The 72,089-nt window shown below is 43.8% G+C and overlaps 2 protein-coding genes and 2 long non-coding RNA genes across 4 annotated transcripts; all 4 read right to left on the bottom strand.

Annotated features, from left to right (window-relative positions):
* Positions 1 to 3,069: 3,069 nt before the first annotated feature.
* On the bottom strand, positions 3,070 to 3,609 carry LOC132449840 (uncharacterized). Its single transcript, XR_009523680.1, has 3 exons — positions 3,478 to 3,609; positions 3,258 to 3,326; positions 3,070 to 3,180 (listed from the first exon to the last, which is right to left on the bottom strand). It is a non-coding gene; the product is annotated as an uncharacterized LOC132449840 (long non-coding RNA).
* An 11,505-nt stretch (positions 3,610 to 15,114) lies between these two features.
* On the bottom strand, positions 15,115 to 16,057 carry LOC132449507 (uncharacterized). The gene is given in 2 exon segments (XM_060041189.1): positions 15,115 to 15,610; positions 15,612 to 16,057. Coding segments are annotated over 2 exon segments (639 nt in total). The 5' UTR covers positions 15,966 to 16,057; the 3' UTR covers positions 15,115 to 15,325.
* A 14,307-nt stretch (positions 16,058 to 30,364) lies between these two features.
* LOC132449735 (uncharacterized) lies at positions 30,365 to 38,932 on the bottom strand. Its single transcript, XM_060041544.1, has 4 exons — positions 38,703 to 38,932; positions 32,476 to 32,579; positions 32,306 to 32,391; positions 30,365 to 32,198 (listed from the first exon to the last, which is right to left on the bottom strand). The coding sequence occupies exons 1-4, from the start codon at positions 38,780 to 38,782 to the stop codon at positions 31,428 to 31,430; spliced, it is 1,041 nt and encodes a 346-aa protein (XP_059897527.1). The 5' UTR covers positions 38,783 to 38,932; the 3' UTR covers positions 30,365 to 31,427.
* Positions 38,933 to 39,924: 992 nt separating this feature from the next.
* Positions 39,925 to 41,249, bottom strand: LOC132449829 (uncharacterized). Its single transcript, XR_009523674.1, has 5 exons — positions 41,126 to 41,249; positions 40,923 to 41,000; positions 40,763 to 40,828; positions 40,272 to 40,463; positions 39,925 to 40,059 (listed from the first exon to the last, which is right to left on the bottom strand). It is a non-coding gene; the product is annotated as an uncharacterized LOC132449829 (long non-coding RNA).
* Positions 41,250 to 72,089: the final 30,840 nt, after the last annotated feature.

The raw sequence follows: 72,089 nt of genomic DNA, 5'->3' as shown, positions 1-72,089 counted from the left end.
TAACGTTAGTTCTATGCTACCCGTACTTACTACTAGATCTTATTTTGAAACTTGTGTTTGAGAAAATCTAACTAGCGAATGTTCCGGAATAGGGATGGGCATGATTAATCAACGCTAATGCAGTGTTCAATTAAACATTTTACCACACGGGGGCAATATTTAAATTTGCGGCTCCTCCCCCGAAATATACATCCCGCTTCGAACGGTGAACTCTTTACGCCTAGCAGCTATAAAAAGCTATAAAAACTATAAAAACCAAAAAATTACTATTAATGCAGGCTATGGGGAAAATGCGCCGACTTTGGGTACGAAAAGTACGAAAAGTGTACATCGCCACGCACTTCGCGATTTGACCGTTTTCAGTACACTTATTTTCGCCCGATCTGAATCGGAACGGCCTACGTACTCAAACTTAGACTAGTAAGTACGGATAGTATGGATATTGGAACACGGCGATGTAATCATGAAGCGGACGAGGCCACGGCGAGGTCTGGTGTGGGACCATTATGATTTAAAAAATGACTTATTGGGGAGCACTTTAGCCCTACCACTCAAGGCAAGGTTAGCATCAAAGCAGAAATAAAGAACTTTCTGAGCCCCTGGATTGTGGAAAGTTGTTCCCCCGCCTTGCCAAGTTAGCACGGAGGTATTTGTGCATTAAGGCGTCGGCAACGTCGGTCCCCTCAGAGCGGGTGTTTTTGGCGGCTGGACTGACGGTCACCAGGCTGCGGCCGCGTCTGACCCCAGAGCATGTCAACATGCTCATCTTTCTGTACAAAAATCCGTAGACTGGTTGGTTAAGTTATAACATGATTGTTTTTTTGATATTATTATTGTTATTATTTTGGGAAGAAACTAGGGTTGTGTTTATTTTTAATTATGTTTATGAGCACCGGCTTCGAGCTGCATGCTCCGTTGCTAAGAGCAGAGTAGCGCATAACTATTGAACGGATCTGGTTTAACTGAGTTGTTCATCGATAATAAAGATCCCAATGAGGAAAACACGTTGCATTTGTATTTTCATTTCATTTTGAACATAATTTTTCTTTTTAATTTTAATGTAAAATATTAACGATTAATCGACTAATCGATCGTTAATTCTCCCGACGATCGACTAAGACAACTTAATCGAATGCCCATCCCTATTCCGGATGTTGACAGCCGTGCGAAGAAGAAGGGATTCGGGGTCATTGACCGGAAAAAAATGAGGAGTACCGAAAATTCAAAATGTCCCCGGTCAGAATGACCAATGGAAATAATTCTCTGCACAATTTGAATTATGTTTAAATATGCTACAGTGGTCATTTGTTTAGCCAATTCATGTTAAACAATGAGGGTTTTGATTGACCCGACCCGGCCCGCCGATATTTCCCACCACTATCCTCGAGCCGGGTCGGGCCGCCGGGCCTTTGGTTGAGCGTTTGTGTTTTTTTGGTTTTTGTTATCATTGCTTTATTGGCCTAATCTGAGGAGAAATCTATGCCATAAACAGAAATATTATAGGCTTTTATAACACTGGTCATCTCAATGCCGTGGAACGCTCCGTTCACTTGCATGGGTAGTAGTCCGGTCACTTGTCAACCCCAGCGTCTTCGGTTGCTAAGCGACATCAACGTCTTTGGCTGACTATTTCACTGCTCATCATCACTACGAATGCTGGTAACGAATGAATTGTAAAAAGACACAACATGTGAATTTATTATCCAAATAAGATTTGAAAAGCTTTTGAAGTTTATTTACAATGCTATTTACATGGTTTCGGAGTAGTACACTTTGACATTTTAATACAGTTCAGCGAGAAAGGCGATGAAGAATAAGAAGGGGGCGTTCCAGTCTGCGTAAACGGGAACCCCCACCACACGAGAACGCCCATTTGTGTCTGCAGTGGGATGATATTGCATCTAGTTGCACCTCACCCAGCCAAGTAGGTCTATCTGCAGCCGGAGCCATATGCCAACATTGCTCGTGTCAAACACGCCCACCGGCCAAACATGCCCATTGCTCGTTCTATGGTGGCCATCATGGGGGAAAACAATAAACAGTGCCACAGCGCTCCATTCACTTTGCACAGCGCTCCATTGACTTTGTATAGAATGCAAACAAACTTAATAAAAACGTAATAAAACATGCCTTTCATAAATACACGTTACTGTCTTTAAACAGAGCTCCATTCACTTTGTATAGAATGCAAACAAACTTAATAAAAACATAATAAAACATGCCTTTCACAAATACACGTTACTGTGTTTAGAGCCACGACTCATGTCTGTCTATACGAGCTGTTTGTGTTAAAAAATAATCCATCCATTGACATCTAAAATGTCCACTGTCTGTCTCAGTGATGGATTAAAAACGTGACTCGTTGAGACCATGGACCTATTTAGACCTGCTGCAAACGGTACCGACCCCGAAGTCCCTTCCCATGAATGGACCTGAATCCCTGCCCCATACCCAAATACCTCTACTACACATATAGGGGTCTCAAAGTTTTCTTCCACTTTTGTCATGTAGGCTACTGATCCTGGTGCCTCTCTTCTTATCCACCGTTTCCTTCGTAAGGGATCACAGCCTTTTCTTAGGTTTACAAACCGTTTTAACATTTGAATAACTTTTATTGAGTGTGCAGCTTAACGCACAACAGCTTTTAGGAATGTTGTGACTGGTTGTGGATCAACCTGGATCATGAACTCAGACACAAAGAGCATCTCCTCTCCTTCTCCTTAAGGAAAGCCACATAGCCTCTGTTAAATCTGTTAAAAGCATGTTTTTCTTAATTTTGTAAGCTTTGTAAAAATCTCATGCTTAAGACATTTCAGACTATTTCTATCTAGAAAAGAAATAAAAGTAAACCAGTGGCAACAGAGAATCAGTACTTGGAACCTTATTATTGTATTGAAAAGCTCCCAATAAATCCAAAAATGTGTGTGTCGTAAACCCCAACTCGAACATTGTGATGATACTATTATTGGCTAAAGGGGAAGACAGCAGATTGCACTAGAGACTTAACATGCAGTGGCATCATGTTCTCACCTCCAAATATTGGCATAAACCTTAGAATATAAAAAGCTCAGTATTTTAATTATTAAAGCCTGTACCAATAAATGACTTAATGGTTGGTTAAACGAGAGATGTGTCTTCTTTGAAGCTGAAGACATCTTTGTCCATGGTAACTCCACTGCCCTAAATGGATACAAATTCACATAAGTACAGCTCTGATGGTGGATATTGTCTTTGTATGCAATTAACTTTATACTAACCATTTCCTTAGAAGGAAAGCTGTAAGCCCTTTTATTGTAAGCATGGTCCTCGTCAGAGTCCAATGGCATCTGTAAACCAAACATCATTATTGCGCCATCATGTTTAATATGCAAAGGTTTACCACTTGAAAAAGCGATCCAGGTTGGATTCAGAATGACACAGTACCAAACTAAACCTACTGCAGGAGCCATAAAGATACATGAAGTACTTAGCACTGACCACTGTGCAGCTTGAAAGTGTCCTTTTTTGTTTCGTTTTCCTGAAGACAGGTTAGGGTTAGGGTTAGGGTTAGGTGTTGCTTCAGGGTGGATTTTCCTTCCTCAGTAAAGTGGGCGAACTTCCTCCCATACCTGCAATTAAAACACGCATTACATTTATTACCAGGTCTTATCCCAAATTCCACTTGATACATAAATAAATACATATTATGTTTGTAGCACCGCAGCATACCCTTCCAGCCCAAGGTTTTCCACCAGGACAACAAACCACCACCGTCTCAGGAAAGACATGTCATGTCCTCATCCAACTTCACTGGCTCCCAGTACACTATCGCATCCAATACAAAACCCTACTCCTCACCTACAAAGCTCTCCACAACCTAGCCCCCAGTTACCTCTGCGACCTCCTCCAAGAATACACTCCCTCCCGCTCCCTCCGCTCAACCTCTGCTGGACTACAATGTATCCCCTGTTGGGAAAAACGGTCTGTCTAGCTACTGGACCAGATAAAATGAGACGGAGAGGTAATAAAGTCTATCGGCACGAGGACCTTGGATTTATTAAGTAAAGTGGCAACGGTTATACAGAGTCATAAAGCGTGAGAAATCGAATATGTCTAAGTCCCTAATCAGCGCTGATGGTTCGTCTGGAGCTTCGCCTCCGTGGAAGGTCTGCTTCAGAAGAAGGTGAAGAGTCCCTGTGTGGTGCAGTCTTATGCTGTATCCTCCTCTCGATGAGGTGTGTGCGTTTGAGGTGTGTGCGGTTCTGTGTGTTTTGGCTCCCAGGCCCTGAGAGAGCTTCGTAACGGGGAGAGTTCCTCGTGTCTCGGTGTGATAAATTAAAACGGGGGAGTGCCCCCCGAAGTGTCTCGTGTCACGTGTGTGATAATTTAATGTGGCTCTCAGGCCCCTGGTGTGGGCAGAGGTATCTCTTGGTTCCTCCTAACGGGGAAGAGCTCTCAAAATGTCTCCTGTGTGATAAATTAATGTGGCTCTCCCGTTCTGGAGATGATACTGGTGCATTGTCTGAGTGTCCACCATCTGCCTGCCTGGGAGATGGGGCCTTCAGCTCCGGCCTTGACCTGACTATATATTATCATGTTTGTGTTATGTGTTCGTTGGGTTTAGAGCAAGAGTCGACTATATATTAATGTGCCTGCCATGTGATGTGCTCATCAGGTTATTTTTCCCAACATATCCCCCTCAAGTCGTCGCAAAACGACTTTTACTCATCTGGGTTACGAGGGATAGGACTCCAGCACGGGACTACCATTATAACACCATTAGAAATAACAGAAAGAAGGCAAAATGATCATAAAAACAAACAACCATGAGCATGGGACTAAAACAACTCGCTGGACCGGGTGTATGGGGAACCACGTGGGAGAAACGCTACCCATGCGTCAGACATGGGTATGCCATACACACCCCACCTAGGGGGTGGCATCCACCCCGGCCTTACATCGCGAGCAGACAATACCAACAATACTGGCAGCAGATGATACACAACAAAACCAACACCAAACCATAACAACAACAAAATGCAACAACAAAACTAACAGTAAACAATAACGATATAAACCAAAATGCAACAATCACACAAACACTACACAATAACAATCACAGGAAAGAAATGCAACCCTGAAACGTGTCCCTAAATAATAATAATAATATCAGAAAGATATGAGGTAAACAACGAATGGCAATCCCCCTCAACCCATCCCTAGATGACCGCACACTAAGGATGTGAGGAGGAGTTAACTGGTCGTGTAACAATAAGCAATCACACGCATGGGGTATTCAGGGTAGGCCCGGGGCACGGGAACAACTGAAACCACGGAATAGTCCTGAGCGTCATCACGGGCAGGTGGACGCAAGGCGCCACCTGAGCATTAGACCCTTTTATTCAACTGCGCTCAGGACCTCATCTGATAAACGGGCAATCAAGGCCCCTGGAATCTCGCCCGTGTGTATCCCCGAGCTCCATCTAGTGGGACAGCGATATAAACAACAACATTTGCGTTCCCGGCGTCGGTTGCGTAGACGCGGGCATAGATATGGGAGCGGCTAAAAACAGTGAAGCGTACAGAAGCGAATACAGCCAGGGGCGCCCTCAAGCCTTAAGGGAACGGGCCGAAGCCCCTGGTACCGGAACGCAGATCCCTGGTCCGGGCGACGTGGGTGCATCAGGTGGGAGGGGGGTGGTGCCGTTGGCGGGGACGGGAATGGGGCAGCCCACCATGTTCTCCAGCCGGATCAGGTCGGGCCCCTCTGGCGGTCCCGCGTCCAAACTCTCCGGTATATACTCGATCCCCAGGTAAGCTTGGATGGCACCTGCTGCACCTGTAGCGCCCATCGCTCATTGGGCTCTCCATCCATCCTGTGAAGGGGTCATTAATGCCGGAGCTCTCTGCCAAATCTAATCTGAGGGACTGTAACCCTGCCAGCACCCTGGCCACCGACCCATCCGGTGCGAAATCTGATTGCATCATCCTTGGGTGGTTGGTCAGCTCCGGGCGTGTCTGCATCTGGCTCCTCCTCTGGCCCTGGAACTTCGTGTTTCTCTTGCTGGAATTACAAACTTATGTACAACAGTTAGATGTTCAAACATATTTTCCTTAATTCTATTTCTAATTACTCTAATGGAAGTCCCTTTTGGGACCCTTGAATGTTAGGTGAATGCATGGGTCGACCCTTAAGCATTTCATGCGGGGTTAGATGCGTCGTTCTGTTAGTTTTCATGCGATAACTCATTAGTGCCAGTGGTAGTGCATCAATTCAATTTAGTGCTTGCACAAATGTTGTTAATTTTTGTCTTGAGCGTCCCATTCCTCTCTCCACCATACCTTGTGGTTTGAGGAATGTAGACACAGCCTAATCTTTGTTTGACATGCAGATGTTAAATCACTTGTTTGAGTGTTTTCTGAATAAACGCTGCCCTATTGCCTGAGCTAATTTGTGACGGAATTCCAAACCTTGGCATGACTTCTCTAGTCAGAACCTTGATTACCGTAACCGCATTTTGGTCTTCTGATGGGACTGCTTCTACCCATCTGTTGAACACTGTTTTTTCAAATATTTCACACTCATTTAGCTGGATGTCAATCATTGTTTGCAAGTATGGTGAAGAAAAACCTTGTTTTCTAATTATTATTATTATTATTATATTATTTTTTTTATATATATATATATATTTTTTTAAATTCTCCTCAATATCCCCCCCCTTGGGCAATGGTCAAAACCATGCACATTAAATGATAAGCAAATCTAAGAACGCCGTTGGTGCAACCAACGTCGAAACGTCTAACCTTAACCATCAGCAAACTAAAACCAATCTTTTGGGAAGGGAAATCGAAACCAGTATGTCCAAAACCAAAGCCCAATATGGGTGGGTTTACCATCAGCCGCCGGAGACCACGCTGTTCCAAAGTTATGCACTAAACCGAAAAAACGTACATGCGTTAGTGGCCTTCTATACCACAAAGGTAAAATAAAATAAAACGCGACATACCCCGTTCCAAGACCACCTCTGCTGCCAGAGCTGACATATCTGACTCCTGTTCCTCCTCCACCCTACACTTCCTATGATTGTTGCAGCTCGTGACTTCATGATCAAGTAAGCCAGTGTCCACAGCGACTCTGCCAAGTAATCGTGACTGTGCCTGCCTTAGGTCGTCCCGGGTGTCAAGGTGGGATCTTACCCGTCGTTGGCTAACCAGCCTTCCATACTGGCTCGCTGCAGGATGCCATACTTGGGATACAATCAATCCCCACCTATATGGTGGTATAGATCGCAAAGTGGAGGGATGGAGACAGAGTCTTCAGCCCCATCTGCCCTATGCAGCCAAGTGTGTGTGCGTAATGAATACACCTCAGGGAAACTATAAAACAAAAAGTCATTTATCAGAGTTACAATTATTAAAGTGTTGCAGCAGCAGTAGTGGCATTTGAAAGGTAAACCCACTACTTCCGAATCCAAATTGACAACATAGCATGTAGGACCCCTTCCCAGCAGATGTGGCTTCAATCCACCTGTCATCCTTGACCAAAGAGATACACCCCATATTTTAATAGGTGTAGTCCTACTTGTACAGTTTATCAAGATTACTTTATTTTATTTTATTATTATTCTCCTTCTTTATCATATCCATATTTATTCAATTATTCTTTCCTGTGTGAAAATAATATGAATCACTTAGTTAATAGCAACACCTTCTTTCGTCCAATTGCATTAGATTATCATCACTGTTGTCCTATTAAAGTATCAACGTTATTCTCCTTATAACCTCCTCATGAACTTTGATGTTCTTCATCCTGAATGGTAACTGTGTCAGGATGTTCATCATCCTGAATAAAAAACAAAACTAAAACTAAACTTAAAGAAAAACAAATTAGCCATAATGTGAATATCCGCTGCGTGTCTCCCTGTGACTCTCTCCCTCCTTCGGGAGAACACGCTCTCTCTCCCTCCTCAGTACGGGGTGCTGTTTGGTGCAAGACAACAGATAAGGGTGGAATGTGGCTTCTCTCTCTCTGCGTGTCTCCCTCCCACGTTGGGTGCGGCCATAACGCCTTGAAAGCGAGTGTGCTCTGGGGGCTGGGTGTGAGAGAAACCATGGGTAGTTCCTTTTCTCGGCCAGCAGAGGGGTTGTTCAGGTGAAACCTATGGACAGAGACTACAAGGAACTTCAAACATGGCAGACAGGGAACTACAAATTTATCAAAGCCTGAAAACTCAACAGAGCTCTACCTGCATTCCTTTGATATGTGGTATTTTATGGCGTATGGCCACCACACGCTTTCAGTTGAACGCACTCTATTTCCTTTCTCTGTACTGTGTGTTAGTGTGTCTCTCTGTACTGCCTGAATGGTGTAGGTCGACAAATGGGGGGGGAAATGTGTTCTCTCTCTCTCACCCTTCCTCGCTCCCCTTAGGGTCAAGCAGCAGCTAGGACCGTTAACAGATAAGCCTGGAATGCAACATCCTCAACTCTCCATCATGGAACAAGGCCTAATAACTATCTCTCACACACAAAAAGATCCTTCTGTCCCTTCATTCACAAATAACTTTTCACTTTATTATATATAACTTAATACTGCTCCCCCTTTCCAAATTTCTATATACACAAAACTACGAAGCTGACCACCGAAATTGGTACAGGCCTCGTCAGGCCGAACCAAAACACCCTCACAGGTTCTAACTTCCATACAATTCTAGGGAGGGGAACTACAACATGAGGTGGAGTAGAGGACTTCAAATATGGTGGACGGGGACCTCAAATGGGAGGACTACACATATGGGAAAGGGGATTACACTCTGGGCCTGAAAACCATACAGAGTCCCTTCTCGTGGTCCTGAAACAGCCGTTCATTGTTAGAAAAACACGCACTCTATCGCTACCTCCAACTGTCTAGAGGGAAAATGGTCCCTCTCGATCGTCCTTCGACTTTAGCTCTCCTTGCTATCTCTCCTTGCTATCTCTCTCGCTCCCTCTCACACAAACACACACACACACACACCTAAACAGACCTTTCTCATTCTGTCTCCTCCAAACGCACACACAGAAACATCACCTCTTGCGTACACGCGCACAGAGACGCACACAGCCTTTCTCACTCTGTCTCCTCTAAACGCACACACAGAGACATATCAACAGACTTCTCGTTCTGTCTCCCGCAGACGCACACACGTAGTTTATCTATGCGACAGGTCCAGTAGTAATTCAAAGAAACACAGTAAAAGAGATATCACTTATCCTTGTCAACTTATCTAGGTCTAGTTTTTAACGGGTCCAACAGTAAATGGAAGCAACGCCGTAAAAGGTTATTTGTCATTTGTCAATTTATCTAAGTCCGCAGGTTAAGCCATAGACCGAAGCAATACGTCAGAGAGACATTATTCATTATTATCAATCTATCTATTCTTTCCTTTACCCGTTTTAACGGGTCAAGATAGAGCGGGCCACGCATACACACCCACTGATTCACTCACAGATTCCCTCTTTCTCGCAGACGCACACAGAAACATATCAACAGACTTCTCATTCTGTGTCCCGCGCCCACAATCATCAGACACGGCAAAATAGCGTTGAGCACAACAAAGCAAGCAAGCGCTGCACACATAGCCGGGTTATCATTAATTGATTTATTTCTATATTTAGCCGGCCCACAAATACGCTTGTTCTCTGTCTTTCTCTCTCTCTGGGCCTCTCACACACACACACACACACACACACACACACACACACACACACACACACACACACAGTCTCTCCGTCTCAACCTCTCTGGGCCTTTTACACACACACACAGTCTCTCCGTCTCTCTCTCTCACGCATACACACACACACACACACACACAGTCTCTCCGTCTCACTCGTGCCCCAGGCATACGGTTCCCTCTGCAAAGGGACTCTAACCTTCTTACCACATAGAATTATTTAATACACATTTATTACTTGGCCATCGGTAGTCTTGTATCACTATGACCGATTCTTATAGGCCCTAGTTTTTTCTTTCTTCTCATTCCCTCTGGATTCCACCCGCGGTCCAGGCATCCCTCCGGGTCCACTCTTGGCCCAGGCATTTATCACTAGGCCATCGGTAGTCTTGTATCACTATGACCGATTATTATAGGCCCTAGTGTTCTTCTTCTCATTCCCTCTGGATTCCACCCGCGGTCCAGGCATCCCTCCGGGTCCACTCTTGGCCCAGGCATTTATCACTAGGCCATCGGTAGTCTTGTATCACTATGACCGATTATTATAGGCCCTAGTGTTTTTCTTCTCATTCCCTCTGGATTCCACCCGCGGTCCAGGCATCCCTCCGGGTCCACTCTTGGCCCAGGCATTTATCACTAGGCCATCGGTAGTCTTGTATCACTATGACCGATTATTATAGGCCCTATGGTCTCGAGGGTATTCTTTCACCATGCAACGAGCCGATATTCGATGTGTCACGCGTTCAGGGTCAATCGGATTTAGGGGGAAATACTGGGATGCAGTCCTATTCGTCCCCACGAGATATCCCGTAGCGAACCGCTCTCACAGTCTCACCTCCTAATGTGATTCCTATATAACTATGCAGAGTTTGGATTTTATCAACAGGTTCTGCCTACCTTTTGTTGGGCGCGCGCGAGGTGAGACTGCAGGAATCGGTCCGGTGCTCCGGGGTCCCGAGGTCGTGCCGCTCTCCGTCTCTCGTTTCCCAGTTGCGTGTTCAATTCAGAAAAAATCACGTCGTGGGTCACCAAATTGTTGGGAAAAACGGTCTGTCTAGCTACTGGACCAGATAAAATGAGACGGAGAGGTAATAAAGTCTATCGGCACGAGGACCTTGGATTTATTAAGTAAAGTGGCAACGGTTATACAGAGTCATAAAGCGTGAGAAATCGAATATGTCTAAGTCCCTAATCAGCGCTGATGGTTCGTCTGGAGCTTCGCCTCCGTGGAAGGTCTGCTTCAGAAGAAGGTGAAGAGTCCCTGTGTGGTGCAGTCTTATGCTGTATCCTCCTCTCGATGAGGTGTGTGCGTTTGAGGTGTGTGCGGTTCTGTGTGTTTTGGCTCCCAGGCCCTGAGAGAGCTTCGTAACGGGGAGAGTTCCTCGTGTCTCGGTGTGATAAATTAAAACGGGGGAGTGCCCCCCGAAGTGTCTCGTGTCACGTGTGTGATAATTTAATGTGGCTCTCAGGCCCCTGGTGTGGGCAGAGGTATCTCTTGGTTCCTCCTAACGGGGAAGAGCTCTCAAAATGTCTCCTGTGTGATAAATTAATGTGGCTCTCCCGTTCTGGAGATGATACTGGTGCATTGTCTGAGTGTCCACCATCTGCCTGCCTGGGAGATGGGGCCTTCAGCTCCGGCCTTGACCTGACTATATATTATCATGTTTGTGTTATGTGTTCGTTGGGTTTAGAGCAAGAGTCGACTATATATTAATGTGCCTGCCATGTGATGTGCTCATCAGGTTATTTTTCCCAACACCCCACATCACAACTCATTACAATGGGTGCCCGGTCATTCAGCTGTTCAGCACCCAGGCTCTGGAACTCCCTCCCCCCACACATAAAACAGTCAGACACCATTACAACCTTCAAGTCACAACTCAAAACTCACCTGTTCAAACTCGCACACAACGTCTAACTGATCACTGTCTTGATTGTTGATTATTTTTCCACAATGTCTTGTTTTTAAACGATTTATGATAACTTTATGCTCTGTAAGGTGACCTTGGGTGTCTTGAAAGGCGCCCTTTAAATTAAATGTATTATTATTATTATTATTAAAGACAGATGTTAGTCAAAATGCATTCATTTCCTTATAGTATATTTACGGATTCTGTGTTTCATAATAAAAACAGCTAGTGTGATAAACCTGCTTAGTGCATACACTCTGAATACTCACTATTTTTAAGCAAGCAAGATTTCATTCAATTTGGATATGTTTATTATAGTTTGGGAAGTAACTCACCATCCGCAGCCTACACATTGGCCCTTAGGCAGTACTCTCAGTAACTGTTACATACTTAAGACCCACCTCTTCTCTTTGACATGTATTTTAAGCTGAGCTCGACACCTTGACTATCAATTCTACGATGTTATTTTTTCTTCCTATGTTTGCTATTTATTGTTTATTATTTGATCTGATATTATTAAAAATGGACTTGACTTAATACTTACAATACTGAAGTCAAAAGTAGCCTCTGTGGCAAAATACCAGGCGTACTGTAATGAGAGACACATGTGAGACATATTTAACATGAGACAGCTTTGTCATTACTGAGAAAGTACTCACAAAATGAAATGTGAAGTGTTGGGAAAAATAACCTGCTGAGTACATCACATGTACATTATAAATATAGCTAACTCCTACCCTAACCTGATGAGCACATCACATGGCAGACACATTACAATATAGTCAACTCTTGCTCTAACCCAACGAACACATAACACAAACATGATAATATATAGTCAGGTCAAGGCCAGAGCCAAGGCGCCATTTCCCAGGCAAATGGTAGACACTCAGACAATGCACCAGTCATCCTCAAGAACGGGAAAGCCACATTAAATTATCACACAGGAGACACTTCGGGGGGCACTCCCCCGTTTTAATTTATCACACCGGAGACACGAGGAGCTCTCCCCCGTTAGGAGGCATAGACCAGGGGCCTGGGAGCCAAGGTCCAGCGAAAACACACAGAACCACACACATCTCAAACGCACACACCTCATCGAGAGGAGGATACAGCATAAGACTGTATCACTCAGGGACTCTTGATCTTCTTCTGAAGCAGACCTTCCACGGAGGCGAAGCTCTGGACGAACCATCAGCGCTGATTAGGGACTTACGCCCCGTGCCCACTACCTCCGTCAGTTGTCCGTTGCCCATTGACTTTGAATGGGGACGGTCGCGCAATGCATTGTGGATCCGTCCGTTGACTTGGAGCGTTCGCCACCGTCAAAAAGTTGAAAAATTTTCAACTTTTTCGGCCGCGACGGATCCGTCATCCAATCAGATCGCGTATGCAAATGTAAGCACTGTGACGCGACTCGGGCTCTGACGATACTGGAAAGCGGGAAAGCGGGTCATCTTGCCTCGCAACAAGCAGGAAGAAGCGGGAAGAACCCGGCGAAACGATTTGATTGGCTGACGGTTGCCTCTGCAAAGACTACTCCCCCATCCGTCAGCCACGCCTTCCCACGTCCGTTGACTGACGGTGCAGTGGGCACGAGGCGTTAGACATATTCGATCTCTCACGCTTTATGACTCTGTATAACCGTTGCCACTTTACTTAATAAATCCAAGGTCCTCGTGCCGACAGACTTTATTACCTCTCCGTCTCATTTCATCTGGTCCAGTAACTAGACAGACCGTTTTTCCCCTCAGAAGGGGTGATGCCAAAAGGAAGTTATCTGAGGCTTCCTATGCACACTTGAATTTTAAAACTCAAATTCTTTGAAAATGCAATGAAATGAGAACACCCATTTAATGGGATACCTTAAAAGCAGTATTTAGAGGAGAAGTTATAGAATTTTCTTCGTATAAGAAGAAAGAAAGTAATAAAAGAAACAAACAAATTGAAAGAACAAGTACGGAAATAAAAATTAAGTCTGGAGCAAAATATTTGAGAGAATATAAAAAAAAGTTTAAACGGAAATCAACAATCTAGTTACACATAGTTGTAAGACAAGTCTTGTGTTTCTGAAACAGCAATTATGAAAGCACATCTAAATCTATGAAGATATTAGCCTGGAAACTGAGGAAAACGTTTTAACTTCATAATGGCAATATGACTCACCATTAACTTGAAAACCACACAGTCATTCCCATGACTCTGCTTTGGAAGCCCCTATATGAAAAAAGGCAGAAATAAAGCAATGTAGCTGATTATGACACAATAATTCAGGGACAAGTTCTGGACCCCAGGAAGACTAGCTCTCACTCCAGTGTGTTGCTAATGGCTGGGGATCCTAATAAATCAAATCAAACATTGCAAACAATGCCTCAAAATCCAGAGCCATCTTCTCTGTCCAGGATCCCGCAACGATGCGCTGTGCAACATCCCTATTCAATGAAGAGCAAAACGAAATCTCATATCAAAAAGTCCACATATGTCTGGTCCTGTAGGAGAGGACCAAAACATAAACCAGAACAACTGTTGCTTCGGAACATGAAACACAGTTGTAGAAAGGAATGCAGACAAGAACATGTTCAAACCATGCAAACTGGTCAATTGTAGCTTATTGGCAAAAGTTAAACTAGGAGAATTTCTGTTTCCCTTTTCTTTTGATTGTGTTGGAAAGATGGCTATTAAAAGTCAACTTAAAAGACCATCTGTCTGACTGAGCACTCCTTATTTCCACAGTACCTCCTGACTGAACTTTTGTCTCTTGAACTGATCTTAACAGAAAACTTACTGGGAAATGGAGCAGAGGATCACAGTTGGAGGGAGGGGAGGGAGCTACGTTGGGGGTACATGGAGGTTGGCAATATAAATGTCCTTTCCCTATAAAATTCAGACAATCCTACAATCAAACAACAATGCTACATGTAACATAAAGATATGGCTGAGTGCTATTGTCTATTGCTCACAATTATGCAAGAAAGCCTCAACATTTACACAACCTATTAATCGAGTCAAAACACACCTGCATATTACCCATCTTCTAGACCAAACTGAGGCACGCATTTCCTACCTGTTGGTTTAGTTTACACACAGTGTCAGACAATAAATTCCAGATGGGGTTTTATTAAAACATGCCTTAACCATAATATTGGACAGTTGTAAATCACCATTGAGTCGATGTCCCTTTGAAGTCCAAGTGTCAGGAAGTTAGACCTTGACAGGCAAGTAGGCATATGTTTGACGATGAGCTCCTCACCTGGCCTTTTTTGATCCAGGACATAGTTGATCTGGGGCAGTGTGTAGAAATAAATCAACAGGCAAAATTATTGATTTCCCAAATTAATAATGAAATATAAACACTTATCATAGTATATTAAGACATTGGTTTACCAGCTGCTCCCTAAGGGGGTGATGACCCTTTAGGGTCTATGAGGCTCTGCAGGGCTTCAGTGTTGACAATATTGTCAAGACCTCACATTTCTCTGTACATTGGTCCAGGTGGTGCGGATCCATTTGCACTGTAATCAAAAGGCAGAACATCGTCATGACTTGATCCATGCACATCTTTAAAGCAGTTATACAGACGAAATAGCAGGATGTCACCTCACCTTTGGAATTAGCTGGAGCTGAAGTGCCAATTGAAAACAGTGCAGATGCTGTAAAAGGTTAACAAGGATTCAAAAATAATAGTGGTGAAGATAATGTAATATTAATTCTATATATTAATGTTTAACGATACGCACCCATTATAGCCTTTCCAGTCTGATCAAGAGCAATGTCCTCTGATACATTATTCCGAAGGTCTGTCAATATCTTCTTGTTAACCATCACATTGTGGTGGTGTATCACAGATCGCATGAGAAAGACATGGCTTCCTGGAGACATCATGTTCATAAAGTAGTTATTTTTTCTCATTTTTGAGGAAAATTGCTCAGCTGTCTGAGAGTTCACCCAGCCACGGAGTTCAGGGACAAGGCCAATTTTTCGAAGGCAATCTTTTGGATCCTTAGTGTTTGCCTTCATGGAAAATGTCGTACAGTGCAAAGTGGTCTGAAGATACTGTACTTGGGTGTGCATTTATGTCTGCATGCTCCTTCTTCAACTTCAGCCAGGGTAGGTTGATTTCTAATTCACCTTTCTCAGCAGACTTGAGATTTGTTGGTGTTGCTTCAGCCAGTCGCCCTTCATGTGGCCTGAATGGTATTGTTTCAGGCTCACGCAAGTTGGTGTGAGTAACCAACCCCCTGGCAAAGTCGTAGATCAACACATTTGGCAGGTGTTTAAAGGAGAGTAGCATGTCAGCATAATCCCGTGGACTTTCTGCTCTCAAATTGAATTTGACCGAATTTACAATACCACAAGGGCACATTATCTGCCCAGCCACCTTAACAAGAAAATAAATTGCAATGTAAGTACAATGACAACAAAGTGACTTGTTGATAGTGTTAAGATGTCAGTTAGATACATACAATTTTCTGTAAACAAAAACTATGGAAAAAAATTGAATAATAACTTACCAGATGCACCCCAGACCTTTTGGAACACCTTGTCATATGTACTGCAGCTTTTCATCTGTTCCCTCAATCGCAGGATAAGATCCATTTTTGATCCAGAGGAGTCAAGGGCACAGTGTTTCACCAAGTTCCTCACAACATCAACCTATGAAAACAAGCACGAGTACCTCAATCAATAAGCTGTTGTAGACAGACCTCAGCTAAATTGTATTAAACACTTGAATATGTTATATTATGAATGGAAATTTAATAATATAAGTTTGGGGGAAAGGTAGCCTCACCTTCAAGTTCATTATCTCATCGGTCAATCTCTCCTCTGTGATTTCTACCTCTTCCTGCTCTAGCACCGTCGACTGGTTCCTGCCTTTGCCCTTCATATATTCAGTATTAAGAACTATGTTGCTGTTCCTGGTCTGAGGACCTATCCACGGTGCCCATGTGTCATAGGATGGGGACAGCACACATGGGTTTGAAGCGTTACCTAGGTAAGAGACAAAAACACAATGCAAGCAAAAAACATTAAATTGGATATTCTGGTGCAAAGCACCAGAATTACTTCCCTTACAATTCCTCCAAGTTGAAATTCTTTACTTACTCTTTACAAAGCCCTGGCAAAGGATCTCTTGGCTAATACTATGCCAGAAGTCTTCAATGTCGACCCGGCCATCAAATTCAGGTGGTGGCTCTTTAAGGTCACTCACTGAAAGACAAACAGTTGTCTAAATAACAGTGGTCACTGTAACATACCCCACAAGAGATGTGAAAAAATAACCACTCACCTGGCATGCTGAAGACTCCCTTCTTGTGCAAATCCATAACAACAACAGAAGGATGATCGCCACAGTTTACACAGGAGAAAGTGTACTCATGGGAAGACAGCGCCTCAAAATGAAGGTACCCATGACGTAAGGAATCGAGGTCTGGATACTTCTGATTATTTGTGGCTTGTAAAGCCTCCACAACTCTCCCAACTGCTTCATGGTTCTACAAATTAATTTGGAGGAAGAACTGTTGGGTTGATATCAAGGGAAAGGAACACAGGCTTACACATTAAAGATATCATTTATGTATTACCTGGATAGAGTTCCTCAGAAATAAGCAGAAATGATGTGTCAAAATCACACGATCATTGAAATTATGAAGCCCCTCTGTCCACTCCTGGTATCTGTAAAATGTGCCACATGCAGCACATTTTTTACAATATGTTGTAACACCTGAAAAAATGATTTTTTTTATTAAAGGGTGTTAAAAGTTGTGTCATTGCAATGATGGTTAATGAATGACAAAAATTAAAAAATACCTATCTTCAAATGCAATGCAACCTACCATCCACTACTCCAGTAACTGTTACAATCTTTGCTCTTCGATGTAATATGATTGGTTCTGAAAGAGGGACTTTACCGGGACGCTTGTGACAATAGATCTCTTTTGGTACTAAATGTCTTGTCATTTCCTCGGATGATTGGATTGTGGCAAGGTTGGTCGGGAGGTTTGCTGGCAAGGCTTTATGTGAAATTTGATATTCAACCATTTCCACCAGTGCATTTCCTTCAGGGGGATATATAAAATCTATTTCGTCTTCTTTTGTATCTTCAACCTGGATATCGTCAGTTGAAAATGTCTCTAAAGATTCTCCAGTACATGGGACAATTTTTTTAAATAACTTGGGCCTTGATTGGTGAAGGTGCCACTTTGCGATTGATTTGTGAGGGCATGATTTTCTGGAGTGTGTGAATGGACAATGCCATGTGTTTCTGGCATTGTCATAGTGGACCATGATCCTACATAATCTTGAGTAGGTTGAGATATGTGGCTCCTGCACAGAAAAATACATGTCTGCATGTTCTTGAGTAAGATTCACATGAACTGTCAGTGGTGAACCTAGGGATTCAGCAGTAAGCTTCCTTCTCAGACACTCGCTCTCTGTGCTTTTGCTCAACCATTTTGTCTCAACCATCTCCTTCAGAATCCCTTCATCAGGGACAAAGGGTGAAGCAATCGACACAAAACTAAACAACAAGGAACGAACATGTTTCGTTCCTTGAAAAAAATCCTCTTTGGCGATCAACACACATTGAATCAAGGTGATGATCTGTGGTAATATCAGAGGTTTTTTGACTGTGGTGCCTTGGAATGTGGAGCTTTATGTTTTTTTTGTGCAGTTTTGTGCCACAAAAGCAACATGTTGTCATTTTCCGCCTTGCCAACAATATCTTCGTGGTCACCAGAGCCGTCGTGGGGGCAGGAGTCACCCGAGCCGTCGTCGGAGCAGGAGCAGGAGTCACCAGAGCCTTTATGGGGGCAGGAGTCCCCAGAGCCTTTATGGGGGCAGGAGTAGCCAGAGCCGTCGTGGGAGCAGGAGTCACCAGAGCTGATGTGGGAGCAGGAGTCACCAGAGCCGTCGTGGGAGCAGGAGTCACCAGGGCCGTCGTGGGAGCAGGAGTCACCAGGTCCGTCATGGGAGCAGGAGTCACCAGGGCCGTCGTGGGAGCAGGAGTCACCAGGTCCGTCATGGGAGCAGGAGTAGCCAGAGCCGTCGTGGGAGCAGGAGTCACCAGAGCTGATGTGGGAGCAGGAGTCACCAGAGCCGTCGTGGGAGCAGGAGTCACCAGGGCCGTCGTGGGAGCAGGAGTCACCAGGTCCGTCATGGGAGCAGGAGTCACCAGGGCCGTCGTGGGAGCAGGAGTCACCAGAGCTGATGTGGGAGCAGGAGTCGTCATTGTATTGCAGCAGGTTGAAATATGTTTGAAGAAACGGTCCTTCTTCACCATCATTGCAGTGATATGCAGTGATATTGGCTCTCATCTAAACAGCCAAGGTGACATTTGAATATGTGATGTCCTAAAAAAAAAGACAGAAAAGGTGAATAAGTTTTCATAGAAACATACCAAATATTTTTTTGAGTTATTTGTTAGAGAGCAATAAATATTCATATATCGGATGATACAACCTTCTCCTAGAACATAATTATCATGTCTATAACCTGAACTTTTACAAGGTGAATGTGTGAAGAAACAGGATGCATATAAATACACATACATTGATTTTTAATGTAAAGGACACTACACCTTAGGGGAACAGGGACCATTCAAAATGTAAATTTAAAAAATGTTATCAAATAGATGGACTTACCACAATACTTCACAACGGACCGCTGATGTGTCTGCAAATGAGCAGTGAGCTCAGGGTACCCCCCTGTCTTGTGGCATAACGGACACTGGAAAGTATCCATGTCCAATCTGGTGAGCTTTTATTTTATTTTATTCAATAGGAGAAGTTATATAATTAATATGTTAGTTTGATATTGGAAAATTCCTAAGGCTCTAACAAGAGGGATTAAAAAAAAAAGCCTTCCTGTTAGCAGTTTGAAAAATACAACATTTTACTACAAAGTTAGTTTATTCAACATTTTCGGGTATAAATCTGCATGGAGACTGCCTCTACAGACAGTAGAGGCAGTCCTTCTGATTTTTTCAGATGGCCTATGGTGTTTATGTGCCTTATTACGTACATAAAAGCTCAGCATACTATACATAGTAGTTCGTATTAAGTGTCCCCGAAGTTAGGATTCTTATTCTTAACTCCATTGTTCATATTATTAATACGTGTCATTCATTTCCATGGCTGATGTCAACTTAATTTGAATGAATCAAAGTGCGGGAGGCAAAAAAAACAACACATCTAAGGTAAATGGGTAACGTAGTAAGGTAAATGTAGTAAGGCTAATGTAGTAGGCTAAGGTAAACGGGTAATGTAGTCACGATCTTGAGAAAAATAAAGGTCTAATTTACAGTCAAGTGAAATTGTTCTTACCTCCATTTTTAATTTCCACTGAATATCAGCGGCGGCTCTGCAGATAGACCCTACTCATGAGCGGCCATTCACCTTTCTTCACATAGAATGCAAACAAACGTAATAAAACGTAACAACAAGAATAGGCGCGCGCTCCAGGGACCTTGAGGGACTGGAGCCACGTGGTAGTCACGTGACTGCAAAGTATCAGGACGGGACTGGGCATCGGGCTTATATTCTGTAGCGTTACGCACGCATACAAGCTATGGGCGTGTTTGGCAAAGCAATGGGCGTGTCTGGCAGAGCAATGGGCGTGTTTGGCGAGCGGCTCCGGCTGCAGATAGACCCTACTCCACCCAGCGGCTCGCTTGCAAGATTCTGGCCTGAAGTTCTTCCCAGACCTACACCCTAGCCATCCAACATGCATATATGAGAATCAGGTCTCTCTTTAATAATGAGAAAAAGTTATGAGAGAAATACACATTAACTTCTTGTTATCTCATAAGGAATTCTAGGGCCTAACTGGGACCCCCGCACCGAAACTTGGCCCGGTCGGACCCTGAGGGCAGGCCCCCCCCTTCCTGCTCTCGGGGTCCGACCGGGCCAAGTTTCGGTGCGGTATAAATGGTGTTGAACATTGTCTGTCTGAATGGAGTGACATCATAAAATAACAAAGACAAAATTATAAATTTTTAAGACCTGATGTTATTATTTCTCTGCTGTAGGTAGCCTAATGAAAATTTAGTTTCAAAGACCTTATCTACTGAAACTTATATATTCAAAGTTCAAAGGTTTTTATTCGCCATTTGTGCATAAACCAGACAATCCAAACACATAGGAATTCTTGTTCAGGGCTTCCCAAGTCAAGTACGAGAGAGAGAGAGAGAGAGAGAGAGAGAGAGAGAGAGAGAGAGAGAGAGAGAGAGAGAGAGAGAGAGAGAGAGAGAGAGAGAGAGAGAGAGAGAGAGAGAGAGAGAGTTTTAAAAATTGAGATAAGGACAAATTGCATGTTGTGCATTGCATTTCAGACAGCACCACAGTAGATAATGATTAAAAAAATAACAAATATATATATGTATTAAATTGAATTCAGCAGTGCATTCATTCTGTATAACCACATGTAGCAGCGTTATTGCACGTAGGAAGTGGGGGTAGGATGGTGAGGGATATTGCACATTGTATTTTTTTCAGATGTTCTCTGTTAATGCCATCAGTCGCACGGAAGAAGCTGTTGAAGAATCTTGTGTGTGTGATGACACTGTCCGCTCTACTGTGTCTGAGGCTGTATTTGCATTGTTTGTTATTGAGTAGAGGGTGAGCTGGGTGGAGGGAGTCTCTAATGATTTTCACTGCCCTTTTCCGACAGCGCTGACTGTAAATAAAGTCCATGATGGGAAGTGTGGTCCCAGTAATCCTTTCTGCAGTCTTTATGACCCTTTGGAGTGACCTCCTCTCTGCATGTGTGGTATTCCCGTACCAGACAGTGATACCTGAAGTGAGAATGCGCTCTGCAAGTCCACTGTAGGCCAGGGTGAGAGGACGCTGGTTTAGTCCCGATTTCCTGAGCAGTCTGATGAAATACAGCCGCTGCTGGGCTTTTTTTCACTGGCAGCAGTGTTTAGAGACCAGCTCAGGTCAGACATCACCTGCAGTCCCAGGAATCGGTGTCTGTCCGCCCTCTCCACCTCAGTCCCATAGACGAGAATTTCCTCTATTACACTCCTGTAGCCTGACTCGTCACGCCCCTTGATGAGGCCCAGGATGGTGGTGTCATAAGCATATATGATGACAATGGTGTTATCTTGTGTAGTGGCACAATCATGTGTGTACAGGGTGAAGAGTTTGGGACTGAGGCAGCAGCCCTGTGGGGTATTCCACGAACGGAGGTTTAACAAACAGAGTTAACGCTGAACTCTAGGTTGATTTACCCTGTGCCAACTAAACCAGAGCTGTCGGTTCCACCGCACAGGTTATGCATTAGTTCAATCAACTCGGGGTTGGTTAACACAGGGTTGTGCCCTCAAATTGTTTTGACCCCGGTGGAGGAGCTGACAATAAACATAAATTCATGGCGCCCTGGCATGGAGGGGGTACCTGGAGGTACCTCCTCAGAGAGTCAGGGGCCATGTGAGGGTACCCCACTGGTTGAATGTAGGTTTTTGTGTTTTCTTGTATTTTAGATTTTGTTTGCCTTCGAAGTAACACATGCAAACCGTGTGCGTGCCACAGCGCATATGTTTCAAATGTGTTTTTTTTTGGTAACCGGGTAGAAAACCTAAAAGTGACAATTCATCAACGTCACAGATCAAGATGGATTAGTGCTTGTAATGAAGCCGCCGGCTACGATCGAACATTCTCCAGTGGATGTAAGTCTGTTAGGACTATTTTATACTTCCTGTTGTAAGCCCCTCTCGCCTACTCAGCCAATATTGCTCTTTGTATGATAGGAGGCCGAGGAAAATCTTGGTCCGGGCGTGGATGGGTCATCTGAAAGGACTGAGATGTGCTCAGCATCTCCAACATTATAGATAAAACTACCATTTGCAAAAAACGGAGGGCTACACAAATAGTCTGGAGTGAACTGAGGCCAGTTTACATTACATTTACATTTACATTAAGGTCATTTAGCAGACGCTTTTATCCAAAGCGACTTACAATAAGTACATTTGTCATAAGAAGTGCATCAATATAATGCTGTCAGTACAGAAAGGATGTTCATAGAACCAAGTGCAAGTACAACAATCGCTAGGCAAACCAATTCCCCGTGTTACAGCAATGATAGCAGCTACTGCAGTTGCTACACAGTTAAGTACCATAATACAATACAATACAATACAACACAACACAATACAGTGTACAATGGTGGCCAGAAAGGGGAGGGTGGCTATGCAGTGTCGAGGTGGACTCTGAACAGGTGAGTCTTGAGTCTTTCTCGGAAGATAGTGAACGACTCTGCGGTCCTGAGAGCGGCAGGGAGCTCGTTCCGCCACTGAGGTGCCAAAACCGAGAAAAGATGTGACTTTGCTGAACGTCCTTTGCTAGCTCTTAGCGATGGCGGTACCAGACGTCCAGCTGAGGTAGTTGAGCGGAGGGATCGAGCTGAGGTGTGTGGCTTTAGCAATGCTTGGAGGTAGGCAGGGGCAGTTCCATCAACTGCCTTGTATGCCAGTACCATCGTCTTAAATTTGATGCAAGCTACTACAGGGAGCCAGTGGAGGTCCCGGAAGAGGGGGGTCACATGGGAGAACTTCGGTAGGTTGAACACGTGGCGCGCTGCCGCATTCTGGATGCGCTGCAAAGGTTTAATTGCAGAGGCAGGAAGTCCAGCCAGGAGTGAGTTTCAGTAGTCGAGGCGGGAGATGACCAGTGATTGGAGTAGTGTTGGCTATGTAAGGCTGGAGAAGGCTATTTACATTTTTAAAGATTTGCGCGAGAATCTATATCTCTCCAGCAAAAAGTCATCCGATATGCCAAGATGTCGAGCCGTGGTCTTATTAATCGCTCCCGGTGGATTGCACGTATAATTTGGGCTCCGATATCAGCAGGCCTCTCATCAAAAGGCCATTGTGAACACATGAAATCTGGGGTGAACGCGGGTTTAAATACCCAAAACCGGGTTTTGTTTCAAACTTAACCTGCGCAAAACCTGCTCCGACCAGGTTTGATTCAGAGCATATGTTTCTATAGTAACTAACATACCGTGTTCATTTTGGAACGGAAAACCTAGTGTTACCGCAAACCCTGGGTTAACCTACCCGGTTATGTGATAAAACCGGCTTTGTGGAATACCCCACTGTGCTGAACCTGTGCTGAGTATGAGCTCAGCAGACACCCGCCCTCCCACTCTCACCACCTGTGGTCTTTCAATCAGGAAATCTAGGATCCAGTTACAGTTGGGAGTCGGGACACCGAGGACAGTTAGTTTACCAATCAGCTTGCCCGGGCGGATCATATTGAAGGCAGAGCTATAGTCCAGGAAAAGCATTCTGATATATGTGGCGACCACTGGCATGGACGCCTGTTCCGGGTTCTGCGCAGGGGTTTCTGCGTATTCGCTGTTGCCTGTTGTTTGGACGTTTCCTTTGTAATTGTTAAAGTGGTATTAAGTGGGGGTAATTGGTTGGGTTTGTTCGTTGTTGGTGTGTAGTTTTGTGTTGTTCTGTTATCATGTTGTGCTCATTGTTGTCGCCATCGTTATTTAGTGTCATGTTCATTGTTGGTTGCGCTGTGTTCTATGCATAATATCGGTCTTCAATAAAAGGTCTGCTGTCGAGCAATGTATTAGGCGCAGAACTACGATTAACTAAACCTGACTGTGTACATCTAGGCAACCGCTACATTGGTGTCAGAAGCGGGATTCAAAACAAAGAAAATGAAGAAGAAGACGTTTCCCGAGTGGGGATTACCCGTGGCGCGTCCGAAGGAGGGAGACACAGAGGAATGGCCCGGCATGACAAGGGGGCAGCACCACCCAGGAGCCGCTGGAGCAACCATCACCTTGGGCGCAGAGACCGTGGTGCTCCAGTCTGGTCGGGGAGAGCACAGGATGTCCGGCGGCCAGCGGAGCAGTCGCAAGGTTACGCCCCGGGAGCCCCGGCCGCTGCCCGGAACCTGCATTCCCCCCTTTGTCTGCCGCCTTTCCTTCCCCCGAGACCGCCGCGGCTGTCCATGCGCTTTGGCTGTGCATTGGAGTAGGCCTCGACGTGCAGCAGAGTCGGCAGCTGGGGCTGCTACTCAAGGCCTGGTACAGCATGCCATCATCACCGGCTCTGCCAGGCCCATCCGCCTGCGGTAGGGATGGGAATCGAGAACCGGTTGTTGTTCAGAACCGGTGCCGAGTCAACCGATTCCTTGGAATCATTAGCAAGCCTCCTTAACGATTCCGCTTATCGGTTCCGGTCGCGGCAAATGCGTCACACGTCACACACACGCTGCTTTTGTTTTGGTTCAGAACGCAGAAAACATGGCGCCGCCGAGGAAGAAGCGCATTGTGCGTTCACACCAAACGCTACGGGGAGACAAGATCCCATACAAAGTGAACGTAGAGACGCGTATCGCCTGAATTTTCCGCGAGAGAAACCCGGCGACGTGTTTTTGTCGTGATGACAGCCAATCAGCGTTCAACAGCGTGACAACTGAGTGACATGTGTAACGTAACAGCCAATCAGCGTTCAACTGCAAAAGTGATTGTCGCAGTTTGCGACTCCCGGAGCTCTATATATAATATATATATAGTATATAGTTTATATAGTATACATATATATATATATATATATTTATACAACGGGGGACCTAAATCCAGCGATCTGATTGGTTCCCAACTGTTGTATAATGAGCGTATACATAACTGCTATGACGCCCGATCATTTTGTGAAAGTTTGCATATCACTCCACGCCTGGAAGTAGAAACAGTTACAAAGTAAAACATATGTTGGATGATGGAGAGCGTGTAAATGTTGTTACTCCGGGAGTGAGCAAGGCGAAGGAGGAAAGCTTAGGCACACGGCGAGTGAACTGCTCCATAGGATAAATTGCCGGGGAACCGCTCTATCGGAGCCTTCTCTCGGAGGGACGCTAAAGTGTGTTGCATAGCGACCGTCGATGCATAGCGGCAGCCAGGAGGGACTACTTTTTTGTATTCTTTAATGAAACGGCTATTTTGACTTTCTTGGTTTCTTTTTAAATGTAGTGTGTCTATGACTTTCGTTTCGCCGTAATAGTAACCGTTGTATAAAAGCAATAGATCACTTCAGTCAGTGGCATGTGCTCATTATACCACTGTGAAGGGGGTCGCCGGCCCTCCGCTGCGCGTCGGGGCCGGACAACGCCCCTTAACAGTGGTATAATGAGCACATACCACAGTCTGGCGTGATCTATTGCTTAAATATATATATATGTATATACTATCACGGCCAACAGCTCTGTGCGCCTCCGGATGGCCGTAGCGTGGGGAGCTCTCATAGGGAATGGGCTTCTCGGGGTTTGTTTACCGGCGTTGCTATGGTTTTCGGTCTTGTGTGTTCCAACGGTTTATTAGGTAGGCCCATCTAATAAATCTCTGTCTAATCAATACTTCATTTTGTTTATGTCAGTTGAATTTTGTTACAAGTTGAATGCAAATGAGCACTGTTAGCATTCCAAAAGGCACAAGCTCTTACTTGACTCTTTTCAGTCTGTGTTTTTAGTTGTATGGCACATAATGATGGCATTTAGGCTTAAAAAGCCAAACGTATACTTTTTTGTCTAGACCAGTGGTTTTCAAACTGTGGGGCGCGCCAGAGTTCTTCAGGGGGGGCGCGACGTGAGAAAAAAATAAACCCGAAAAACCCCTGAAAGACGATGATTCAAATCATCAGTCGTACTTCAACTGTAGAAGTAACATAAGTTATAACTAAATACATTTTCAACCGTTTATCTTCGTGCAAACCATTTAACAAATCTAAACACTTGTATCTTCAATAATATCTAAACAGAATTTCGATATCATTTAAAATGTCTTCAGAATCACAGTTTTAGTTTCATGCCGCTTCGTTTTCAGCTGTTTTCATTGAAGACGTCAGCCCATTCTGATACACCTACTTCTAGACATCGTAACTCATTCCTTTTTCAACCGTTTACCATCGTTCAAACCATTAAACAAATCTACACACTTGTATCTTCAATACTATCTAAATTTTGATAGCATTTATACTTTTTTCAGAATCACAGTTTTAGTTTCAAACCGGCGTCGTTTTCAGTTGCTTATAATAATTTAGGTCACCATAGCAACGCCGGTAAACAAACCCCGCCGAATAGTCGAATCTCTGGACTGAAAAGGCAGATCTGATTCGACTCAGAAAATTCAGAGTCGGGGACCCTGAATGAATCTGTAAACTGGCAGTTTACACAGATTAAGATGTTCAAATGTATTTAAAAAAGGTTAAGCTAAAACATGCTTAGATAAAGTTGTTAAATTGTGTTGTTTAAAAACGCAAAAAGATGTTGTAATGTTTCAGAAATATGTTTAAAAAATATGTTAAAAAATTTGTTTCAAATGTTTCAAAAATATGTTCCAAATTTTTTAAAATTATGATCGGAGATGTTTGAAATGTGTAAAATAATTAAAATAGCTTTCAAAACACAGGTATTTAGAAAAAAAAATGGGGGGGGGGGGGGGGGCTCAGCTGAATTTTTTTCTCTGAGGGGGGGCTCACTCTCTCACACTTTGAAAACCCCTGGTCTAGACCAATTGATTTGAAAATGTACAATTTCCTAATACTTGACGCACTTCTGATCAGATATTAAAGAGATTTAATTTGAACTTATATTAACTTATTTTCTCACCCAATGAGAATCGATAAGAGAATCGATAAGGAATCGGATCGATAAGCAGAATCAGAATCGTGAAATTCTTATCAATTCCCATCCCTAGCCTGCGGCCCCATCAATTGGCCCTGGCTAAAGAGTACTACTGCCGGATCCTCCAGGACTTTGCCACGGTCGCCAGCCCTCTCCACCGTCTAACCGAGGCGGGCGGGCCTTATGTCTGGGACAACGCCTGTGCCACAGCCTTCACCCGACTCCAGAGAGTCCTCACCCTGGCCCCGGTTCTGGCCTACCCCGACGCTCATCACCCTTTTAGCGTTGACACTGATGCCAGCAACATGGGTGTCGGTGCCGTCCTGGGGTGGGGAATGTCCTGTGACCTACTACAGCCGCACACTTAGCCGGGCGGAGCATAATTACTGCGTGACCCGACGCAAGCTGCTGGCTGTGGTCCTGGCCGTGTGTCCTTTCAAGCCATGCATGCATGGCAAGCGCTCCCTGGTCCGCACCGACCATGCATCCCTCCCGTGGCTCCTCAGTTTTAAGAACCCTGAGGGCCAGGTTGCTCGATGGCTAGAGGCTCTTTAGGAGTATGACTTTGAGATCCAGCATTGGGCGGGGCTTCTCCACAGTGCCGACACCAATGGACTTGGTGTTCGGTTCCCCGCCCAAGCCTGAGATTGCTGGGGGTGTGGCTATGGACTATTTCCGCAGGCTGAGGGATCGCATGTTGGTGGTCCATGACCACCGCCGCCAGGCCCAGGCTGCCACGGGGGTGAGGCAGAAGAGGGGCTATGACACTCGCTTTCTATTATTATTATTGAGCTGGGACAGTTTTGCCGGGAAAAGGGCGGACGTGATATGCGTTCAAAATTTCCGTAAGATATTCAGACGATAAAGCTTTAGCCAGTTTTAATCATAGTTTGTATTATAAATGTTTGTATGCCTGCACTCCAGTCCTCTCGATTCACAAATCTGGACCAGGCTGGAGTTTACCTACAGCCGAATGGCTGATGGTTATGAAAAGGAATTTCTGGTTCTTACACAGATTACCTTTAAGGCAATGTGAAGAGAAGTACATTCAACTAAACAAAACATGTTTTCAATTTAAGTCTGTTATTATGTTGTTTGAAACTAACAGGGTCTGGCAAACACTGAAAGTGGTAATTACGTCTCTTGATTCTAACATTTTGTAGAAAGACTGTTTTGGTTTCGAGTGTAAGTCAGACAAGATAATCAATATCAGACTCTCTTTTACAAGATTCTAGTAGGTGAAATGAGAGTCTCTCTCTCTCTCTCTCTGCTGAGCGTTATCCGATAATTTCATGGTACTGCATGCTTGTATATTCATCTGCCGAGATCAACTTTCTTTCTAGTCTAAGTGGGTTGCTGGAGGGGTTCCATGTTTATTTACAGCCAGGTCTCACTTTTTTATGATACAAGTTAAAAGTTTTCCGGGCAGACACAGCTAGCTGCAGAACTTTGTGTCCCCTAGACCCTGGGCACGGCATATTATTATGTCACACATAATGCATTAAAAACCTGCATTGATCGATCACTGCAAATACTGGAAAGAGCTGACGAAGCACACGATCAATACCTTATGTAAATGTATCATCGGTGTGTGTAAGTGTTGAAGAGAAATCGCACTCGAGCAACCTAACCCATTCCAAGCCCCAACAGCTCCTTTTTCCCGACCTGATTAAGTTCTAAACCCCACACCTAAGGACTGCACCTATTGTTAACCTTGTTATTTGTTATTTATTTGATACATTTTTCGATTACTTCAGGGTCCCGGCACATTTGGCACATTTATATTTATACTTATATTTATATTATACCTCATATTTCATCATACTTATTTATTTACTTAACACACAGGTCACCTACAAACGGAGAGTTACATGTATATAGTATGTTTGTTTTATCTTATCTTTGTCTTATTAAAATAGTTTTGTACTATAATTTTATTTTAAATTAGTAAATGTATTGTATATATACTGTTTTTTCGCACTTCTCTTTTCCCACTGTACTGCTGGTCACCTGTGAATTTCTCTCAAGGGGGATTAATAAAGGACTATCTTATCTTATCTTAAGACTTTCATGTGTTTCAGATTGTATCGATAGAGCCATAGGTCATGACCATTAAGCTTGTAACTACATAGACAACCCTCTTCACTGGCACACCTTTATAACACACTTTGGCAAACTGTCAGCATTGCTTTCCTTCTCCTCGCAAGGAAGACAGCACATTAAAAGTACTTCACCTTCTACGAAACTATGTCTCTCCCTCCTTCTGTCCCACTCTTTAGTTCAGCAGGACAGCACACCGATAAAGTTAATCAATCACATCTCCGCCAGCCCTGACAGGGTATCCAATCAAACGAGAGCAATGATGATTTGATCAGAATCAACACACCACTGTCATGCCAAATTTGTACCGGCTGCCAAATTTGTACCGGGCGCGTCATCAATACGTAATCCATTCCAAACCTGCCTGGAAACAGATGATCGCGTCGATCGCGTCGTCCGTTGTCGGGCAGGTTTCAAGAAACATTTGCGCTCATGTTGCCAAAGACGAAATAACATAATACAGTTAACGGATCGCTAGATAACACTTGTTTTTACTTTATATTTGTATTGTATTTAATGGTTCAATCGAATTTAGCTAGTAAACTGAGTGTTTGAAGCGGGTTTCAAAAAACATTCGCGCTCATGTTGCCAAAGACGAAATAACATAATACAGAAAACGGATCGCTAGATAACACTTGTTTTTACTTTATGTATTGCATTTAATTGTTTAATCAAATTTAGCTAGTAAACTGAGTGTTTAAAGCAGGTTTCAAAAAACATTCGCGCTCATGTTGCCAAAGACGAAATAACATAATACAGAAAACGGATCGCTAGATAACACTTGTTTTTACTTTATGTATTGCATTTAATTGTTGAATCGAATTTGGCTTGTACACTGAGTGGGCATTTACTAACTGGTAAATGTAGGCCTATTGGCCTATTTTTATTATTATTCATGTTATCCCCATAACATTTAGAGAAATACATTGATAATATAACTAAATACGTTTATAATATATGTATGGAAAAGTAGATAACTTAAAATAATATCCTTGATATAGTGGATTTTTGTACTTAACCTTACCATTCATTTGAGTAGGGTAAAGTTGAAAATGAAAACAAGCACAGTATGGGGAAATATATTTATTGAACTAAGTGGCAGATATTTTGTCATCTAAGAATAGGACATGTTTGTAAAGAGGCTAGTTGTTATCTCATCTCAGGAGGAGTTAAAATCAATCAACGCTGGGGCTTAAATCATTTTCTGAACCTGTCTGTCTTCTCTATGTAGAATATATTAACACTGTTTGCACTATTGTCCACTGCACTAACACAACATACTGACACTACCTTACACATAGCATCACTTAACCCTTTAAATCTCAGTCTCATTTCAATTAATCTAACACCAGGCCACATATGAATAACATTAAATAATTTGCCTCAGATATGCAACTAACATTGACAACAATCTTATATGTGATGATCATGCTTCAATATAAAATGAAAAAGGTGATAATGCAGTTTCTTGATGCATGTCATTTATAAGCGCTGAGTGACAGGTCTAGTTTGTTCCAGGTTCAGGTTGATGCACCACACTTCCAGAAGCTGGTGATTCTAGATGTCCCTGGTGTTCTTTGGCCCCTGCATGGTAAACACTTCCTGTCACAATGTCTTTGAGATAAGGATAGACAAAGAAGGAAACAAATCCACAATGAAAAACAGAAATGGCATGGAAAAATGGTCTGTTTTAGTAGTAATCCCACTCACCGACGTCAAGGTACAGACCTTCAGAGAGGTTTTTTTTTTTTTTTTTTTTTTTTTTAAGGCTGACGCAACTCAACTCAAATGTATTTATATTTATAGAACACATGTAAAAACAACAACGGTTGACCAAAGTGCTGTACAATCAAAAATAGCAAAAGTGTTGAACATATATTATTGATCCCTGAAATTAATCATTTATCAGGCTATATTATACTGTTTAAAAGATGCATTAAATATATACAATATCCATAACATACGAACAGCAATATTGACAGTAGAACTATTAAGGAAAATCTGATTATTAACAAGAACCAAATAACTCTCCAGCAAAGGGACTCATACCTACCAGTCCTACAAAGGAAAAAAACTGAGCAGAATAGTTAGAATATGATTTGACAATTTGGACAAATGTATTCATAAATATTCTGTACATGGGAAAGACAGGACTGGTGAAAGGGCCTATCACACCTCCTGCATGGGACCAGAGGTGCTTTTCCTTGCCCGATGGTCCGTCTGCAGAGGCAGTGCACATCCACATCAATGGCGAATGGCTCGGCAGTGGGGGACCTCATGGCTCTAGGGAAGAGTTGCACTTCTCCAGCCTGAAAACAGGAAAAGAGGTGACTGCGCATTTGTCCTTGATGGTATATGACTGTGGTGGGACCCTCCCCGCTGCAGAGAGCAAAACTGTTGGCAATAGCAAACAGTCCACAATCTGATCCACCTGCCTGCTGCTGTATGTCAGGCCACTGCAGTCGGACACTCTTCCCTGGAAAAGCAAGCAGACCTGTGACCTGTTCAATGAAGACCTCTGTCCTGGTGTGTCCTAGGGAGTCAAAAATGTTTACTGAACCTCCCTGGCAGCCAATGTCACTTACCGTAACCCAGTGATTTGCAGAAACATTGAGTATCTGTACAAACCCTTGCGCTGGCTCGGGCAAAGTGGACAGCAAGGCTAGGGAGGTGGTGGCGTAGAGCCCGTTGATGTTTGGATACTTAGCCTTAAGCAGGGCCTGAGCATGGTCCATAGCACGGTCATCCAACCAAGTACTTGGGTTGCTGAGCATGGCCCTGAAGCCCTCCACCCTATTGCTCAGTGAAGCTCGATAAGCCCGGCCTGGCTGGACACTAGTGATGACAACATCCAAGTCCTGAAACCAAAAAAAAAACCATCTCACTCATTTAGCAACAATGTGAGCATTTAATAGAGCAACCAAAGTATTTATTAAGTGAAATGAAGACTGACTGAAATATTTACCTCTAGTGGGTCCTCCTCCAACTCTGAATCTGATGGCTCGGATAGATCGGACACAGTCTCCTTGGTGGGACAGGCAGCCTGGGATCCTAAAGGGGAAAGAAGCACCTTATCAAAAAGCTTCATAATCACTTCTCAGTATAGTCTAGATTTTAATAATTCAATTAACATACTTCTCCGCACAGGCTTCACTGAAGCATAGGGTGTCCTGGTCTTCAATGGCTTTCCATCCAAGTTCTCCAGCTGCACAAGGTTATTGTCCGTAACCTCAGTAACCCTGAAAATATCAAACATCAATGTGAGAGCTAGATGAGTTTTGTTATATATATATATCTACAGTGGTGGACGAAGTAAACCAATTGTGTACTTGAGTAAAAGTACAGTTACATTGCATTGAATATTACTCAAGTAAAAGTAAAAGTATTCACCTCATTTTTTTACTTGAGTAGAAGTACAAAAGTATCTGCCTTCAAAAATACTTAAGTATTAAAAGTAAAAGTTGTTTTTTTTTTTTTTTACTGTCACATCAAAACCCCTACTTGAACAGGTGAACAATGCTTTACATTTGCCTAATCAAACCCAAAATACTCAAAACTATATTATCTTTAAGTAGGACCAAGTGGTTTTGAAGCAACAACACAAAAAGCATTCCTTCAAGTTTCATTATTTTATTTTCCATTAATTTCACTCAAGAAAAACAGAAATCATTCAACATAAACATTACATTTGCCGAAACATTAACTAAGTTTTGAAGAGGCCATACAGTATATGAAGACAATAACAAAACGCAACAGTTTTCGAACATGTGGAAAAGACTATATGGCAAGTAGTAAGGCAGTGCTTGAGACCATTTGAATGGAAACCTTAGAAGTCTCTCCCTCTGTGTGTGTGTGTGTGTGTGTGTGTGTGTGTGTGTGTGTGTGTGTGTGTGTGTGTGTGTGTGTGTGTGTGTGTGTGTGTGTGTGTGTGTGTGTGTGTGTGTAGAAGGGTTGTATGTTTGGGTTAACTGAATATGTGGATGGAGGCGCTACATACAGTGTCAGAGAATGACATCAGAATCACTTTTGAGATGTACATCTAATGTAAATCTGCAAAAATGTGAGGGGTGTACTCACAAGGCGATTTTGACCAACTTCAACCCAAATATTTTCTATTCCTCTTCAGTAAGAGCTGGTTTTCAAAAAAAATTGCGTCTAGCCGTGCTCGCCTAGGACTGAAAATGAGCCCTGCTGTACTGAACAGGCGCTCTCACGCTGCTGATGCAGGTAAGGCCGTGTTAAGCTTCAAAGACAACTTGCATACAGCAGGGTACGACTTCAGTACATCCTTGTGGTCAATCTTTGAGGCAAGGTAACCCTCTAATTGCTTCCCACCTTCACCTTGACCAGCAGACTTCTTGAAGCTAGCAAAGAAGTCCTCCTCATCCGATTCACTGGAGCCATTAGCTGGGGACAGGTGGGCAGTCTCTTCTTCCAGATGGGCCTTGATGTAGTCCATGCCTGAAATAGACATGTCAATAAATAATTAGATGATTTGTGTGTGTGTGTGTGTGTGTGTGTGTGTGTGTGTGTGTGTGTGTGTGTGTGTGTGTGTGTGTGTGTGTGTGTGTGTGTGTGTGTGTGTGTGTGTGTGCACGCGCGCGCAGTGTTTCCCGCAGAATTTTTGTTAGTCAAGGTGGTGGGGAGTTAACAGTATATATTTTTTGGCTAAGCAACTTAAGAAAATACATTCACAACATGAAATATTTATCTTTTCAGGGGACCTAGTCGAGGTGGTAGGTGTTTCTTGTCATGGTGGCCGCCTTAGCAATAAAGTGCTGGGGGAAACCCTGGTGTGTGTGTGTGTGTAGCTAACATTACTCCTTTTCTGACATAAAAAAAGGATGATTAATGTTGACTTGCCTCGTAGTATAAGGTCTTCGTCAGAGGTCCACGATGTCTTAAACTTCGGGACAAGGATGGCCGCAGCAATGAATTCGGGTTCCACCAGCATGTCTGCGAAGCGGTGCTGCAGGCCCTCTTGCACAGCGTCCACCAACGGTTTGCAGTATCTGCTGGTGATGCGGATCTTTTCGAGCTTTGTTATGAGGAGCGTCAACGTAGGCAGGAGCCATCCCATCTGGACATCGTTTTCGCCTTATAGAATGTTGAGGGCTTTGCCGACTGGTCCCATTGTCCTGGCGTACTCCTCCAGAAAGGAGATTTCCACAGAGCTCAACCTAAAAGACAACGACAATTAATCAATTAATGGGGTCACATGTTTTACTGTGTGTGCGTGCACATGTCTCAATTAAGACCTGTGCTGTATGCAAGGGTGACAACTTTTAGGCCCATCATAGAATCATAGATGTTCTCCATGCAATGTTGTGATTGATACATACACTAAATTTAACCATTTGTATGGCCCAGCTGAGGAACCTTGTAAGTTCATGAACAGGCTGGAACGCTCTACAATGAGCTTAATGCTCAAAAGCTTGTTCGTCCATGATCTGGGGAACACTGGACGCATGAGTACATATCAGCCTTCCTTTCTATTATACTGTAACATTATGTATAAATGTAGTATGTGATGTCTTTCTTGTGGGCTTCGAGTCAATGTTTCAAGTAATATTTCAAGTAATAATGTTTATAATAATAACCTTACTGGTGTAGTACAATTCTTACAGATTATGAAGAATTTCACAAACAAAAATACATTTGAAGCAGAGAAAGCATGCAGAATGTCCAAAAATAGTACTTACCTAGGCAACTTGAGACCAGTGAATAGGGTCCTCAGAGCTGCCTCTCCCTCATCTTTTACGATTCGCAGGATTCTCTCGACTGCCAGGAGTAATGAATTCCACCTTGTGGCATTCGGACGGATTAGCTGTATTTTGCACACGTCTTCCACCATCTCTGCAGCAGTTGTAGCTCGTCCGCACTTATTCCACAGCGCATAACATTTTGAAAATGTTGATCTTGACAGCCGTTTGTACGCATCATTTGAGGTTGCCTTTTCAGCATCCACTGTGGAGACCAGATTTAGCAGGTGGCAGGCGCATCTGTGATGTTTTGGGAGATGAAATTGCAGGCCGTCATCTTCATTCAAGATGGCTGTGGCGTCTACAAAATCCACTTCTCCTTCCAAATGTTGACCTTCATCACCCATCTCCTCCCCATTATCTTCAGACTCATCTGAAACATCATTGGCATTGGCATTGTTGTTCTCATCTTGCTCTCCATACATTCGGAATGCTTTCAAAAAATTTGAACCATTATCGGTTGTTGTTCTGACGATTTTGTTTTGTATGCCAAATTCAGAGTGGATCTCATGCAATGCACTTCCCAGGACATCAAAAGTGTGTGGACCTTTTATTTGCCTGCATGCTAGTGCTACGGAGCATCTCTCCAGGGTACTGAGGTCCAGCCAGTGGGCAGTCACTCCTAAAAAACTCCTTCGCCTTGTGCTCCAACAATCTGTTGTTGTGGCAATGACACTGACTGTGGACATTGCTTCTATAATGTTCCTCTTCATGTCAAGTGCGGCGTCATCAATCCTCCTTCGCAATGTTGTTCTTGACATTAGAGGGGCATTGGGCTGAAGGTCTTTCAGAAGGTCCTGAAAGGATGGCTGGTCCACCACGCTGAAGGGCTGGAGACTCTGTACCACGAAATTCACCACAGCTTGGTCCACACTTTTTCGATTAGCTACTGTTTCATCTAATTTCAGTTGCTTTGTGGGCCTAGATGATGAAGCTGCATCTTCTGTTTTGGCTTTTCTCTTCCGTGGGGCGGTCATGGACAGATATCTTGGTAATTGACTTGCATGTTTTCTCTGAGAAAAAAAAAAAAAAGAATGATAAGAACCACACGCCATTCACATAATGCCATCATTAATAAATTAACACTGGGCGTCCCACAAAAAGTAAACTCATTGTTAGTTGGTCTTCATTAAAATGCAGAGGCTCCTACCAAAATGTGACAGAATTTACACACAGTTTCGCCATCACCGGTCCTCAACATATAAATTAAACTGACATTGATCCTGCTCCGAGTATACACAATTATCTTGTTGCTTCAATGCCTTCGCGCCTTTTTTTTTTTTTTCGAGAACTCGAAAACTAGCAGCCCAACCAACAAACTGAACTCATAATATTATTTTTTTTTTTAACTAATATTAAACTTGGCCGAATAATGTCGCTTCGCTCATATGTGCTTGCCTTCTCCCTCATAGGAATGAATTGCGAAGTTCACTTCGCTTGGCCATGAATTCGACTGTGTCCCCGGTGTTAACGTTTGGTGAGGGAGGCTGTATTTAACTGGCACTTAGCATCTCCACAGATAATTTGGGTGCTAGCATATTGCTTTGGATAAAAGCACCTGTGAATGTAATGTATTTCAATGTAATATAATCAACCGGGGCATATTTATAACCACTCTGTTAGTAGTAGTAGTCATGTAATGGCGAACTTACCTCGATGTGCTTTTTTAAATTCGATGGCGAGTTCCAGAATGCCGACAGCGTAGTGTTTTTAATGCAGAGGCGACACTTGAAGCGATAGGACTCTTTTTTCTTCTCGAGGAATTCAAACAATTCGGCCAAATAAGGCCAGGGGTGTTGGGCACCAACTTCGGTTTCTTCCAATGATGCTGCAGTCAGCTCCTCAGCCATTTCCCTGACAAATAATATTAATGATCTCTCTGACCACACCACCTTGTGCTTCCAGCTCCAGCGTGACTTTGCAATTCTACAATCAGGACGACACCGTTGTTAACTTCAGCAGATAATCGCGCGCTGGGCGCTGCCGCTGATTGGTTATAGTCGCGATACACTTTGACCTTTTGGTATTTTATTAAAAATAAAAAAGGAACGAGTAAGGAACGAGTGTTTCTGTAAATGTAAAGAAGTGAAAAGTAATAATTTTCGCTTTAAATGTAGTGAAGTAAAAGTATAAAGTCTTACCAAATAAATGTACTTGAGTAAAGTACAGATACATGGAAATGTTACTTAAGTACAGTAACGAATTACATGTACTTCGTTACTGTCCACCACTGTATATATATATATATATATATATATATATATATATATATAACCATTAATTGTATTTCTTTATTGGCTGGATAAGCCTTAAGGTACGGCCACACCAAAAGCGTTACCTGCGTACCACGCGTATAAAATCGGCAATTTTTCCATAGGGAAGCATTGGTTTACGCGCGTATGAGGTGCGTACACGCGTATCAAGCAACATTTTACTCGCTGTAGGGGCGTATGAGGCGCGTACATATACGCGCGTATATATACGCGCGCACATATAGCCAATCAGCGTTGAGCTTGACCCGACGTCACTGGCAGAGAGTAGTGAGCTTGGACAGAAGCATACGGCCGACATCTTTCTTTATTCTGTGTGGAAATAGTGACATAGTTACGCCATTAAATGCTTTTATGGAAACATTTTTAGCGAGAAATGTGCATTTTACTTTCATAATGTTCGCTCGGTGAATGTGAAGGATGTTTGGTTTGATAGTTATGACGAAGAGGGAACGCTCCGTTCACTTGCATGGACAGAGTCTCTGGTTACTAAGCAACCTCAACGTCTTGGCGGACTATATATCTGCTGATCAACACTACGAATGCTGGAAACACACCAGACACACCATGTGAAGTTATTTAACCCGATTATTGTTATTTATATCCGAGATTATTTAATCTAACCCGATCTAAACTCTCTCACCCAAACACGGCGGCGTTTGGGTTTCCTACCTCGGACTCCAGAGCAGCCATGTCCATGGCAGCCACGGCCGGCAACTTTCTTTATTCTGAGTGGAAATAGTAACATAGTTACGCCATTAAATGCGTTTATGGAAACATTTCTAGCGAGAAATGTGCATTTTACTCTCATAATGTTCGCTCTGTGAATGTGAAGGATGTTTGGTTTGATAGTTATGACGAAGAGTGAACGCTCCGTTCACTTGCATGGACAGAGTCTCTGATTGCTAAGCAACCTCAACGTCTTAGCGGACTATTTCTCTGCTGATCAACACTACGAATGCTGGAAACACACCAGACACACCATGTGAAGTTATTTAACCCGATTATTGTTATTTATATCCGAGATTATTTAATCTAACCCGATCCAAGCTCTATCATCCATCCAAACACGGCGGCGTTTGGGTTTCCTTCCTCGGACTCCTAAATCCAGCGCAGCCACAGGCTGGGGGGAGTTTCTCATCTACGCGCGTATGCGTACGCGCGTATCTGACCATTTTTGACACAAAATGGTCAAGCAACATTTTCGCTGCGTTACGCACGTACATGGTACGCGAGGTACGCGCTTGGTGTGTTCGCACCTTTAGATCTTGTTTTTCGAAACGTGATGCCTTTGATGTCTTAACCATTTTTGGGTATCTTAACCATTTACCTGAACACATTTGGCCAATCTGGCTCCATGGTTTGACCATGCCTTCCACGCTTCCTCTCATTCTTCTTCAGGACCTCCATGCCTGGTGTGATCCTGAAGCGCTTGGTCCCCCTCTTGGTCCTCCTCTTGTATGCCTCTTTCTGTATCTCCTGGGCCTTCTCTATGTTGGCAATCACCTGATGCAGGATAGTTAATCGATATATGAATATTCTGCCCCCACAATTGCCTTTCTGTGCAAGGCAACTAGCTTAACTACTAGAGATGTCCTCAAATATAAAGCAAAAAACCATAAATACTAGAGCTGTCAAGCGATTAAAATATTTAATCGTGATTAATCGCATTAATGTCATAGTTAACTCACGATTAATCGCAAATTATTTTTCTATGATAAATATCCCTTGATTTTTTTGTCCCATAATTCTTCTCATTTTAATTCTCTTATCAACATGGTGAAGTGTATCGGCTTGCCTTGTGCAAATGATTTTCTATTGATAACAACATTGGCATATACTGATCAAAACAGGACGATACAAAAAAATAGCCTATAGTGCAATTAAACGACTGCTTTAAACAAATGTCATTTGAACATAGCAGTCAGGCTACTGCTTCTTTGTTTTGAGCCAAAAAAAAATACATAATTGCGTTAATCGCGCGATAATTTTTTTAACGCCGTTAAATTTGGTTTGCGTTAACGCCGTTAATAACGCGTTTAACTGACAGCTCTAATAAATACATAATGATAATAATATAAATAATGTAGAGCTGTCAGTTAAACGCGTTATTAACGGCGTTAACGCAAACCAAATTTAACGGCGTTAAAAAAATTATCGCGCGATTAACGCAATTATTTTATAAAAAAAAAAATTAAATACAATTTTATTTTTTTTGGCTCAAAACAAAGAAGCAGTAGCCTGACTGCTATGTTCAAATGACATTTGTTTAAAGCAGTCGTTTAATTGCACTATAGGCTATTTTTTTGTATCGTCCTGTTTTGATCAGTATATGCCAATGTTGTTATCAATAGAAAATCATTTGCACAAGGCAAGCCGATACACTTCACCATGTTGATAAGAGAATTAAAATGAGAAGAATTATGGGACAAAAAAATCAAGGGATATTTAGCATAGAAAAATTATTTGCGATTAATCGTGAGTTAACTATGACATTAATGCGATTAATCACGATTAAATATTTTAATCGCTTGACAGCTCTAAAATAATGATTTGCTTCCCATTTATAAAACACTTGCCTTGTCATTGACCTTTCCATCGCTCTCAGCCCTTGCCTGGACGTACTTCTCGATGTCCTCGTTATCTGGAGAAGCAATGTCCACATCATCTGGAAGATCTCCAGTGGTCTTAAGTAACATAGGAAAGGCAAAGGACAAGCAATAAAAGTACGTTCAGCCTCATAGAAATTATTATTTTGACATATATACTTTTCATGTTGATTCCCCACTGTTAAGTCGTCTCCTTATACCATACAAAGTGTAACTTCCTCCCCGAAGAGTAACAATTTTGATTTAGAAATTGTTAATATGGTAATATGAAAAAGTCAACCACTACACACCTCTGAAAACAGACGTGGCTCCCGTCCATACATCAGACGATAGGGCGAAAACCTGGAAGAGGCTTGGACACAACAGTTATTTGAAAAAACTATTTATTTTAATTTGTCTTCCCACCTCTCCTGTTGTCCATCAAGGGTCTTGCCAATGGACCTCTTCAATGTTTGATTGGTCCTCTCATCCTGTCCGTTGGTCTGTAAAAACAGCAAAGTACAAGCAAGGGGAATACAAATATGTATAAGTTAATAGTAACATTATTTAGAAGCTTATCGATTTATTTATTACACAGCTTTGTTGAAAATTCGATTCTGATTGGTCAATTAGGGCATTCTACTGTCTGTTATTTCTGTATAGCAGACCGCTGCTATGAATAACAGACTTTTGCTATGGACGCCGTTCTGATCATATTCCAGTCGGGGTCCTGCATCACCCTGTTGGGGTTAATTTCTCAATAATGACCTGTACATTATCCCATACATAATATACACTATACCTGAGGATGGTATGCTGATGTGATTCGGTGCTTGACACCAAACTCCTCAAACATGGACTTGTTTACCTGAATTAAGGAATTCAACAGTTAATAGGTTTCTTGTTTGCCAGTGTTAATCAATCACTGTTAAATGACACATCTATATGTGTAAATACTCCACCTTGTTCCAGAATTCACAACCCTGGTCTGTCAAGATGACCTCAGGAGCCCCATGGGAGTAGAAAATGTCCATCATAGCCTGTGGAACATCAAAAGAAGCTGAAATCATTCTCCATCCCCCCGCCAAACTTTTCTGTCAGTTGTAACAACATTCTGCATACACAATATGTGGCTACGCTGCAAATGTTGCTATGATTTACACACCTGTGATGTGGCAATTGCAGTCTTGTCCTTGATGGGCCTGGCCTCCACCCACTTGGTGAAGAAGTCAGTTGCTGTCAGACAGAAGCGGTTCCCATTCTTAGAGGCTTTGAATGGTCCAATTAGGACCTAGAGTAGGGAGAGTAATAAACACATACCCACAGCCCATGACGTTAGAGAGGTAGAAATGGCAATACAGTACATTAAGAAAATAATACAAATTAAACTATGACTTTGAGAGGTTGTAGCCATTTCACAGAACCCAAAAGCAAGATATCTCACCAATCATATGCCATGGTGACTTTGGTTTGATGGGCTTCATCTCTGGTGCCTCCGTTTTCACTTGCTCAAACCTCTGGCATGACATACAGGTTTTCACCTTTACAACACAAGGAGATTAAACACAACAGATTTAATAATATGCTCTAGAGTAGAGGTGATGTTCTTTGCGTGTCACAGTAGTTTGAATGAACAATTACTTATATAAGGCAATCACTATAAATTATTATAGGGGTCATTTGACCCCTCTTGTGGCGCTAGTAGTAAGTAAAAATTGCCCGGCGTTCCTAGTGTTAAATCTCATGTTCCTCAGCGTATCACAGGAAATATTAGAGCTGATCTGGATCAAACACAACTTGAACAAATTTATCACTTGCCCATTCCTGAACATCACTGGTAATTCCCTTCCAGTAGAAGCGTTGGTTGATCTTGTCCAGCATCCTCTTGACTCCAAAGTGGCCAGCATGGACTTCTGTCAGCACCTCACCCTTCTCCTTCTCAGTGAGGATCACCCTCCTCATTGAAAGGCCATTCTCCCCAAGGTAGTACATACAATTTCCTAGAAAGAGGGAGAGAACATACATATCAGCACTGCATCAGGTGTAGATTGCTTATAACTTAATTCAGTTTCCTTTGCAGGTCCTACTAATTTGTGAAATAGAAGATGAATTATGATGGACTGCATAAAATGTTATTTATTTAATTACAGAATACCTTTAAGAATGAATTTTTTTGCATCCCTCCGGATCTGCCGTTTCTCCGTGAGAGAGCGACCTGCTTCATACGTCTGAGACGACAGATACAAGAAAATACAATTAAATGACACCATTTTCAATCAACAAGAAAAACCTATACACCTAAAATCTATCAATCTATCTAAATTAAATGAACACAAGCTAGCTAGCTAGACTATGAGAACGTTAAACACGCAGTTTACTACACGTTAAACACTCAGTTTACTAGCTAAATACGATTAAACAATTTAATACAATACAAATATAAAGTTAGGCAACGCTAATAAATGTAATTTGTAAGTGTTATCTGTCTTGTCACGGTCGATGTTATCGGTCTTGTCACGGTCAATGAAAAATGGCGAATGAACGAGCTTGAAGGTTCGCGAATGTTCGTCAACCTTTCACGTCATTCGACGCGATCGTCTGTTGCCAGGCAACGGACGACACGATCATCTGTTTCCAGGCAGGTTTGGAATGGATTACGTATTGGTGACGCGCCCGGTACAAATTTGGCAGCCGGTACAAATTTGGCATGACACCACCAGTGTGTCATCTTTTCAGATGGCAAAAGATTTGCATATTTTGATTTCATTGTTAAACCGACGAATGGTCTTTTCAGCAAGAAAGTTAGTGTATTTCCGATACCTGTTTTAATGTGTAGATGATGTTGATAACGTAACAATTTAATAACGTAATCCACAAATCTCTGCAAATCATTAGTGCAGACTTTTTTAATGGCTTGTCACTTGTGATATATTTTTGATTGGTGCAGAATTGATAGATATGCTCTTAATCTGTTGGTGCCCGGATTTAAATGCTTTTTTTCACAGTGTGGATCCTCATCTTACTTAGGGGGACAATTGTAGTTCAAAAGCATTTTCATATATAGAGGTCCTCAAGTGTTTCATGGCTTGCTGTTGGCATGTTGAAGTGAAGTGTTCAGTTCCATTAGGATTTGTGCAAGAAGAACAGAGAGTAATAAGGGTGTTTACCGTCTGACATGAAATCTGAATTTTTGTTTGTATGTGTGTGTGTGTGTCTGTGGTTCTGTGTGCATATACTGTATGTGTGCATATGTGTGTAGAAATCCATTCCTGCCTGCTTACTGTTATGGTTCTCTACTTGGTTCATTAACGCTGAAGTTGTACTGCTGGAGCTATGAAAAGAGAACCAGCCTGCGAAACAAAGGTCATAAATAGGGAGGGTCGTTAGGGATATCCGTGTAGACAAGCATTTCGAGAGTCAGTATTTAAAAGGGGGATAAGCAATTATGACCACACATTCATTTATCAAAAGAGCGACTGCCTTTAAGGACTGAAATGTGTCATCAAATCATATAAAACACACACACACACACACACACACACACACACACACACACACACTCACTAAGACCCCTACCCCCCATTTCACCACAAAATGTATACTGTTTGTGTCCAAGACATATTTCCTTTGGGATATTAAATTATCTTTCAATTTTCCTCCTTGTTTATCAGCTTCATAGAGGATGCTCAGAGAAAAACAAATAGGCTGGGTGTTGTGTTGTGTGGGTGACTCCTTATGGTAGTGAGTCAATCCACACACACACACACACACGATGATGGGGATTTTGTTTTCAACACATTAAGTTTGTTGACTGTGTTGATTAAAATACAAGTGTTGGAAAAATAACACCAACGATCAGGTTGACATCATCGCAACCCATATAAAATAAAATATTGATCTTACAACCTTTCCACTCAATCACACACACATACACACGCCACAAAACACATGCTCACAAATACACATGCCACACAGACAAACCCAAACAAACAACTACAAACACAAAGTGAAACACTCACATGCAAACACACACACACACACACACGCTCAGACAGACATACTCAATCTGTGTATCTCTATAAAGCCAAACTAACAGGGGATATTCCCTGGATGCCTCATATGTCATCCAGATAACAGAATTCTGATATCAACCCCAGCGTACTCGGTTGCTACTGGTTAGAATCATAGGTTAACCATTGATACCGGATACTGCACGACGCAACATTGTATCTCCTGCCGGGGGGGGTATACCACGAACCTTGCTGAACATGCCCAGGCTTCCTTGGGAAAACCTGGCTCGACAGAGCCGCAACTCGCAATCAGAGTTAAATAGTACCACGACGCTCACTTTAGATTCAATTAGTTGAACCAGGCTTTCCGCTTTAGGTTCAATGCGCGTTCACATAAAAGGGGTGTTTATCGCGTCATTTGACTCACCCTTATGGTACGGCCACACCAAACGCGTTACTCGCGTTGGATAAAGCGTGTAACGTGCCTAACTGGACGCTTGATCATTGTGTGTCACAAAAATGGTTCAACGCTCCTGTGGCTGCGCTGGATTTAAGAGTTCAAGGTAGGAATCCCAAACACCGCCATGTTTGGGTGCATGATAGAGTTAGATTGAATAATCTCGGATATAAATAACAATAATCGGGTTAAATAACTTCACATGGTGTGTCTGGTGTGTTTCCAGCATTCGTAGTGTTGATCAGCAGAGATATAGTCCGCCAAGACGTTGTGGTTGCTTAGCAACCAGAGACGCTGTCCATGCAAGTGAATGGAGCGTTCCCTCTTCATCATAACTATCAAACCAAACATCCTTCACATTCAACGAGCGAACATTATGAAAGTAAAATGCACATTTCTCGCAAAAAATGTTTACGTAAACGCATTTAATTGCGTAACTATGTTACTATTTCCACCCAGAATAAAAGTGATGTCGGGTCAAGCTCCACGCTGATTGGCTATCGTCACGCGTTGGAGCGTTGAAAGTAAACAATTTTGAACTCCGGGCGTTGGTGCGTTGGGCGCGTTACTGCGTTTACGTGCGTAATTACGTGCGTCCGCCCCTAACGCGACGCTTCAATGCGTCTACGCGCCTATACCAATGGTTCCCTATGCAAAAATGCTGATTTTCGACGCCCCAAACGCGAGTAACGCGGTTGGTGTGGCCGTACCTTTATGCAAAATAAATCGAGCGAGAGCGGTGTATTTCATCCAAGGCGAGCAGTGTATTATTATGAACTCTAGCTGACCGTGTTAATTCGTAAGTAAAAAGATTCTGCATATTGTCTAAAAAATATTATGTATATTGTCTAAAAAATATTATGTATCATCATGCCTTTTACCCCCATAGATGTGGTGCCAGGTCAGCACGCTCCTACGAACATGGGGCCAAGTCAAAGATAAATATAAAAATATTATTCAATGTGGTAAGTTGTAAGCATCCATTTGAATAATTTCAGGTGAATCTAGCCTATGATTTGGTTTTACGACTATGGAGGTGATTCTCACAGCTATAATATGAATTTGTAGAATAAAAATGCCTAGGCCTAATTGTGTCACTGACATAGCGGTTTTATAAGGGATAATGGACAACACGGCACTTGACTATAGGTTAATGTACGTTAAACGTGCGGGGCCACCTTCGAACTTGAAACACAGACACACTGCGCAACAGTAAGTGCACGGCTTCTTTGTGTAGCATTGCCTACATACGGTCCAACAAGGACGATCAAATAACGAATACCCTCTGATGAGAATCTGTATCTCTCATAAAGATATCGTCAGACAATGCCAAGGGATCGGTTCTGTCCCGAAAAGCCCTCTGTCTCCGGAGAGACGCCTGTACGATAAGTGCACCGAGGTCCACGGGAACACCCACAAATGGTGACGCCATTGTCGCTTGGGAACATTAATGGCATCCAAAATGTCAGAGTGCGCTTTTATGAGTGATAAGTGTGTTAATCTCTCCTGTGTCATTGCATTGCGCAGCCTGTGCCCTGTACCACGAAGCTCGCTGAACATACCCAGGCTTTCTTGGGAAAACCTGGCTCGACAGAGCCGCAACTCGCAATCAGAGTTAAATGGTACCACAAAGCTCACTTTAGATTCAATTAGTTGAACCAGGTTTTCCGCTTTAGGTTCAGTGCGCGTTCACGTGAAAGGGGCGTTTTTTGCGTAATTTTTCTCACCTTTACGATAGATCAAGCAGTCTATATGAGTATAAGTGAAAAGATTCTGCATATTGTCTGTAAAATAACTATGCCAAATGCAGAATTGTTCGCCATTAATCCAAATAGAATGATGATGATTTAAAAATGCATAAGCAACGTCCATCCTGCCTTATTCTATCATTTAGGGAATTCACTTTAAATACACCCTATTTAAGAAATGTATCGCATGTTTTCGACCGCTGAGAGGTAGCGGCTGTAGCGTAGTGGATTAGTATAAGACCCGAACGCCAGCGACCGGGGTTCAAATTCGCCGGTCTATCATCATGCATTTTACCCCCATAGATGTGGTGCCAGCACGGCCTTGAAAATATGGGTTCAAGTTCGAAATAAGCACAAAAATATAATTCCATAAGCTTTAGTGAATAAGTATTCCATATGCATGAGAATTAGGACTTTTTAAGCTTCACATAAATTCGCGTCACTTGGGAGTCGAACCCCCCCGCGCAGAAATTCAAGACTGACGCGCTACCTCCACTCTAGCACTCTGTCACTGAGACACAATGCGCAACAGTAATCATTGTCTACATAAGGTCCAAAAGGACGATCAAATAACGAACACCCTCTGATGAGAATCTGTATCTCTCATGTAGAACCCCAATTTCGTTGTTTGCACAATGACAATAAAGTCTGAAATCTGAATATCGTCAGACAATGCCAAGGGATCGGTTCTGTCCCGTAAAACCCTTGTCTCCGGAGAGACGCCTGTACGAGAAGTGCGCCGGGGTCCACGGGAACACCCACAAATGGTGACGCCATTGTCAGAGGAGGGGCTAGGAAGCTGCGCACGCCGATTTAAGTAGCCGATCTCCGGCTAGACTAAGCCGAAAAACTGCTCCCGACCAGGTTTGGTTGCGAGCATAAGTCACCATGGTGATACAGCGACGCTAAAAGAGATCGACTTTCGTGGTACAACTAACCCAGGCTTGGAGCTCAACATACCTCGCTAACCCTCTAAGCGAGCTTCGTGGTACAGGGCCCAGGTCTTCAGTCGGCGCAGGGCCGAGAAAGAGCGCTCAGATGCAGCAACAGATATTGGGAGTGACAGACATAGCTTTAACAGCCTTTCCACCTCCAAAAGCATGCCTCTGGTTTATGGCTGCAGGTCGCTGAGGATAGACGCCACGTCTTGGATGGTAGTGACTTCCCGCCCCCTACACAGATCCCCAAGCATTGCCAACTCCAGGCTTAACTGCTCTGGCGCAAAGAGTTTTAGTTCCGGAGAGCCCCCAACATCAACCTCTTACCCCTGCGCTACCCTGATTACAGCCTGCTCTCTTCGCGCAGCTACTTGGAGTCCCTCCTGGTCAAAACGCCGCTCCACCTCTGAGCGAACCAGGTCTAGGGCCTCAAACAGGTCCCTTTCCCATACATTTGGATACTCTGTAACAAGGAGCCAGACAAGCACAATATGTGTTATGATTTGCGTTTAAAGTAGGCACACTGCCATATTCAGGAACAGTTTTATCCCTTTAGCAGTTGAGCTGAACTCTGTCTCCCCTCTGACACCCCCCCCCCCCCCCCCCCTCCCCATGACATCACAATACAATTATTGACGGAATGCCATAGTCTTTTTAAGCTTGTCATTTGTATACTTTTTCCATTTTAATTGTGTATAATTGACTCTTTTTTTTCTCATTATTCCTGCGTAAAGTATAACATGAGTTCTGGCCATAAGACTCACTGGGCCAAATTAATTTGAGGGGGGGGAGGGACTTTTACAGGCCTACACATTCTATTAAGTGGCGGATGCGAACGGCCCCTCCCATCTTGGACTGGTCTGCGTTTTTAGTTTTTTTTATTCTGATTGATCCACTTTGAAGATGACAGGCTGTTGTTCGGCCTGGCGTGAAAAAGTTGTCCCTCCGCTGGCTGCCTTTAAAATGTACAGCGGGAAAATTCAGTCGCGCATGAATCTATTACAAAGGATGTAGCTTGCTGCGTGCCCGGAGAGAAGGCTACGAGAGTTGTGGTAGCTAGCAATTAATTGAGGAAGTTAACAGGATACTGTTGGCGGTCGCTTAGCTAAGCCACCGACAGAAGAACAACAATTTAACCTCAAATGTTAAAAAAATGTTACCTGCTGCACCGCTGCTCAACTCCTGCTCTTCCTCCACTTGGGTATGACGAAAGTGGGCTGGGGTATTGGTGATTCGCGGTGGATGTGGCGGCTTTAGATCAAAGCGTTCCCTGTCAAGTTTGCGGATTCAACTGACCCCAGGGCTGTAACTTTGGTGCCTTGCAGAGTACGTGCTACTGCTTTGCAGGGAGACCGTTACACCTAAAAGCAACCCAAATTGGGTGCGCGTTTTGGTGGCATTACTGAGGAGCCCTGCCACTTTAGCACGCGTCTCCCCCTTCACAGTTGTGTCACTCTCCATGGTCCTGAATGTCTCCAGCATTTCGCCATTCCCTGCAAGAAGACGTGACAGAGCCACAACCCTTACGCACCATCGCGTTGGACTCAGGGCAAGCAGGTTGATCACATCCCGCATCCAAATAGGGAGGTATACAGGGCCTTTCTCGTGGCAGATTCATTGATCAACACTGTAACCTCACGTACGAAGTTAAGTGTGTCAGCAACCAGGCACACACCCCTTGCAACCTCTTGCAGCACTAGATCCAAAGTGTGGTTGGCGCCGTGCACATACACGGAGTCGGGACGCCTGGCCTGCACCCCCTTGAATCGTCCCGACATGTTGCTGGCTCCATCAAAAAAATATCCTTTCAACCTTTCCATTGGGATATTGAGGAGCACAAGAACATCTTTGATGCACAAAATCAACATGTTGGCTGTGGTGTCCGGAGCATTGTAGAACCCGAGAAAGTAGTTCTGAACGTGTAGGTTCTTGTCTGAAAACTGAATGTTGCAGGAAAACTGCTCTGAAAGAGGCCGTCAGCCGTTATGCAGAAAAAGGGGCTTGATGCTGCTTTAGCTGCAATTTCTCGCAGAATTTTATGAGAGAAAAGTTCAATTATTTCATTTTGGACGTTATTAGACATCCAGTTGTCTCCCCTCTGCAACCACGACTCCATGACGGGCTCATGCCTCACTCTGCCACAACACACCATCCCGGGATGCATCCCCTCTCAATGGGAGTCCCTGGCGCCCCAATAATCGTATGCAGCTGCTGCTCTTTGGCGGTGGCTTCAGACAGCAGCGCATTTATTGGCGTTTGAAAAAGTGCAGCCAATCTCTGTGTTGCATCGGAATGGGTGCGGGACCATTCGTGTTCTTTTATTTTCTCAGTGGCCTTTCAACAGTTGCAAAACCGCTTCTCTTTCAAAAAGAGGCTGTCTGTTCCTTTGATCAACCTGCTCTTGTGTGTGCAGGCCGCTGACCTGCACACACCGCAAACTATGCTGTCGCAATCTCCATTGTACTCCAGCCACTGCCACTGTTGGAACCAGGTGGCCCTACAGGAGCGAGTGAAGCTCTCCCCAGGGATTTTTTTTGGCAGGGAAAACATAGTTCGCTGATGGTCTGAATGACTCTGCCGTTCGAGTGGGCTCAGGACACGTTGTCGGAAGAGTAGGCCTACTACTAGTCCCGACTCCGTGCGGCCCGGCTAGCTGGTGCTGTCCCTCTACCGGCACACATCTGGGAGGAGCTGGAGCAGGTTGTAAAGGTACTGTGACTGTCCCATTGTCTTCTCCTGTATCCGTCTGTGTCTCTGGGGCGTTTAGCAGCCTCAGAGGAAGTTTGAGAGAAGAAATCCAATATTCTCTTTTGCGACATGATTATTGACGCCAAGAAAATAATATAGCTTCTATAAATTAGCTAAAGATTCTGTCAATTTGATAATGATTGCCAGCGGATGAATGGCAAAATGCCAGCAATCCCTGTCACTGGACTTACAAAAAAAAACAATAACAACTAAACAAACTAAAAGCCAATAGGCCCTATCCAAAGGTGTCAAAAGTATTCACATTCATTACTCAAGTAGAAGTATAGATACTAGCGTTTAAAATACTTCTGTAGAAGTTGAAGTATCAACTCAAGCTTTTTACTTAAGTAAAAGTATAAAAGAACTGGTTTCAAAACTACTTAAAGTATCAAAGTAAAAGTAATGCAAGGGTAAAAAAATGCAATTAAGAACTGGGGCCGTATTCACAAAGGATTTTAGGGCTAAAAGTAGGTCCTAACTGGCGAATTTAGGAGTAACTCCTAAAAATAATGGGCGTGTCACTCTTAAATTTAGGACTCCTAACTTTTTTCACTAAGAGCAATTCACAAAGTATTTTAGGCCTAAAAGTAGCACCTAAGTCTAGGAGAGCTTAAAAGTCCTCAAGAGACTCCTAACTCAGTAAGACCTATTCACAAAGAATCGTAAATGCCTGCGAGACGAAATGTTAGGGTATTAAACTTGTTGTGGAGTTAATCGCAATGCAATAACATCCCCGACTAACAGGAATAATCTGATTAGTCCCGAAATAAAATGTTTGGCCACACTACGTTTTTTAGCAACAGGTGCAATGCAACTTTGCAATGCCGACGATTTAAAAATATCGCAACCATCAGTCAGCCGTGCCATAAACTTTCCTTTGGACATTCAACAATTACACAGGATCAAAGCCAACTTCATGGCAATTGCAGGTATGCCCGGTGTGGTCGGTGCTATTGACGGGATGCACATAAAAATAATTGCGCCATCAATAGACGAGGACGTGTTCGTCAATAGGAAGAAAGTGCATTCCATCAACACACAGGTTTTTTTTTATGCAAATTTTAACATAGCCTACTGGATGTTGTTGCAAAGTGGCCTGGATCTTCAGCTACCCATGATTTGCGCATTTTAATGGAGAGCGGTCTGAGGCAGCTTTTTGAGATGTACCAGTTGGGTGTCACTTGCTGGGTGACAGTGACTATCCATGCAAGACGTGGCTTTAGACACCCTACCTCAATCCACAACCGGGAGCACAGTTAAAGTATAACATGTAAGTGATTACGCAGATTACGCTTAGTCCTATGCGTAAAACACATCGTATTGGCCCTTTGACGCCTTTTATTTGTTGAATCCATATTTATTATTGTTTACTGATTATTTCTTCCATATATGCTAGCGCACACAAACATACACGAAATGTTGTGGAGAGAGGAATTGGGCAGATGAAACGTCGGTTTCATGTCCTCCACGGCAAAATACGCCTCACACCAGAGAGGGCAAGCACAGTCATCACTGTATGTGCCATTCCACACAACCTCTGCAAGCGGAGGAACATTCCACAGCCAGACGATGATGATGATGATGATGATGATGATGGCGATCAACATGACAATGAATTTGGCCGTGTGGAACCGAGTGGACTGGCATTTAGGGATCACTTTGAAAACACATTTTAGGTAAACACCTTGGCACAAATCAGTCAGCACTTGTGTAGTTCATAAAATTTATTTTATTTTCAATTTTACGTATTTTTATTGTTTGCTTTCTCTCTCTCTTGAACTTGCAGGCTACAACGTCATTATCGTGGTCTGCACAAAATGGTCATCATGCGTGTATTCTGCTAACTGCACTATAACTACTTAATAGGAATTCATTTCTAGCCTAGGCTATTTCCTTGTTTTTCGGTGATTCAGTGGGCTCGTCTGAACAACCAATCACCGAACTGACCGCTTCTAAACTCGTGCACGAGAATTGACGTAATCCATAGCAACGGCGCGTCACTCTTAGTTCACTCTTTGTGATTTATCCTTAGTAAGAGTAGGTCTCAGCGGCTTTGTGAATAACTTTTAAGAAAAAACTCCTACGTAAAATGTTTTAGCGCGAGTTAGGAGCACTCCTAGCGGTAAGATAGAATGCTTTGTGAATACGGCCCCAGCTCTGGATTGGCATCTCTCCGAAGCGTTTGTCCAGGCCTATGAGAAGTGCTGCAATTAAAGGTTCACAAAACTTGGAGGCGACGCATAGGTGAGCTTGGATCCAAGTAGTGTAATAGTGGGGACCAACCATCCCATCTGCACGCTTGTTTCTCCTTGGAGAACGTCAAGTGCCTTCGCACCTGGAGACATTGTCTTGGCATATTCTGCAAGAAATGCGAGTTCCACTGGAGTAAACCTGTACAAAGAAGAAAAGTAAAACATAACATGCAACATTAAGCCTACTTGATGTAGCAAAGGAAAAATAGTCATCTGAGACTTTTAGAAAGGAAGTTGTGTTGCTTGCTACAAGTCACATCCATAGTAAATATGGAGACTGCATATTGGCATAGTGTTTTACGGTGTTCAAAGTATAAAACTGACTTAATATATTGTTAATCACTTCATTAACTGAAAGGCAGAAAAACAAGCACTTACTTAGGTGTATCTAATTCAGTGCAGACAGCTGCAAGGGCTCCTTCTCCTTGTTCTCTTGTGGTTTTCACTATTCTTTCTACAACTGAAAAGAGTGAATTCCACCTTGTCGGCACAGGCCTTACGAGTTTTACTTTACAGTGATCTTCAATTACTTCAGCTGCAGTGCTTGATCTTGCACTTTTGTTCCACAAGCTAGAGCATTTGGAAAATGTGGACCTTGCCACACGCTTGTAACATGGGTTGCTCTCTGCTTTAGAAGCATCAACTGTTGACACAAAATTGAGTAGGTGGCAGGCGCAAGCGATGGTGCTTGGTAGCTGGTATTCCAAGTAGTCATCTTCTTTCAACAGGGCTCCGGCATCAACAAATTCAACACCCTCAACGCTTTCCTCTTCATCGGAATCATCATTTTGGCCACCGTCATCCTCTTCTCCATCACCCTCTCCTACAGGTTCAGGATTGTTGTTCTCGTCAGTCTGCCCATAAACTCTGAAGGCTTTCAGGAAGTTCGATCCGTTGTCGGTTGTAGTGCGAACGATCTTCTCTCTGATATTGAATTCTTTGTGAATATCATTTAAGGCACCAGCCAGGGCATAAAAGGTATGTGACCCTTTGAGTTGCTTTCATGCCAGGGCAGCACAGGATCTCTGAATGGTCTGGGGGTTAAACCAGTGCGCAGTGACACCAATGAAACCGCAACGGTGTGCCGTCCAGCAGTCTGTTGTTGTTGCTATGAACTCAATTTCACTAAGGGCAGCTTTCAGTTTTGTGACGCCCTGCCCCTCTCTCTGCCTATTGGTTGTGGGTGGAGATTGGGAAAGGGCGTCAGGCCAATTGGCCACACCTGTGGGGGTATAGGGATCCAGAGATTTAAGGGATGGGTAGCCATGTGTTCAGTCTCTCTTTGCTGCTTCTAGGCTGAGCTTTGGGCTCCGTCTTCCACCCGCCATGTGGTCTTAAAGGTCCCATGACATGAAAATCTCACTTTGGGAGGTTTTCTAACATAAATATGAGTTCCCCTAGCCTGCCTATGGTCCCCCAGTGGCTAAAACTTGCGTTTGGTGTAAAACTAGCACTAGCTGTTCTGCTCGCCTTTGAAAAAACGGAGGCTCAAGCGCGCTGATTTGGAATGTCTGTGCTCATGACGTCATCAGGAATCTCAGCTCCTCCCCTTACTCTGCCTGGCCCGCCCAGAGACGTTGGCCCGCCAATGAGACTCGACCGTGCGAGCGCCACATGTGTGTGTGTGAATACACACACTGTAACGCAAGAGTTTCTTGTCGGTTCTTTGACGTGTCTTGTATTTCCACAACGAGACTGTCGTGGGGTTATCTAAGCCATGGTTGAGAAGGAATTGGGGGAAAGGAACTTTGGTTTGACTCGCTGAAGTACATGAACTGCGACATGCCGCCGGTTGCCGCGAGGCACCATCGCCCGGCAGCGGGCAGCCGGCCGCAGGCAGCGCGCGGTTCAGTCGACTTCAGGTTGATGTGAAAGTGGAAGAACCAGAGACGTCGCAGAACCCGACAAAGTCGTTTGTGATTCATAATATCGTCTGGAGGCGCACACAATATGTTATATGATATAGATATCTTTGTATTATATGATATTATTTAGACATAGAGCTCCAGGACTGTAACGCAAGTGTTGTACACTTCCTTGTTATTTGGATAACCGTTCTGCTGTTGGTGTGATGGCGCATAACACGTCGGACTCTCGTCTCTGGTATTTCTACAACGAGACTCGTATTGGGGGTTATCTCAGCCAAGGTTGAGAATGAATTGGGGGGAAGGAACTTTGGCTTTGACTCCCTCAAGAACATGAACCACGACAAGGAGGAGAAAGGGATCTTTGCCGGGCAGCGCTTATGCACCTCCGCCTCCGGCGGTGGTCCCTCAGCGGGGCTCAAGCGGGAGACATTCGCCGCCAACAATCCCTTTCTCCTCCATGTCGTGGTTCATGTTCTTGAGGGAGTCAAAGCCAAAGTTCCTTCCCCCCAATTCATTCTCAACCTTGGCTGAGATAACCCCCAATATGAGTCTCGTTGTAGAAATAGCAGATACGAGAGTCCGACGTGTTATGCGCCATCACACCAACAGCAGAACGGTTATCCAAATAACAAGGAAGTGTACAACACTTGCGTTACAGTCCTGGAGCTCTATATCTAAATAATATCATATAATACATAGATATCTATATCATATAACATATTGTGTGCGCCTCCAGACGATATTATGAATCACAAACGACTTTGTCGGGTTCTGCGACGTCTCTGGTTCTTCCACTTTCACATCAACCTGAAGTCGACTGAACCGCCTGCTGCCGGCTGCCGGCTGCCCGCTGCCGGGCGATGGTGCCTCGCGGCAACCGGCGGCATGTCGCAGTTCATGTACTTCAGCGAGTCAAACCAAAGTTCCTTTCCCCCAATTCCTTCTCAACCATGGCTCAGATAACCCCCACGACAGTCTCGTTGCGGAAATACAAGACACGTCAAACAGTGGCGGTTCTAGACAAATTTTACTAGGGGGGCCAAAGAGGGGCCGGTGTTCAACCAGAGGGGCACAAAAAAAAGGCACAAAATGATATTTAAAGATTTATTTATTTTATTTTCAAATCAGTAAAATACAAAGAAAACTTCCCTGTATGGCCCAATAAAACAAACCAGCTCAACTGTACTGCATGGCTTTTTAACTTAACCACTCAATTTATGGAGCTCATGCCCTAAATCCTGAAGCTAAAGGAGGTAGTGCCGTAGAAAAATGAAAAATACTGTACAGGGTACGAATACAGTGTGTCAATTCAATGTGAACAAACCTCCAGGGTACAAAAATGTGACATTACCTATTAATGTAAACACTACACTACAACAACAGGATACGGCGGTTGTGCTGTCTGGCAAAACGGTCCACAAATGCATCCAGATCCAGAGCCTTGGCCCTTCTGGACTCTATGCTCAGGACACCAAGATCACTGAGTCTCATGTCAGTAGTGGTGGACCGCAGGAAGGTTTTGATCAGTTTCAGTGTGGAGAAACTGCGTTCGCAAGAGGCTGAGCTTACAGGAAGGGTTACGGCAATCTTGCACAGTCTAAAGAGTTCAAAGAAAACTTCCCTGTATGGCTCAATAAAACAAACCAGCTCAACTGTATTGCATGGCTTTGTAATTTCACCACTCTGTATTTTTCTGTCCAAAACTCTCTTAAATTGATGGAGCTCATGCCCTAAATCATCAATGTCTGCATTGTACAAACGGCCAAATGAAAAAACATTGGTCTCCTTTAAAAAGGCATCACTCTGGGGGTTGAGAGACTGTATGCTTGTCATGAGCTCACAGTTGGTATTGGAGAAACGTCTGTTCAACTCCTTGAGCATGCTGTCAATTACAGGATAGAAAAATGATGTGCAAAACATAGCTTTGTCATGTTCTACCTCCCTCTGACCAACAGTGCTTAGTGTGCAGTAGCCACTGAGCCTAGTGCTCAGCATTGTCTGACGTTTTGCCACTGATGGTGCAGAATCACAGTGCTCACAAATAGTCAATGCTTCATCCCACAACTTATCAAAGAAAGACTCCTGCCTGTGGTCTTTCAATGTCTGGACTAAAGCATTTACCAAGTCAACAGCTCTAGCCAGATCAACAGTTTGTGACTGTAACATGTCAGACAGTAGTTTTGTCTCCCCAAACAACTTACTAAGAGTGACAAGGTGCACAACAAATTGTAGGTCAATTTGAGGCAGAAGACCTCGGGCCTCAACAGTTCTTTCACCGTGGCGTTCTTGAGCAATCTGTTGCAGTAGTCGTTTGAGGGCAGGTAGAGTGTCCATTATGTTGCGTAGGGCTAGAAATCGGCATGCCCAACGTGTGTCGCTTAAACGTTGCAACTCTCTTGTTTTGCCATACATTTCTTTTTGGAGAGACAGCCATTTTGGGTGCACATATGAGCCAGAGGTAAAAATATAAAGGCTCTGTAACAAAGAAAAAAACTCCTCTGTTTCTGGGACATTTTTGACTACATCAACTAACACTAAATTGAGACAGTGTGCACTACAATGAATGTAGAAGGCAAATTTAGCCTGTTCTTTGATCCTTGCCTGAACCCCTGAATGTTTACCGCTCATAACGGCAGCGCCATCGTATGCTTGGCCTACAAGGTTATTTTTGTAGTTCAGGCCGTAACTTTCCAGTAAGTTCACTATTTTTCCAGTTAGGCTTGCTGCATCTAACCTCTCTGCAGATTCAAAATGGAGAAAACTCTCCTTAATGGCCCCATTGTAATAGTACCTGAGTGTGAAAGAAATCTGTTCACTTTTTGAAACATCCTTTGTTTCACCTGCCATGATGCTGAAAACCTCACTGTTCTTCACTTCTTCTATGATTTCAGAACGAACCATTTTTGCCAAACAACCCAAAACCTCATTCTGGATGATCTTGCTTGTGTACTTTGCATTGTTAATAGAAGTTAATCTTCTCTTAACAAGTGGGTCGTGGTTAGCAACTGTGCTAAGAATTTCCCTAAAGTTTCCTTTGTTATTGGACTCTTCAGATTCATCATGCCCTCTTTGTGCTATGTTTTGTGTAGCTGTAAGTAACAGCACTTCCCCAATTGTTTTAATGTCTGCCCGATTTTCTTGTACTTGCTTAGTGTGTTCTTTGTTAAGGATATCTGCTAGTGTTGCATCATTTTTAACAGCACTTTGATAATCCCGCCATGCTATCATCGCACACTTGTGTCGCTCAGACTTTGCATGAACTGAAAACCCTGCCTTTCTCATAGTTGCATTTTTCCAGTTTCCAAACCCAGGGGTTGAAACAAAAACAGTGTCAGGGGCCTTTGGTGTGCTAAAATGTCTACATGCATAGCAATATGTAGAGTCCATTATGACAGAATACTCAAGCCATGGATGAAGAGTATACCAGTTTTGCCTGAAGCACCGTCTTCTGTCCCCCATCAAAGTGGTTGGGAATATATTCAAGTTCGGCTGTACTGGTGCATCATTCTTGGACTTGCTGATATCTGTAGAAAGATGTACAGTAAACATAGAGCACAACTACAACATTTATTTACTTACGCATGTATATCTGCATGTAGTTCAAGTTTGTGCCATATTGGCACAAATTGAATTTACAGCAGAAAGCATAATTTTAAGGATACACAGTAGACCTACAATGAAATTGTAATTGCACTACTTTGCAAACAGAAATAACCTTCTTCATCACAAACCTGCAGTACTTGATCCACATGGATTTACTTGCTGTACCTCTGGCTGTTTCTCTCTCTGTCTCTGTATGTTTTCTTCCTCCTCACCCTCTTCTTCATCCTTCTCACTCTCTGAAATGTCCCTCTCTGTGTCAGAGCCCTCACGTTCATCACATGCCCTCTCTCCAACCTCCTCCGACTCTCCCTCTTCCTGCTCCTCAGCTCTCTCAATACCTTGACTTGTTTCTCTCACTGCTGTTTTTCACTTTTTTGGGGCAAAAAAGGATGCTATATTCTTTCCTCGTTTCATGATAGCTGCTATTAGAAGAAAAAAATCATAGGGGCATGCATTACACTTCGTTGCATAACCATCTCTCCCTACTTAACACGGGAAGATCAACAAGAACAACAAGTCACATAAAAGATTAAATCGTTTTGCTTACCTTCGACTTTTGCAACAGGAGAAATCGTAGCTCCTTTCTCCAGGAGTATTTGCTGAGCTCGCATTCACCGAGCAGCAGCAACACAGTGTTTGGGTGCGCCGTTTGGGTGCGCCGCTCTAATTTACCCGTGTAGAACGTTGCGTCGCATTAGTTCCGCTTTTGGCACTCGCGTGTAAAATCATAATCAATTCATAATTGTTTTATTTGGTCAGCACGGTGGGGCCACAGGGGGGGCCAGGGACATGTCCACAGGGGCACGGGCCCCCGTGGGCCCCCGTGTAGAACCGCCATTGACGTCAAAGAACCGACAAGAAACACTTGCGTTACAGTGTGTGTATTCACTTTGATGTGGACGTTGAAGAACCAGGAACGTCGGAGAACCCAACGCGGTCGTTTGAGATTCATAATATCGGCTCACACAGCTTTTGGCCGTGATAATATATATTATATGATATAGATATCTGTGTAGGCTATATGATAATATTTAGATATAGAGCTCCAGGACTCCTGTGTGTTCTAGAATATTTACAGAACACGGCTAAAGGCTGTGTGCGCCTCGCCATTGCGATACATCCACTGTAAACAGAGCGCATGGTGGCTGCAAGCTGCTCAGGGCCACACCCCCACCCTCCTCCTTGACACGCCCACCGAAACAGCGCATTTGGGGGAAGCTCAATGTGCGACTGGCTCGGAGTGGCTGTAACTCTGCACCACGGCTGAATTTAGGGAACGTCTTTGAATACTGTGTTAGTTGCCCACTAATACCTATATTAAAGAATACATAAAATAGCATGTCATGGGACCTTTAAGTATAATCTCTTTTGTTTAAGTATAATTACTTATGTTTACTTTAACCAGTAAAAAGTGAGTTACTAATAAATTAGTTTCTCTTTATTTCATGTGTGGACTCCCTTTATTTTGCCACTACCTGTGTAAGTCTGTTTAGTTTGGTAAGGGTCATTTGGTCAAATTCAGCCTGGATGGTCTGAATATGGTTTGTGTGCTGGCTTTTGCTTTGGGTTCCTATTAGGAATTGTAGTTTTGCATTAGTAAGTTGTTTGGTTTCAAAGGATTGATTGGCTTATTGGTAGCACCTGTTGAAGCCAAGTCAGTAGCTGCCAGTGTTGGGAGTTCCACATGTGACTTTTGTCTTTTGGATTTCAGTTTTAGGAGGGATTTGGTCGGTGGTGTTTGGAAGTAGTAGAGCATTGTGTCCTTATGTTTTGTTTTTTTGCTTAAAGGTTTATGTTTTGGTTGTAATCAATAAAATAAAGGTTGGAACTTTGAGTTTGGTTATTGGGGACAGTCTTGTAATGTGGTATGGAACCATGAATCCCCTGTGAGGCTAAGAAGACTGGTTTCCAATAGGGGGACTGGTCTTGGGGAATTTTAGTGTGGCTGCAAAAGTGGGTAGAGCGGTTGTCTCGGGAGCACATCCACGGTGTAAGAGAGGGTCGCTGGTAACAGTTGCCTTTTTCTTCCCGGTGGGCTAAAGTGCATAAATACCCCCCATCAGTAGCGGCACGAAGACTAGGGATGGAGTTAAGGTAGTTATGGGGTCGCTAATGTCTTAAGTCAGGGCTGGGGAGGTTCCATTTTGGTTTGGCTGTCCCAGACTTTGTTCGTGGTTCCAGCTGATATTGTTTTTGTTTTTTTCTTTCTCCTATTCTATTTTGTGAGTGTAGGTAGTCCAGGTATGGCGTCTACAGTGGATACATTTGTTGACTCACCGTCAGTAGCACTACTGGATCAGTGTACTAAAGACCAGTTACTGCTAATTGCTGAGAAATATGAGATTGAGATATTGGATAAAAAGTTAAAGGAGTCTGTTAAGGGAAGTTTGATGGCAGGGTTGCTGGAACAGAGAATGATTCAACCCGTTGGGGGGACTCAGTCTTCGGCGTTGGCAGGTACTGTTTTGAGTTTTGAACAGCAAAAGGAACTTTTGTTGTTAAAGCAAACTCATGAATTACAGCTACAAGTACAACTTCAGAATATAAAACAGCAAAATGACTTGGCTTTGGAAGAGGTGAAGCAAAAAACTGAGTTGGTTAGGTTAGAGCTACAGAATAAAAAGCTGAACTTAATTCAACAGGGTATATTGCCAGGTTCAGCGGATAGTGACAACCCTGTGTTTCAGTCTGGTGCACCAGTGGCATCTTTTGATATATTCAATAACTTGCGCTTGCTTCCGAAATTCAATGAAAAAGACCCTGATTCATTCTTTTCATTATTTGAGCAAATAGCGGAGTCTAGGAAATGGCCGGAGGGTGATCAGGCGTTAATGTTACAATGCGTCCTGACCGGTAGAGCCCAGGAGGCGTACTCAACTTTGAGTGCTGCTGATTGTAAAGTGTACAAGCGAGTTAAGTCTGCGGTGCTTAAAGCATATGAGTTGGTGCCTGAGGCGTACCGGCAGCGGTTCCGTGGTTGGAAAAGAGGAGATAAACAGTCTCATGTGGAGTTTGTGCGAGATCTGACTGCCCATTTTGGTCGTTGGTGTGCAGCATCTGAGGTGGACACGTTTGAGAAACTGTGCGACCTGGTAATATTAGAACAGTTTAAAAACTCGGTACCTAAAAATGTGGCTACTTACCTCACAGAGAATAAAGTAGGTATTCCTGGTCAGGCGGCCGTGTTGGCCGATGAGTACGTGTTTGATTCATAAAAGCAATTTCAATGCGTTAAGTTCAGATAATGTGCGCAGGGAGAGTTATGGTCATCAAAAAGGTGCATCAGACTCTTATGCTAAGAGTGAGCATGGCATGCGAGAAAGGCAGGCAGAAGGTAGAACCGTGTAATTACTGCAAAGGCAGTGGGCATTGGAAGAGTGAGTGTCCAGTCCTCAAATCAAAAAATAGATTCTCCGGTACGCAAGTAAGACCAGCGGCTTTGGCCAGTTCACTCAGCCCAGCGGTAGTGGTTGAGGAGCAGGTTGAAGCCAGGCGGCAGAAGAGCATGGAGGATTTTGGACCATTCATTTCTGAGGGTTTGGTCTCTTTGCTGGGTAGTGTTGAACAGGTGCCAGTAAAGATACTGCGGGATACCGGCTCATTGGACTCATTTGTGTGCAAGTCTGTTTTACCCTTCTCGTCGAAGACTGACACAGGAGACTTTGTGCTGGTCAGAGGAATGGGGATGGTGGTGTTCCCTGCACCTGTGCATAGGCCGTGTCTTGACTTGGGTTTGGTGAAGGGAGATGTTGAGATGGGTGTGCGCACTGAGTTGCCGGTGGATGGGGTGGACATAATTCTGGGGAACGGTCTTGCTGGGGTGCAGGTGTGGGCTGATGGTCCTTCTCCCAATATAGTCACTAAAAGTGTGCCTGGTCAAGGTCGACCAGACAGTGTATCAGATGTTGCCGTTGTGTATCCGGTCTGTGCTGTGACGCGTGCCATGACCACTGCGTGTGACGCACAGAATCTTGCTACCAAGAAGTCAGAGTTGGAACCTGCTGAAGTTTGTGACTTTGCCTGATCAGTTTAAGTCTATGTCACGATCTGAGTTGGTTGCAGAGCAGGAAAATGATGATAGTTTAAAAGAACTGTTTGACAAAGTACTTTCGCTGGGTGAGATACTTAGTTCTGCTCAAGGCTATTTTATTCAGGGAGGCTTATTGTTTAGGAAATGGGTGCCTCATGGAGAAGCTTTTGTTGGGGAACCTGTTTTTCAGTTTGTAGTGCCGAGAAGGTTTCGGAACTTGGTGTTGCAAACTTGTCATGATAATGTAGCTGGGCATCCAGGGGTAAAGAAAACATATGACCGGGTGTTGCGGTACTGTTTTTGGCCCCGCCTGAAGCGTGATATCTCAGCATATGTCAAAACGTGTTATACATGTCAGTTAACCGGCAAGCCAAACCAGTCAATCAGACCGGCTCCACTTTGTCCAATTCCTGTGGTTGAGCAGCCATTTGCACATTTGATTATTGACTGTGTCGGGCCGTTGCCTTGTTCAAAACTAGGTCATAGTTATTTGCTGACTGTCATGTGCCAGGTAACCAGGTATCCAGCGGCGTATCCACTCCGAAATATATCTACTAAATCGGTGGTGAAGGCTTTGACACAGTTCATTTCGGTGTTTGGGATTCCAAAAATTATTCAGAGCGATCAAGGCTCGAATTTTACATCCGGTATGTTTGCCGAAATACTGCAGCAGCTTCACATTAAGCATAATAAAGCTTCGGCTTATCATGCGCAATCACAGGGCGCCCTAGAGCGTTTTCATCAAACGCTGAAGTCTTTACTGCGCTCTTATTGTACAGAGCTGCGGTGTGACTGGGAGGAGGGGGTGCCGTGGCTCCTGTTGGCAGCCAGAGAAGTGGTTCAGGAGAGCACAGGTTTTAGCCCCAATGATTTGGTGTTTGGTCACAAAGTTCGGGGTCCCATGGCTGTGTTGGGAGATAGCTGGGAAATAACAAATCCTCCCCAAAATTTGCTTGACTATGTCAATGGCTTCAGGCATAGGTTGGTTTTGGCGGTTGAAAGTGCAAAAGAAAAATTTGTAAAATCACAGCACAAAATGAAAGCTCTGTATGACAGGCGTGCAGAGCCTAAGCGGTTTCAGGCTGGTGACCAGGTTTTGTTTCTGCAACTTATTGTGACTTCTCCCTTTGAGGCAAAATTCTCCGGTCCGTACACTGTAGTACGGCAGGCTTCAGACTTGAATTACATCATTGCCACTCCAAACTCTAGGAAAGCCACTAGACTGTGTCATGTGAATTTGTTAAAACCTTTTTACGGACGTCAGACAGTGGGGAAAGGGGAAGTTGGGAGTGGTATGGTTAGTCCTTCTGTTTGTGCATCTGCAGTTCTGAGCTCATCTCCGGCAGTCAGCATGGAGGAGAGTTCGACCACTGATGTGGTTTTGCAAGGGCGATTGAAAAATTCAGTCACTGAAAAATTTGGATTACATGTTGGCAAATTTGGATGATAAAAAACGTGCTGAGTTGGGTACCCTTATTAAAAGCTATCCTGTTCTGTTTTCGGATGTACCTTCTCGCACACATCTTATTGAGCATGATGTGGATATTGGTGATGCAGCACCTATAAAGCAGCATTTTATCCGATAAGCGCAAGCTTTTAGACAAAGAAGTTCAGTATATGTTGGACAATCATATTGCTGAGCCGTGCGTTTCAAGTTGGGCATCGCCGTGTCTGTTGGTCAGTAAGCCGGACACAACTTTTAGGCCATGAACTGACTTTCGTAAAGTTAATAACGTTACGAAGCCAGATGTGTTTCCTCTTCCCCGCATGGAAGACTGTATAGATCAGGTGGGGTCTGCCGTTTATGTGACTAAGTTTGACCTTTTGAAAGGTTATTGGCAGGTTCCCCTGTCTAAGCGGGCAAAGGAAATTTGTGCATTTATTACACCTTCTGGTCTGTACAAGTACAATGTTATGCCATTTGGCCTGCGTAATGCGCCTGCAACATTTCAGCGCCTTATGAACCAGGTTGTGGCGGGGCTGGATGGCTGCGCAGTGTACCTTGATGACGTGGTAATATACAGTGATACATGGTCTGAACATATTCAGCGCATTCGCGCATTGTTGGACTGGTTGGTCTGGGCAGGGTTGACTGTTAATTTGGCAAAATGCGAGTTTGCGAAGGCCACAGTCACCTATTTGGGTAAGGAGGTCGGTCAGGGTCAGGTGCGTATGTTACAGGATAAGGTGGATACAATAGTATGCTGAGTTCTTCAAGGAAAGTGATCGAATCCAAAGGAATAGCTTTAAAGAGACTTTATTTAGTATAAAGTATTTTCGGTATGGTAAACTGATACTCTGAAGCAAAGAGAGATTGAAGATGTATTCTAAGCATGTGCGAGTATCTCCTAGCTGATCAAAAACATTAACCCATGATGTATGTCTAATAGCTGCCGGAAGATTCTGGCTTGCTCTGGCTCCAACCGTCTGTTATGGTATGGATCCTCAAGCCCGGAAGTAGTGGGAGGAGCCGGGTTGACGGCCTCCTTACCTGTCTGTGGTGCTGCCTTCTGTGGCAAAAGTATTTATTACAGCCTTCAGTAAGGTCTTGCTCCCCTTGTGGCTATGTATGGTATTCAGGGGTTTTTCTAGAAAAAAAAAGTAGCAGGGAGCAGACCCCTGCGCAAAGCCGAGGGAGCAACGCGACCGAGGCGGGGGATGGTGTGGAAGGGGGGTCTCCCCCTTCCACGGCGCAAAGCCTTTGAAAAAATAATGATTAAATGGTACATTCTGAGGCTATCTTAGAGAGAAATTCTAGCTCTTGTGGTCATCCTGAAAAACTAAAATACTATCAACTTTTGGTAGACTTGTACAACTTTACCCTGTAAATAAACACGACAAATTTAAAAAATATTGGTTAAACTTTTATTAAGTAGGACAAATCACAACAGCAGCCGTCTGTTCCTGAGACTGCCCCAACGGCTCACTGCCTTGTCAAAATCAAATTGATCAATTGCAGGCCCCTCAATACTGATCCTGAGGAGGTGGTTCAGGGTAGCGTTAGTCATGGTAGACCTCCTGTGCCATGCCTCTATGGAACAAGTTTTGGGGCTCTAGAGTCAATAATGGCGACGCTATAGAAATGTTACTATTGTTGTCGTTTTCAGTTTTGCACTTTGCAGATGGTCCCTAAGCTCGCGGCTGAAAGCCTACTGCTCGTAGAAGCCAATGCAATTCAGTTTTGCACTTTGCAGGCGGTCCCTAAGCTCGCGGCTGAAAGCCGACTGCTCGTAGAAGCCAATGCAATTCACCGTTCGCTAAAGACGGCTCGTTTGGATGAAAACTATGTTGTAGCTGGTTCTCTGGGTTACTACACTTTTATTGGGCTAATTCGGCCGTGCAGCTGCCATTTAGTTCCCTGCTACGGCGTAGCTTTGTGCAGAGAGAACTGGAATGGTCTTGTATACTTGCTTAGCATCTTAGCGCCTAGACCAAAAACCCATTCAAATACATAGTAGCTAGCTAGCTAGCTGCTAATAACTTTAACGTTAGCATGTCGACTCGGTCTGGGAAACTCCAATTCGGATCGGAATATTTTTGGAGTAATTATAAGTTATTTGAGGATCAGACACATTGTCAGGTGGTGGTGTTGGGATATTTTCGCGGAGAAAAGATCGTTTTGAGAAATAGTGTATGTTGTACAGCAGCATGTAAGTACAGATCCAAGTCTGACAGGTTCAGTCGGCATTTCGGTAGGATGGCGCACGCCGGGAGTATCGGGGCGCAGCGCCCCTGTTCCCTTGTTTAGAAAAAACCCTGGTATTTACGGCTTATATGTTTGGTCCTGCTTCATTGGGTCTATGTGTGGGTAGCTTAGATTCTTAAAATACGTAACAAGTAAGATATCCCCCTCCAACCACCAAGAAAGGGCTAATGCGCTTTTTAGGGATGGTGGGATACTAACGAAGTTTTTGTCAGAATTTTTCATCAATTGTAGAGCCTCTGACTGCACTTTTGAAAAAAGAGGCACACTTTGTGTGGTCAGATAGATGTAGACTGGCATTTGAAAAGGTCAAGGCACTTTTGTGTGCAGCACCTGTGTTGGATGCCCCCCGGCTGAATGAGGTTTTTTCCTTGCAGGTGGATGCATCTAACGTGGGGGCAGGAGTTGCACAGCAGGAGCTGTGCAGGAGACCACGGCGTTGAAAAACCTGTGGCCTTCTTCTCTAGGAAGTTTAATAAGTACCAGTTCAATTACTCGGTGATCGAGAAGGAGGCACTAGCATTAATATGGGCATTGCAGCATTTTGATGTTTATTTGGGATCTGGTCTAACTCCGTTGGTTGTTTATACCGATCACAACCCACTGACTTTCCTGCGGTCACTTCAAAATCCAAATCAGCGGCTGATGCGGTGGGCATTGTTTTTACAGCCGTACCATCTGGATATTCGTCATATAAAGGGATCAGAAAATGTGATAGCGGATGCCCTTTCTCGGTTGCCTTAAAGTTGGGTGGTGTTCTCACTGATTAGTTTATTCTGTTATTTTCCAGGTCTACCTTCTCACTACTCTTAATGTGCTCCTAGGAACCAGGTTGCTGAGTGGAGGACGGGGGTAGATGGGGAGGAGTGGGGGGGATAATGTGGTGGGGCCCCTTTTCTGTTGGAGGGGGGTGTGACGCCCTGCCCCTCTCTCTGCCTATTGGTTGTGGGTGGAGATTGGGAAAGGGCGTCAGGCCAATTGGCCACACCTGTGGGGGTATAGGGATCCAGAGATTTAAGGGCTGGGTAGCCATGTGTTCAGTCTCTCTTTGCTGCTTCTAGGCTGAGCTTTGGGCTCCGTCTTCCACCCGCCATGTGGTCTTAAGTATAATCTCTTTTGTTTAAGTATAATTACTTATGTTTACTTTAACCAGTAAAAACGAGTTACTAATAAATTAGTTTCTCTTTATTTCATGTGTGGACTCCCTTTATTTTGCCACTACCTGACCCGGTGTGTAACAGTTTTCTTTTCATTTCAACAGAGGCCTTTGTGACTTTGGTTTACAACCGTATTGCGCGTCATGACATTTGTATTTGGCTGATGTTGCACAAGCTCAATGAAGCCCTGTTGCTGAACAATGTGTGGTGGGTGCAAGCCTTGGATAACGAATTTGAGGACTTTATCCACACTTGCCTGGGATACTCTCAGAGTCTCCCACAGCTTGGTTTGTTTGGAGGGTGGTGTCAAAGAACCTTCAGTGGATGGCCTCCTTTTGAGGGCTGATGGGGAAAATTAATGCAGAGGCACAGATTGAGATTCATATCATTTCCCTCAAACTACAAGCTCAGACTATCTAGGACTTCAGTTGTATTCAATTTCATGTTGGAAGTTCGTGAATGAAGGTCAGACTACAAGTTAGGGAGCAGTTTCACTGGTCTCTGCAATTATGTTGAGCAGACCAGAATATTGCCACTTAAAAGATGTTTTAGGACCACAAGCTGCTGCTGGAATGACTGAAAAGTATTATCATTGATGATAGTCTGAATAAATTCATTTTAAACTGCATTTGGCTGATAGTTTGGCCTACTACATCTTTACAAGGACCTGTTATGTGCAGGTCTGCTCCATTCTTTTGCAGTTCTCCTGGAGCTCCTCCTTCAGCCCCTCCTCCTCCTGATTACCTGGCACCTGCTGTTGCCTATAAAGCCTGGGAGGCTTTATTGGCTCTTTCTCTAGCCAGGGCCAGCAGCACGGTTCCCATTCACCAGTCTGTGTAACCTTTAGTGCCAATAAACCCGGTTTTCTTATACCTAATCCCTGTTTGTCGACTATATGTTACTCCCTCGAGCCGGGTCGTAACATATTGGGGGCTCGTCCGGGATCAATCTGGATCAGTTTTGCGGAGTTAAATATTTCTAATTTTCCCCTAGACAGAGTAACCTGGTATGTTTTGGTGGTGTTTGGCAGTGTGGCTATGAGCAGTTTTTTTTTCATGGTGAGTATTGAATCTGAGTGCTATGATTTTAAGTTGTGAGTGATCCCCCCTGGTTAGTTAGGGAGTGTACCAGCTGGGCGGAGCAATCTGTCTTTCCATCGGTACACTATTTGTTATTTTGCCTTCTTTATTTTCGAGGTAATCCTGGGTGGAGACGTGTTCTCTGGTGGGGGCGAGCATTTCAGGGCCTTGGCCACATGGCTGAGGTTAACTGAGCTTTGTTTTAAAGAAGCCTCGAGCCCGGCACGCCTCAGAAGACCATTAGGGTTAGTTAAAGTTAGGCAGATACCAGGGGGCTTGCTTAGTTGATCATTTGCACTCGGAGGCTTGCTCACTGTGCTCAGCAGTGATTGGTGTATTTGGTTATTTTTGCTTGGTGATTGAAGTTGTCTAGTATGGCGGCTATAGATGACTTTATTAGTGCACCCTCGGAGGAGTTGCTTGGTCAGCTCACTAAAGAACAGCTCCTTAGTCTTGCCAGTCATTATGACATTGAGATTGCCAGTAGTGATAAACGTCTTAAAGAGAGTGTAAGAGAAGCACTTAAGGCAGGCCTAGCAGAAGAAGGCATCCTGAGGACGTCGGCTCTACCAGCATACCAGCATCAACTTGTTCTTCCTCAAATGTCAGATGCTGTGCTGGAGTTCAGGTTGAAGGAGTTGGCGTTCCGAGAGTTAGAACTAGAGGATAAAGAAAAAGAGCGTATCCTTAAGGAAAGGCAAATGCACCTAGAGGAAAGACAAATGCACCTAGAGCATGAGCGTTTCTTGAAAGAGCTTGAATTTAAGCATGCTGCTTTGAGCTCATCCAGTTCTGCCTCGGCTCAGTTTAGCATAGCGAGAAACATCAGACTAGTACCTCCATTCGCTGAGAAAAATGTTGAGCGGTATTTCGCTCATTTTGAACGAGTGGCTACTGTTTCGGACTGGCCAATACATGCCTGGACATCGCTTTTGCAAAGCGTTCTGGTGGGAAAAGCACAAGACGCTTACGCTTCTTTAAACATTGAGGATGTCAAGGATTATGAAAAAGTTAAAGGTGCCATACTAAGAACTTATGAGCTCGTTCCTGAGGCGTACCGCCAGCGTTTTAGAGGCCTCAGTAAGCTGGATGAACAAACTTATGTTGAGTTTGCAAGAGAAAAGGAGATCAGTTTTAGTTCTTGGTGCAAGTCACAGAAGGCGGAAACTAAGGAGGATCTTAGACAATTAGTTCTGCTGGAGGATTTTAAAAATTGTCTGCCTGTTGCTGTGTGCACTTATCTCAATCAGCAAGAAGTGTCCACTCTTGTTGAGGCTGCTGTTCTAGCAGACAAGTTTGTGCTGACGCTCAAGGTGAACTTTGATAGCGACCAGGGTGAGCGAAGGGGAAGGGACAATGTACTCGCTGATGCCCTTTCAAGATCATGAGTGTCCAAAAGCATCGGTGGTATAGGTTTTCATTTGTTTTGTTGTTTTTGGTTTGTGTAACTTGGCGGTTGCCTAGAGCAACCGTTTTAAGGGGGGGGGTGTTATGTGCAGGTCTGCTCCATTCTTTTGCAGTTCTCCTGGAGCTCCTCCTTCAGCCCCTCCTCCTCCTGATTACCTGGCACCTGCTGTTGCCTATAAAGCCTGGGAGGCTTTATTGGCTCTTTCTCTAGCCAGGGCCAGCAGCACGGTTCCCATTCACCAGTCTGTGTAACCTTTAGTGCCAATAAACCCGGTTTTCTTATACCTAATCCTTGTTTGTCGACTATATGTTACTCCCCTCGAGCCGGGTCGTAACAGGACCCATAGGGCGTGCCCCACACAGGCGCGCACACTCTCATACACAGACAGGATCATCATGCCTATCCTTAGTTAGTACCTGCTTTATGAACCAGCTGAGACTATAGCTTTGCACAATTAAAGGGGTAGTTCAGAATTTTGGACATAGGACCTGATTCCCAAGTTAGCCTTGGTGTTTATCATTGGAGACACTTTAACACATTTCATTCAGTCCTTCTAGTTGCAGAGTTCGCTCGTGCTAGGCTAGCGCAAGGCAACGGGCAATGCTAGCCTGCTAATAAAACAGTCTTACCCACTCCACAATGCACCGAAGGTAAATCAATTATAACGCCAGACTATAGCAACACATTCTCACTCCGAGCTCGTTGATTTTTGATGAACGGTCAGTGACTTTGGCTTCAGCTGCTGACGCCTTCAACTCATTACAATGTAATCCCTCCACGGCAATATATGAAGCTATGAGCATTTATCCCATTGGCTAACGGAGGACCTTGCTGTGTCTCAGCAGCAATGTTTATATTCCTGATAGTAGGCTATGGCAGCTGCGGACTGATAACTAGGTTACCGGCTCTGTTACCGAGAAAGTAGCCCCTTAAAATGCAATGATTCATGCGATGCAAGGTTAGTTTTATTTCTAACTATGTTTTTTGCTATAGGTGTGGAGAAGATGGACATTTCAGTCGAGAGTGACAAAACCCTGATTCACAAACAAAAGATAATTTTTGTTACATGATTATCTCTATGGAGTGAAGTTTGAGGTCCATACAGACAACAATCCGTTAACTTACATGTCAACTACAGCAAAGTTGGATGCAGCAGGGCATCGGTGGTTGGCGGAACTGTCAACATATGACTTCAGCCTGAAGTATCGCCCTGGGAAACAAAACATTGATACGGATGCATTATCAAGGCGACCCCATGCACACGACAATACTTCTCATGAGGACTAAACCTTGCCTGCATCCACAGTCCAAGCTGTCTGTCACATGTTAGAAATTAGTACACCTCAGCAGCCATCGCCACCGCAGAGCTATAGATCCCATGGGCTCATCCAAATATGCTGTACCCAGAGCCTATTGCAACTTGTCTCTTTTGAGCAGTCAATAGCTGCCCAAAATGAACTCGGCAGACATCAAACATTCTCAGCAGAAAGACCTCTGCATTGGAGAAGTGTGGCGTGCTGTAATGCAAAACAGTGTTGACAATGCTAACAAAGGGAAACATCCTGATGTGTCATTGCTGCTTAAAGAGTGGGAAAAGCTAAAGTTAAAAGACTCTGTGTTGTATAGAGAAAGTAATCCACCAAACAAACCATTTCGCCAACAAATGTTACTCCCAGAAGAGTTCAGAGGTGTGCTCAAGTCTTTGCATGATCAATCTAGTCACCTCGGGCTTGACAAAACCTATGGCCTGATACGAGAGAGGTTTTATTGGCCTTGCATGAAAGTACTGATTGAAAAGTATTGTAAAAACTGTCCCAGGTGAATTCAAAGAAAGACACTGCCCAAGAGAGCTGCCGAGTTGTCACATATGCAAAGTGATGGACCCATGGATCTCGTTTGTATGGATTTTCTTTCGATTGAGCCCGATTCTAGAACATTTGCAATGTGCTTGTAGTCACAGATCACTACACTCGATATGCTCAAGCTTTTGCAACAAAGAATCAAAAGGCCTCAACTGTTGCTAAGGTCCTGTGGGCACAGTACTTTGTCCACTATGGTCTACCAAAGAGTGCATTCAGATCAAGGCAGAGACTTTGAGAGTCAACTGATGAGCATGCTTGGCATTAAGAAATCCAGAACTACTCCATACCACCCTCAAGGTGACCCACAGCCTGAGCGATTCAATAGAACGCTACTGAACATGCTTGGAACCCTCAATCCTCAAGACAAAAGTAATTGGAGTCGACACCTCAGTCATCTTGTGCATGCCTACAATTGTACAATGAGTCAACCGGCCACACTCCATATCTTTTAATGTTTGGACGAGAAGCAAGGTTGCCAGTAGACGTTGCATTTGGAGTCTCAAGTGACGGTACCTCAACCAAATCCTATTTGAGATATGTGAAAAACATGAGACGTGAGCTGCAAGCTGCCTATCAGTTGGCTGAGAGTAAGGCAGAGAAGAAAAATGAAGGCAACAAGAAATGCTATGATCAAAGAGTTCGCTTCTGTCCTTTACTCTCTGGTGATAGAAATCTGGGGCTTCAAGGAAAGAACAAGCTTGCTGACCGATGGAAAGATACTCCTTACCTTGTGGAGAGTCAAATGCCTGATTTGCCAGTGTTCGAGTTGAAGCCAGAAATTGGAAACGGTCCTGAGAAAGTTCTGCACAGAAATCACATTCTGCCTATTGGACAAGAGGTGAACCTGCAGCCTGAAAAGTGCAAGGAGGCACTCAAACCTAAAAGGAGATCCAGCAAACCGCTCAAAGCAAAGAGAACTGACAATTGTGACCCCTGTTGCTTAAAAACTCCTAAGCAGAACGACAAGACGGAGTCTGTCTCTGATTCAGAAGATGATGAAGTGGGGATATGGTATGACCATCATCAACCACAAGTGTCACAGGAACCAGGCCTTGCAATGATGAGCAGTCAGAGCCTTCCAGTCTTGATTTGGGCCTAGCTGCCTTCAAAGATAGTTCAGAAATGGAAGAGGAAACAGCTGAGGTAAATGCAGCAGAAGAGGAGAGAGACTGCTCGGAACAAGGAAGAGCTGCTGAAAGTTCAGATAAAGCAACTGAGAGAAGAGACAGTGTAACAGAAAACGCAGACGAGTCAACAAGACCTCAA

The sequence above is a fragment of the Gadus macrocephalus genome, chromosome 2, assembly GCF_031168955.1.
Source record: "Gadus macrocephalus chromosome 2, ASM3116895v1".
NCBI classification, from domain to species: domain Eukaryota; kingdom Metazoa; phylum Chordata; class Actinopteri; order Gadiformes; family Gadidae; genus Gadus; species Gadus macrocephalus.
The sequence above is the reverse complement of the archived record's forward strand: the minus strand, read 5'-3'. Positions and strand labels throughout refer to the sequence as shown.

Bases quoted from the DNA above. Each gene is read 5' to 3' on its own strand.
- LOC132449735 (XM_060041544.1), bottom strand. From the start codon at position 38,782: ATGGAGGTCCTGAAGAAGAATGAGAGGAAGCGTGGAAGGCATGGTCAA. The intron at 32,392-32,475 runs GTATGTTAATTG...TTTCCCCTTTAG, and splicing joins AGTGAAGCCTGTGCGGAGAA to GATCCCAGGCTGCCTGTCCC. The intron at 32,199-32,305 runs GTAAATATTTCA...TTTTGGTTTCAG, and splicing joins TGGAGGAGGACCCACTAGAG to GACTTGGATGTTGTCATCAC.